This window comes from Polypterus senegalus, chromosome 10, assembly GCF_016835505.1.
Source record: "Polypterus senegalus isolate Bchr_013 chromosome 10, ASM1683550v1, whole genome shotgun sequence".
Lineage (NCBI taxonomy): Eukaryota > Metazoa > Chordata > Cladistia > Polypteriformes > Polypteridae > Polypterus > Polypterus senegalus.
The window spans coordinates 53,958,310-54,030,398 of record NC_053163.1 but is presented as its reverse complement, the minus strand read 5'-3'; positions in this window follow the sequence as shown (position 1 = coordinate 54,030,398).

The following is a 72,089-nucleotide window of genomic DNA, read 5'->3' as shown; positions in this document are numbered from 1 at the left end:
TTGAGTTTTGCATGGTGGCAGATACCTTTATAATGATTTCATAATTAAATTGTTGCTTTGATGAGTGCTCCTCAAATATAACCTTTGATTAAGACATTTTTTTTCTGTTACACATTGGTCAGAGATTTCATTAAAATAAACCAGAGAGAATTCCACTTATCTTCCCCCAATATCAACGGACGTTTTAAAATATAGCTTCAGTATAGTCAGAGGTGGTATCTCAAAACTATACCAATATTTTCAAAGCAGCACGCCTCCAGACAATTCGAGAAGGCACTGGGAACTTAACCTTTCCATTATAATTTCAGATACTAAAGGGATGTCAAACCAAGATAAATGGTGTTTCCTCCTCTAGTTGTGTGAAACACATTGCAGCTCAGTTTAAAGATTTAATTCACATACAGTACATTTATCTCAACTGATACAGTGAAAAATAAAAACATGAGAGGGCACTCCTTGTGTGAGATGCCTGCAAACACCTGCTTTTCTGAAAGACATGTTTTAGGGATTTTCCCTGTGCAGAATGCAATCTTCACCTATTTGTTGGAACCCTGGCATCATAAAAGCCCACAATCCCTTAACAGCTCCACTTCTAGAACTACGTGATCAAATGTTTTTGCTTAAAGAACAATCTATTGTTACATTTAGCACTGAACCATTAGCAAGGTGTTTCATCTTACTTAACTGAAAGAATCCTGTTATGCTTGTTATAACACAACAGACAAATTATGGCCTATTTAGAACAAAATTAGAAGATTTGGCAGAGCTTTATCTCTGTTGTCCCCAAGTAATTCAGCATGACGAACCATTGCTGATCGTTTGATGTCGTCAGTATTTTTGAGTGTGTATATCATATTGTGATAGTTGCATTTTTGCCTTCTCTTGCCAGTAAAGAAAGTGTTACCTGAACATAACTGCCAGACAACATCTTTAATACAGTATATTATACAGTTTGCTTCACTGATTACTCAGACAGATTGGAAAGAGAAAAAGATAATTATGAATGCCGTCAAGATAGCAATGCAGTGTTTTTCATAATCTGAGAAATTGCAGTTTTCCCTTGTGACTGTTTCCATTGGCAAGATAGATAGCTAGATAGATAGATACAATTGTGCTTGAAAGTTTGTGAACCTTTTAGAACTTTCTATATTTCTGCATAAATATGACCTAAAACATCATCAGATTTTCACTCAAGTCCTAAAAGTAGATAAAGAGAAACCAGTTAAACAAATGAGACAAAAATATTACTTGGTAATTTATTTATTGAGGAAAATGATTGAATATTACATATTTGTGAGTGGCAAAAGTATGTGAACCTCTAGGATTAGCAATTAGTTTGAAGGTGAAATTAGAGTCAGGTGTTTTCAATCAATGGGATGACAATCAGGTGTGAGTGGGCCCTGTGTTATTTAAAGAACAGGGATCTATCAAAGTTTACTCTTCACAACACGTTTGTTGAAGTGTATCATGGCACGAACAGAGGAGATTTCTGAGGACCGCAGAAAAAGAGTTGTTGATGCTCATCAGACTGGAAAAGGTTACAAAACCATCTCTAAAGAGTTTGGACCCCACTAATCCACAGTCAGAAAGACTGTGTACAAATGGAGGATGTTCAACACCATTGTTACCCTCCCCAGGAGTGTTCAACCAACAAAGATCACTCCAAGAGCAAGGCGTGTAATAGTCGGCAAGGTCACAAAGGACCCCAGGGTAACTTCTAAGCAACTGAAGGCCTCTCTAACATTGGCTAATGTTCATGTTCATGAGTCCACCATCAGGAGAACACTGAACAACAATGGTGTGCATGGCAGGGTTGCAAGGAGAAAGCCACTGCTCTCCAAATAAAACATTGCTGCTCGTCTGCAGTTTGCTGAAGATTACGTGGACAAACCAGAAGGTTATTGGAAGAATGTTTTGTGGACAGATGAGACCAAAAGAGAACTTTTTGGTTTAAATGAAAGCATTATGTTTGGAGAAAGGAAAACACTGCATTCCAGCATAAGAACCTTATCCCATCTGTGAAACATGGTGGTGGTAGTATCATGGTTTGGGCCTGTTTTTCTGCATCTGGTCCAGGATGGCTTGCCTTCATTGATGGAACAATGAATTCTGAATTATATCAGAGAATTCTAAAGGACAATATCAGGACATCTGCCCATGAACTTAATCTCAAGAGAAGGTGGGTCATGCAGCAAGACAACAACCCTAAGCACACAAGTCGTTCTTCCCAAAAATGGTTAAAGAAGAATAAAGTTAATGTTTTGGAATGGCTAAGTCAAAGTCCTGACCTTAATCCAATCGAAATGTTGCGGAATGACCTGAAGCGAGCAGTTAATGTAACGAAACCCACCAACATCCCAGAGTTGAAGCTATTCTGTATGGAGGAATGAGCTAAAATTCCTCCAAGCCTGTGTGCAGGAATGATCAAAAGTTACCGGAAACGTTTAGTTGCAGTTATTGCTGCAAAGGGGGTCACACCAGACACTGAAAGCAAAGGTTCGCATACTTTTGCCACTCACAAATATGTAATATTCGATAATTTTCCTTAATAAATAAATGACAAAGTATAATATTTTTGTCTTATTTGTTTAACTGGTTTCTCTTTATCTACTTTTAGGGCTTGAATGAAAATCTGATGATGGTTTAGGTCATATTTATGCAAAAATATAGAAAATTCTAAAGGGTTCACAAACTTTCAAGCACAACTACAGATAGATAGATAGATAGATAGATAGATAGATAGATAGATAGATATTGTGGTTGTCCAATGGAATGATGGGTCAAAAGACAAAATAAATGTTGTGATGCCACTTCAGCCACCCCCATTTACTTCCAGTTACTCAGTCATTGTCCAACCTGCTATATACTAACACAGGGTCACGGGAGTCTGCTGAAGCCAATCCCAGCCAGCACAGGGCACAAGACAGGAAACAAACCCTGAGCAGGGGGCAAGGCCACCACAGGCCACACAAACACTCACACCAAGCCTACAAAGGATCGCCAATCCACGTAACATGCATGTCTTTGGACTGTGGGAGGAAACTGGAGCACCCAGAGAAAACCCATGCAGACACGAGGAGAACATGCAAACTCCATGCAGGGAGGACCCGGGAAGAGAACCCAGTTCTCAAAACTGTAAGGCAGCAGCGCTACCACTGCGCCACCGTGCCACCCCAATTTACTTCCAGATAAATAAAGTGTGCAATGTTGTGAATACAAACAAGAAGCATTACTCTGTAGCATCCTGTCTAAAACATAACTTCCTGATAAAGCTTTCTAGACCACTTTGCTAAGGGTTTGATAGAGCCTAGTCTCTTCAGGTTTCGAGTCAGCAAGTGATGTCTCCTTCTAGGTAGGTGGGTTAATTGTCCTCACTGGGCAGTTTCTCAATACTGTGCAGGCAATGGAATATGACATAGTTAGTGGCAGTGCCCCCTCTCAGCCTGTGGTGGAATTACATACCTGGGAGGAACCCAGATGGTGCACCTGTGAAGTACATTTGTGACGTTAGATAGATAGATAGATAGATAGATAGATAGATAGATAGATAGATAGATAGATAGATAGATAGATAGATAAACAAATATAAATAACTGTAGCTGCATTTTCCCAAAATTACCAAAGTTCAGCAGCTTCAACTCAAAAAATGGGTTTCAACAAAAGCCTGACACGCAGAAATGATTACACAGACAAAATGTCTTCGTTTTTAAAATGTTTGTTTGCAGTGTTGTTGCTAATGATTTGAAAAAAAATAGTTAATATAAAAGTAATTGGCTCATATTGAAGTATAGTAATTGTCTCTGCTCCTGCATAGCCAATTAGGGGCCAAAAATGTAAGAGCCAATCTTAGAAAGTAGAAGTTTTGAGTTAAACTCATATTAATGTTTGCTTAATTTGAATAGAACATACATTTCTTTCATTGTCATAACTTATGGTATAGTCTTTTCCCCCTATAAGTTAGCAAGAGATAGAACCTTCTTACTATAACTGAGAAACAGTGTATTAATAAGCTTAGTTGTGGAAAGAACAGGTCCCAGTAAACAGGGATTTGAAAGACCCACTTTCTACTCAGAGATGGGATAAGCATACACTTTTCTGCCGAAAACGTACCTGCGTTCTCCCAAAATTACCAAAGTTCAGCAGCTTCAACTCAAAAAATGGGAATCAACCAAAGACTGACACGCAGAGATGATTCCACAGACAAAATGTCTTCGTTTTTAAAAGTTTAGTTAAGTTTCAAAGTAAAACAGTTCACATAAAAGAGAAAATTAAAACAATAAAAAAGGAAAAATTAATGTTAAGAAAAGTTCAGTTCAAAGCTTAAATCTTGTTACATCTCAAATAGTTACTATTTACTTAACATTTCAGAACCATTTCAAAACAGTCAGTAAACTGTATGCCTATCCCATCTTTGAGAAAAAGAGAAAAAAAGGAAAGACCCTCTTTACTGGGAACTGTTCCTTCCACAACTAAGCTTATTATCACACTGTTTCTCAGTTATAGTAAGAAGGTTCTATCTCTTGCTAACTTATAGGGGGAAAAGACTATACCATAAGTTACGATTATGAAAGAAATTTATATTCTATTCAAATCAAGCAAACATTAATATGAGTTTAACTCAAAACTTAAACTTTCTAAGATTGGCTCTTACAATAACCCTCCTCTATTCTGTTTTTCCACTTGGTATCTTAATGTGGCACTTGGTGCCACTGCTCTACTGCCAGGCTTCTCTCTTGCATATGCAAAAGTCATTTTGGATAAAGAAATGTTGGAATCATCACATGGAAAGGTTCTCTCACTATAGAAAATCCAGTTGGGGTAAGAAATCCAGATGGCACAAGAACTTCAGGACTATGACTTTGTTTTAGATTTTCTCTTTCAAAATTTTCAGAAATTTTAATCTCTTACATTGTCAACTGGAAAAGTTTGTCAATTAATTACTGAAAGATATTGTTGTTTTCCACTTATGTTTGAACAGTTTTTACCTTCTTTTGCTCTGTATTTAGTAATCAGTCTCATCTGTACTTGTATGTTAAATGAGAATTGCTCAGAGCGCTCTGTGCCTGCACCCAGTGAAGAACGCTATACAAAAAATAAGTTGTATTTTATTGAATTGCATTGGAGTAGATAGATAGATAGATAGATAGATAGATAGATAGATAGATAGATAGATAGATAGATAGATAGATAGATAGATAGATAGATAGATAGATCTTTATTTGTTGTGAATAAGGCGCTGTATAAAGCGCCCGACCCAGCACAGATTCACACTGAGGCACGTGTAAATTGAACAGAAATCTTTTTATTTTCTCTTTAGCCGTGGGGCACGTCTTCCCTGTGTCCCACAGGCCCAACACAGTCCCAAATACTTAAACACAGTCCAAACACTCTTTCCCTGTGGGGCACGTCTTCCCCGTGAACTACACAGGTATAACACTGTCCCAAAGCACCTTACTTTAAACATAGCTATCCTTCCGCTGGCACCACCACTCCTCTCAGGCAACCTCGTCCTCTTCCTCCCGATTCTGGCCCAGAGTGGTGGTTGCTGGCTCCTTTTATGGCCCTCCCGGGAGTGCTCCTGGTGCTTGCTCACCTGTTCCCAAGTGCACTCCCTTGTGGAGCCGATGATTAAACCAGCTGGGCTTAACTATCTCTGCCTCGCCTCCTGGCGGCCATCCCGGGTCCCCACAGGGTTGGGGAGAATTCCATTTCCCATGAAAACCTGCGGGAAACTGAGGCATCATCAACCAGGGAGGCTGCCACCAAGTGTCCCGGGGGAGGTACTGAGAAGTCCATAGCTGCTCCCCCAGACCATATACAGCAGGGTCGTCCCGACCGGGCATGGGACCCGGCTATCCATTACACTGTTCACCATTGGGAAATGTATATTTCTGCAATGCAGAAAGATAAAATAAACAGAAGGACTTGTTTTCAAAAGATGTGTAAATGAGACATACTTTTGGCATTCCCTGCTAAGACTGACCTAACATTTTCAAGCAGTTAATTGCTATTTCATTTTCTTTCAAATATAACTGGTATCAGAAAACCACTTTGATATCAATTTATCAAATTAATGAGCTGAAGCAAAGATTTCTTTTTTAGTGCATTATCTCATTTCAGATGTTGTGCTTACAAAGGCTAAGACATTTGTTATTGCGTTCATTAGCAATTTTCTAAAATTTCTAGCAGTGGCCATGAAATCCATCCACATTTTCTAAAGTAATGCAAAACACCCCAATACAGCTTTTTAGGCAAGTGCAAATCAGCCCTAAGAGTCGCTGCCAGTTGACTGTGCAAGACTTACTCTGCTTAATCTTTCATTTAACTTTGCGTGAGAACAACTTGGCTTTCTTCCACCCTGAACCTGCCTTTCCTCTTTTTTTTTTTTTGTTCCTCAGTTGTCTCCTGTAAAAATAATTTATGTACTATACCTATACTGTGCCCTTTGGACTTTGAAAGAGTCAACTCTGACTTATTTGCTTGTCTGGCTAGATTATTTACATTTCACTGTTTGCTCTGTGAAATTAATTCACACCATGCTCACAGCTGCTTATTCCAAACTGGGTTGTTTTCTGTAAAGCATTGTTTGAGCTGGGTAGCACAATAGATTTGATTTCTGGTACATGACTGCAGGGATCGTAGTTCAAACCTTGGTCACATTTCCATGTGAATTTTTTTTCCCAGTATTCTGTTTCCCTTTCTTATCTCATAAACATGCAATATGAATTAATTTGTACAGTAGCTCTAAAGTAGCCCAGTTTAGGAAAGATGCCCTATGATAAACTACTGTCTTGTCCCACTTTGCTTCCTGCTTGTACTTTCTGGATAGGCTTTATGTCCTTATAACCTTATCAGTTAGTGGGTTTGATTAACTGTCAGATGGATGGCTTACATAAATTGTATTAACTGCCAAAATTACTGTTCCTTGAAGGCAAAACTTGACTCGGATTATTTTCCATAAGGTCACTTACACCTGTAATGTTGCCTGAAGAAAGACACCACTTCTGCTATATTGTATTACATATATATCAGCGCTGTTGTTGATTTAGCAAACAAGCAGCAGCTTTCTGCTGAAAAACACTGGCATGTTACCCAGTTTTTGCAAAATGCTCAGTATTCTTTTTTATGTCATAATTAGCATGTAGGGCACAACTAGATCAATATTTCTTTTCACTCTGTCGTTTTTTTTTTTAAACCCTACTGAGGCAAACAAGTACAAGAGGCTAAAAGAGAAATGTGAGTCGAAAAAGATCACTGTTAATCCTGAAGATATATTTTTTATTACTACCATCTTAAATTACTTAAAAATATAAATTTAAAGTTAAAATGAAAAGCTCCATTTAGCACCAATAGCCAAAACCTTGTAAAGATTATACAATTCAAGAAATCCCATATTGGAAAGAAACTTGCTGAGCTGTATAGTTTATTCACACAAGCTAACTGTCCTAGAGATGGGAGGTTGAGGGTTGAAGGTTGGCCAGACATTGGGACAGCTTTGAGAGACACCGTGCCACAATGGAGTTCTGCAATCCATCATGTGGATGGGACTGGTCCTGGCGCTTGATGACTAGACAAGAAGAAAGAAGTATCGGTCTCTAACAGTTAGAAATTCAGTGATATCACATTTTGTGTTTTTACAGGCCTATGTTGACTTGGTTCTGAAACAAAAACATACACTACAGATCGCAAATGCTAGAAACTTATAATTTACATCATTTCAGGCACAGGCTTCATTTTGGAAAAAAAAAATCTCTTTGAGGTTCAGGCACAAACCTTTATGATCATCCCCTTATACGTCTCTGGATCCCAATCAGTTTCAATCACAAATTTTTCATAATAATTCTAATATCAAGTTAAATGTTTTTATACATTGTGGACGCTGGCCCGGACACAGACAGGCAGACATGTTGTTCATCACCCAACGCACTGTTTATTTACAAATATTTACAAACTGTGCACTCACACCCCAGTGCTTCTTGCACCGATTCCCCCAAGTCCAGGCCTCACAGTCTGTGTGCCTTTCTCTCCTGACCGCCTCCAGTCCTCACTCCAGCTCCGTCCTCTTCCACCCGACCTGCCAATGACTGGAGGGAGGCGGCCCCTTATATACAGCTCCCGAATGAGCACCAGGTGTTCCCGGCATTCCTCCCTTGGCCACGCCCCAGTGTGGCGGAAGTGCCGGCTGTCCTCCCGGCAGCTCTCCGGGTGTCTCCCAAAGTCTTCCCCCCAGCACTTCCTGGTGTGGCGGAAGTGCTGGGCTCCAGGGTTCCTCAGGCACCTGGGCGCCTACAGAGTTGGGCTTCCAAGCCCTCTACCCATGGCCCCCAATACAACCAGGGCGATCACCCCCTTGCGGTCTGGAGGAGGCACAAGCCCTCCTCCGGTCCTCCTGGGCGTACCGGCCGGGCTCCAGCCCCGACCAGGTCCCACACGGGATACTCCGGCATCGGGGCGCCGCCTGGCGGTGGCCACGGGTCCCTACAGGGCTGGGCTTCCAAGCCCTTTACCTGAGGCCCACTACATAACCAGGACGGACGCCCCCTCACGGTCTGGAGGACCCACAACATCTATTAATTGTTCCATCTATTCCACCTAGATCATGCCTTTCCTGGCAGCATTGGACAGAAGGCGGGAGCCAAGCCCAGATGGTGTGCCAGTTCACAGCAGGTCACGCTCACACAAACACCCACACTCACTCACCAGGCCAGGTAATAGTCATGATGAAATCTGGCAGAAAAAAGACAAGACTTATCTTCAGCAGTAAGAGAAACCCCCAGGGCAGCAAAGACAACATTTTTGCAACATGTATGCCAATTAATTATTTACCCTATATGTGGCTATTACAGTAAGCCATTCATTTCCAAAAAACATATCCAGTATATACAGTGCAATTACCTGGCAATGCTGCAAGGGTGTTTACAAGATGAGATGTGTGAATTAGTTACTGGTAGCAAAAATTGCATTTATTTCCAAAGTACAGAAACAAAAAAAAAAAAAAACAAACACAATAAGAATATGCAAACAGAGGTGAGATGCAAATACTGAATTCTGAAGCTGTAATGCAGCAACGTTAACCAGTATACCAACTGAAAAGGAGTAAAACATGCAAGTAAATGTTTTGATCACATTTTATGCACACTTCAGAAATTAATATCAGCAATTAACCAAAATATATATAAAATATCACCTTTCTAGATTTAAGTCAGTTTTGAATAACCCTTAACAAAGCCTGAGAGCATAAGAAAATTTAACATATATCTAATAAGCAACTGAAGTCAGCCAGTCCTGCTGCTGCAGGATCTTTGATGGACTAGTGGGCCCACTTGAAAGTGTCCTGTAATAATTTTATTATTTTATAAATTTAGGTTATTTATTCTGGTCTGTATTTAAAGGCAAATTCTGAAATCACATGATGTCTCTTATTCAAAGTGCACCACTGTAAACTATTCATTTATTGTGCTGCATTATCCCTTTATTGTAATACTAGACATTAAGCCCGTTACAATAACGGGCGCTAGAACAGTAGTGCATAAACATTAGTAGGAACAGTCTATATTAAATGGTAAGGGACCTTGTATGTGGCTGTAATATGCGTCACTGTATTGTGTGCCTTTAATTTTCTCTCTCAGTAATACTGGTTTGTATTTCCGTAAAATGCCTGTAATTTTGTCGGAAAGTTATACAGTGGAACCGAAGTAATTTCCCCCATAGGATTGTATGTAAATACAATTAATCCGTTCCAGATCATATGAACTGTATGTAAATATATATTTTTTAAGATTTTAAGCACAAATATAGTTAATTATACCATTGAATGCACAGCGTAATAGTAAACTAAATGTAAAAACATTGAATAACCCTAAGAAAACCTTGAACAACAGAGAAAACTAACACTGCAAGAGTTCACGCTATAGCCTTATGACCTGCTCGCTAAAAACACCTTTTTAATGAGTTTTAAGCACAGGAAAAAAAATGAACATTTGAAAAATCCGTAATCTAATAAACAACCAAGAAAAGTAACATTGCAACAATGCACGCGTGCGCCTGTTTGTGTGTGTGTGCGTGTCTGTCTCTGTAGCAGGCCTGCGTGTGTGTGCGTGAGTGTCTGTCCCCCATGCGGGCCTGCCTGAGTGTGTGTGAGTGTGTCTCTCTCTGTCGGGCGGGTTGGCGTGCGTGTGTGTCTGTCCATCTCTCGCGTGGGCATGCCTGCACGCATGTGTGTGTGCGTGCGTGTCTATCCGTCTCTCGCGTGGGCCTGCCTGCCTGCGCGCGCGCTCGCGCGTGTATGTGTGTGTGTATGTGTGCGTGTCTGTCCGTCTCTCGCGTGGGCCTTCCTGCCTGCATGCGTGCCTATCTCTCGTGCACGCGTGCATGCGTGCGTGTCTGTCCGTCTCTCACGTGGGCCTGCCTGCGCGCGTGTGTGTGCGTGTGTCTGTCTGTCTCTTGGGCGGGCCTGCGTGTCTGTCTATCGCGCGCACGCACCTGTGTGTATCTCTCTCTCTCTGCACACACAGGGAATGCACAGGAAGAGACTGAACATGTGCCATGTGGCCCCGCACATGCGCACTTCACCAGAAGACACACACGGACACTGGACGCACACAAGGGTTTTATTAAAGAGGATGGTTTGTATTTTATTTATGTTATGTTCTCATACTACACTCATGATAAAGTTTGCTTTTATTACTTATACTACATAACTCACTTAATTCAGCTTTTTTTAGTTAAACCTACTGATGTCAACAACAATACATGATATTAGTAGCAATAAATGAAAACTAAAGAGGCTAAAATATGGTGCTTTATCTTAGCATAACTTTTGGCTCACAAGTAGAACACCTGACTTAAGTTCTCCTCTTTTTGTTAGCGACACTTGCATTCACACCCAAATACGAGCTCATTATTTATTTCTTGTATGCAAACAAGTAAGGCATTGCTTTTTTTCAAAACAAGCAGCATGTACAAAAAATATTTTTAAATGTAAGTTTTTGTTCTCCTTTTCTGTTTTAAGGCACACTCAATTAAAACATCTGGGTGGTATACATAGCATAATTGTGTTTAGGATGGGACGTGATGATGGTACAGTCCCATTAAACAGATATCAGTGATGTTGTAACCTGTGGCTGTTGAAGATCTTCTTTAGAGCAGCCTGCCTGACTGCTTGTGTGTCTGCTCTGTGGCATGATCACTAGAGACTGAATCACAGCAGATACTTAATAAAACCTGATCTCCATTCCAATATCAAATAGGTGAGGGTCTAAGACACTGAGGGGAGCATCATGTGTCAGTCATATATGAATCGTTAATGGCATTAAGTGTGTGTGTCTCTTACCTGAAGCTTTTTTGATCTGTAATAACACTTCCATTGGTTTCATATAGTTTAATGACACCTACAATTAATAGCAACATGTGGGAGTTGTGACTCAGCCTTATTTTTATGTTGCACAGATATTCAAGTAATAAAGAGTCAGACGTAATGCAATGTATGGATTGCTGTTAATATTTAAATAAAGCATATTACTTATTTCAGTGATTACAAACATTGTGCATAATGTTGCACATATCAATAGTATGTGGTTCAGAGGTTTGTTACCACCACCTTTAGTGGCCTAATTTATATAAGCAATTTAATTAGTGAATGTGAGTATTATCTGACAACTCATTGTTCACCGTTGCCAGTAAATGAACGTGCACATGTACGGTGACACCACATCTCAGTTACTGATTACTATGAAACATGGGATAGAAATTTTTAAACCTCACAGAAAGCTATTCTATGTTTCTGTCAACCTGTTCACAACACCACAGAAATGTTCAAAAGAATTAACAGCAATGAAAGGTGAACAGATCAGTGTTATATCAGAAATAGCGATTCACACACGTATAATGCTTAACTACTTTTTTATTAACTTCCACACCAACAACATTCTACACATACATCACAATCAGTACAACTTAAGATCTCAGTTTTTCTTCCAGTCTGTTATATGTTAACCAGCATTTGTTCTTTGGCTTATATATTTTTTTGCCATTTCTGGTAATTTTGAATTTTTTTTATGTGTTTTTGGTTATGTAGCCATGTTTTGTGTATTTGTGCCTTTAAAGTTACATTCCTTGTATTTTGTAGATTGAACCCCAAGAGGTGGGCTCATCATGGCATCACTGCTGCTGTGACCACCCTTGGCCTTAATAATCAGGTGAAGATGATGGTCCCATTTGAGATTCCTTGATTGTACGAGGTAGTGTAGGCTGGTCTTTTAGTAAGTACTGCTGTTGACTCTTATGGCTTTTGGATTTTTTTCTTTATGGTTTGTTGTTGTCTTATCAAACCAGAGATTTATAATCATCCTCTACTTTATAGCAAATTTCTGTGTATTTTTGAATATTACATTTTTGGGCTTTTAAAATCACTACCCTGATATTTGGGCCTGTGCAGGTGTAAAAATCAGTCTCTTCAGTTTTGGGGCCTGGCTGTCTAGGGTGGTGCCTATTTTGGGGGTCACACTCAATGAAATCCTTGTCTGGTTAACAGTATTTGGAGTCTTGTTCATCCTTTCTGTTATTTTGCATTGCTGCAACAGAGTTAATGTGAGAAATCATGTGGGTGTGATGCCTGGGTTGCCCAAAGTTGGCATTACCTCCTTGAATCCTAATCATTGATCTGAGGATGGACTGGACAATGAGGAGACACAACAACAAAACCACAAAGCCCTACAATCTCTCCTGTTCTCTGAGCAATCATTTGAAGTGACCCACTCATTCCCTTCACTCCCTGCAGGGCTACATACCAACCTCCAAGCATCTCATACTCTTCACCGCTTGTTCATCTGATTCTCCTTTTTAGCACACTCTTTTGCCGGCAATCTCTGTTCAGATTCTTCTTGCTCTTTTCACTCTTCCATGTCTTTCCTGCTCAGGCACCTTTATACTTAACAGTGGGCGCAGATGCATTAATAAGAACTCCAAAGTGCTAATGAGGAAATTGGCTGAATTTGCACATTACATTTTCACGTGAATGTGGGCTCTGGCAATTCTATTATAAACAAGTGGGTCGGCTTTCCAATGCTACCAGGCACACTTATGCCCGTCCGAGCCTGTGAACACTGTTTTTAATACACTCCAAAATGCACTTTACCTCAGCGGGATGCAACAACACTGCTTATGTGTATACGAGTGGCTGACCTGTTCACTGAGACCCTGGATAGGAGCATGGGACAGAGTAAAAGGAACTTCTTCTGAGAGCCTTTGTCATTCCGGACTTCCGGTTGAGTGAACGTTGGCGGGACTGGTTGCCGCTGCTCGCCGGTAACTAGAATATTGATTTTTGCTAAGACTAGTGATTTTGATGGTATTTCTTTTGCCATATTGCTGACATCTCTGCGTGGCTATATATGCTATATACTATATGCTGTGTCTGCATTTAGCTTCAGCCTAACCTCCGTTTCGTCTGAAACTTACCGGTTTATTCTCTGCACGTCTGTGCTGCTTGTGGCCTCCTCGCCTACAATGTGGACTGGTAGGATTTTTGCTTGGTTGTTTGTTTGGAGTCTTCTGTCGCTCGTTATTCAACCTGCGACTGGCCTCCTCCAGTACCCAGCTGCTGAGCTGCTTTGACTGCGTCTTCTCCAGTCTGTGCCTTTGCTGTTGGTGCTATATTTCGACCCGGATGTCATACTTCTCCCTCGTCGGAGATACATCCATCGTGGGTCCCACCGGAGATTCCGAACGGACGCCTCGAAAGGAATTAACTCTTTTTGGTCTGATTTTCGGCACCCTCCACATAACACAGATAGGAACGCTGACCATAGCGTGTTGGCCAGCTTAGCTCGGTCGACTAACACCACTGTCAAATGCGACAGCAACATTGTCAGCTTTGGTCTTCTGAACATCCGCTCACTTACGAGCAAGGGACATCTCATTCAGGATCTCCTCATTGACCGTAAGTTTGACTTTCTCTGTTTAACTGAGACTTGGCAGCAACCTCAAGACTTTTCACAACTTAATGAATGCACCCCCCCGGGGTTTGTTTACACTTGTCAACCCCGTGCATCTGGCCGTGGAGGAGGTGTCGAGATAATTTATCGCGAGAAGTGAAAAGTCCTGCCGTTGCCTGCTCCTGCTGTTAGCTCTTTTGAATCGACTGTGTGTCAACTGTCTGGGCCAGTTCCAACCATCATTGCAACTGTCTACCGTCCTCCTAAGTCTAACAACAATTTTTTGAACGATCTTGCTACCTTCCTTACCAATCTATCTGTAATTACTCCAAATATAATTCTGCTGGGGGATTTTAATATACATCTGGACAATATCAATATCCCTCTCACTAGAGACTTTTTATCTTGCCTGGAGAGTTTTGGATACCAGCAGCACACTGATGTTCCTACCCATTGTAAAGGACATATCTTGGACCTGATTTGCTGCTCTGGTGTTGTTCCTTTTGATCTTACAGCAGATGAACTCACTATAACCGACCACTTTCTCCTCTCATTCAACGCTAAACTTACCTTTTCTGTTCCTAAGCTTCCACGTCTCATAGCCTTTAAACATTAAGAATATCAACTTGAATTTGCTGTCTTCTAGAATTGATTCAAAATGGACTTTTATAATTTATCCTCTCCCATAGAACTGGTCTCATATTATGACACTTGTCTTAATGGTATTCTTAATTCTCTGGCTCCGCTAAAACCAGATCTGTTTCTTTTCCTTTTCTGCCCCCTGGTTTACGCCTGAACTTCGGCTTCTGAAAGCTAAAGGCAGGCAACTTGAAAGGTTGTTTAAAAAAAACAGACTCTTTGTCCACAAAGAGATGTATAAAATCATCTACTCTATTACAAGGATTGTATAGCTCAAACCAAATCTAATTATTACACTCAGTTAATTACTAGTAATACAGGTAACACCAAGTCTTTGTTTTCTTTACTTAATAATGTTACACAACCTCCAGACTCTTTACCATCTCACCTTCACTCAACTGCCTTCTGTAATTCTCTTATGTCTTTTTTCAATGAGAAAATCCAAAAGATACATCAGCACCTTGGTCCAGATCCTTTCTGTATTTCTTCTGAACTACACTCACCTATTCACTCTTTCTCTTCTTTCCAGCTTCCCACTTCCTCTGAAATCTCAGATCTCATCTGCAAATCCAAGTCATCTACTTGTCAGCTGGACCCCCTGCCTACAGTTTTGGTTAAAGCCTGCCTCCCTCTCTAGTCCCTCTTATTTCTGCCATCATTCACTCTTCTCTTACTACTGGTATTATTCCCTCATCTTTCAAAACTGCTGCTATAACCCCAATATTAAAAAAACCTGGTTGTGATCCTACTAATTTCAATAATTTCTGCCCCATTTCTAACTTGCCCTTTATCTCCAAAATTCTTGAAAAATAGTAGCTATCCAACTTCACACCCACTTGTCTCACAATAATCTATATGAGAAGTTCCAGTCTGGTTTTGCCCCTTCATAGTACAGAAACAGCACTTGTTAAAATTACTAATGACCTCCTTATGGCTGCTGATTCTGGTCTAATCACTATTCTCATCCTTCTTGATCTGAGTGCGGCCTTTGATACTATTTGTCATACCACTCTCCTTAATAGATTATCTTTGATTGGCATTACTCACACTCCACTTGATTGGTTTAGATCTTACCTTTCAGGCCGCACTCAGTTCATACAGCTTAAAACTTTCACATCCCACCCCACGCTGTTACTTCTGGTGTGCCCCAAGGCTCTGTCCTGGGGCCTCTTCTTTATTATTTACCTTCTTCCCTTGGCAATATTTTTCGCAAATATAACATTAATTTTCACTGTTATGCTGATGACACCCAGCTCTACCTTGCTGGTAAACCCACCTCCTCTTTTCCACCACCCTCACTTATTGATTGCATTTCTGAAATTAAATCCTGGTTCTCTTCAAATTTTCTTAAATTAAACAGTGACAAAACTGAGGTTCTCCTCATTGGTTCAAAATCATCATTATCCAAAACCAATAATCTTTCTTTTATTATTGATAACTCTGTTGTTTCCCCATCATCTCAGGTCAAGAGTCTGGGTGTCATCCTCGACAGTACTCTATCTTTCCAATGTCACATTAATAACATCACCTGGTCTGCTTACTTCCACTTACGTAATATTAATCGCATTCGTCCCTCCCTCACTCCTCATACTACTGCCATTCTTGTTCATAGTCTTGTCACTTCTCGGCTGGACTACTGCAATTCACTCCTCTTTGGTCTCCCTAATAAATCTCTTCACAAGCTTCAGTTAGTCCAGAATTCTGCAGCACGTATCATCACTGGAATCCCATCTTTTCACCATATTACTCGGTCTTGCAGCAGCTTCATTGGCTCCCTATCAAGTTTCGTATTGATTTTAAGATTCTGCTACTAACTTTTAAGGCCATCCATAACCTCGCACCTCCATATCTGTCTGACCTTCTACATGTTGCCATTCCATCCTGTAACCTTAGATCCTCTTCCTCCACCCATCTGACCGTTCCTCCCTCCCGTCTAACCACCATGGGGAGCAGAGCTTTCAGCCATTCTGCTCCCAAGCACTGGAACTCATTACCTGCGGATCTCCGAAATATCAAATCATATTCATCTTTCAAATGTAAACTTAAAACACATTTGTTTAAAATGGCTTTTCTTCTTCCTCCTAATTATAGTGGTTTTGTTTGGTTTTAATTTTTAGATTTTTTGATGTTTTAAGTTGATTATAATTGTGTTTTGTATTTATTTATTTATTTATTTATTTATTTATTTATTTATTTATTTATTGTTTGTTCGGTGTCCTTGAGTTCTCTGAAAGGCGCCTTATATAAATAAAATGTATTATTATTATTATTATTCAGATGTTGTAGGTTCACTTCTGGCAGTTTCCACATTGCAAAGGTCTGAACTGGGATAGACTGTGGTGTGTGAGACTCACTCCATGGCAAAACAATTGGCATAGTCAGTAGAATTTGCAGTGTGGATAGTTGAAGTGCAGTGGCCTGATAGGGTTGTGCAATAAAGGTGAAGACTGAGTGAGACAAAGCTCAGCTGATGTTACCTTTATATCTTCTGAATTGTATTTAGAAATACTTAAAGATTTACTCCCTAAAAGCACTTGTTCCTTTTTCAACCTTGGTCAAAAGTTGCTCTATTTCTTTATAGATCACAATTTCAGTCAGATGCTGGTCATCTCTCATTTTAAAAGAGCAATGAAATTCCAAAACTCTGAAAACCAAACTTGCATGTGATGTATCAAGTTTTTTCTTAAATGTAATCATTCACTCAAGTGGCCATTTTTGCTAATTCCTATTTGTTTTAGGCAAAGAGACAAATATAACAAAGCTAAGACCTCGATCAGTCAATAATATCAATCACATAAATTCAGCCATGTCCACACTTACTTGAGGGATATTCACCCAATTGCATATTCCTTTGCACTGTTGGGAATCCAGAGTTTTCTCAAAAAACCCATGAGCACAGAGATCTTGGTAAGCTGCACACAATAGCCACACTAGCTCAGAACTAAACTCCCATCCATGAAGTATGGTTCTGCTGTGCTGTTCTTGATTTAACTTCATTTAAAGTGAAATATAGTCATCGACTGGAGCTCTGTGTTACTTACATATCATTACTCCATGATTCCTGATTTTGTTTGTGCTTTATCTAATTTAGTTTGGAAAGGCATAGTGCCAAGTGCCAAGGTATGGTGATCCTGAATAGCTCCAAGTACCTGCATGGAGTTTGTATGGCTCCCTGTCCCAACGGGATTTATGCAGATCCCCTAGTATTGTTCTGCATCCCAAACACGCACATCATCATTAAACTTTGAGAGATTGTATATGAGTATGTTTTGTTCAGCCTTTTCTTTGCATTTTCCAGGAAAGGCTTTGGCTCCTTATGGCCTTAACATGGGAAAAGCAGGTGTGGGAAATGAAAGCATGTGTGTATGCGATAGGTTCCTTTTAGTATTACAGTGTTACAAGGCTGCAGGTTCAATCCTAGAAAATTGCTGTCATTGTTATCCTGTTCACCTGACAGTTCATCAAATGTACAAATCTAAACAGCACTGTATGGTGCACCTTTGATTTGTTAATGCTTTTAAATGAAGGTGATGGACAAATGAATAAATGTGCTGTAAATCAAGCTAAGTATCTGATTATGAAGGATGTGGACATCTGTAAAGCTTTTCTTAATTTGTTAACGACCTGTGTGCTCATCCACTTGCAACCCATGAAGAACACTGTCTTAAACCGAAGAAGTATTCTTGTGTTCAGTTTGTGAAAAGGCCTTATACAAAGCAAAGTGCAATGTGTTAAGGGTTATTCATAACTGAACACATTACAATAGCAAATATAAGTAATTACAAGAAAAGAGCACTTGTTGCAAGGAACTAAACCCCAATGAATAGACATTATCTGTTTCATGGCAGAGTGAAAAACGAAATCCAAATCCACATCACTCCAACAGTAGCACTGTTGTTCCATTCTTCACACGACAATCTACAAATCTGATTGCAATTACAAGGCTGTATGGAGTACAAACATCTAAAAAAATTGGAAGGTCAGCATTTTAACAAAAGAATACATTTAGCTGGATCAAGATAATAAGGGAAATACAGTAGCTGCAGTGTGAAATAGTACTATTCTTTACACCATATTGGATTTTGCACCAGGGGATGGTTCAAATGACTTCTAACTGAAGATATTCTGTGCATGACCGGATAAAGGGTGGAGTAGAATGAACAAGCTTGGGTGTAGATAGACTGCAGCAAAAGTGTTGCCATCCGCACATTAAGGATGCAATCCAACCCTATTGTGTTTCCCACTGGATTTGACAATAAACCAAAGTGCCTGAGGTGAGAGCTTCATTAAAAGAAAACTACAGTATCAGATGTGCCTGCTCAAGTTTAGACTACAGCACAAAAACAACCTGAACACTTTTTTTATATATATAGAGCTAGAAATCAACAAAGGGAGAAAATGAATCACGTATCCTAAATATTTTTTTTTTATTCCTAAGCTTTTTGGCAATCTAGCAGGTGTCATCATCAGAGGAAAATGATTAGACATACCAGAATCAAAGGCAATATACAGTAAATGGGCAGGGGTAAGTGGGTGTAATGAGGGACAATTGTGTTTCTTTACATTTAAAGGTTTGAATGTTTGACGTGTTGTGTGTGCAGAGATGCTCGTCTACATATCTCATTTGTAACGAATGGTTATTTGAGTTATTGTTGCCATTCTATCAGCTTGAACCAGTCTGGCCATTCTCCTCTGACCTCTGGCATTAACAAGGCATTTTAAGCCAAACAACTGACGCTCACTGAATATTCTTCTTTTTTTGGACCTCTCTCTGTAAACCCAGAAATGGTTGCGTGTGAAAATCCCAGTAGATCAGCAGTTTCAGCAATACTCAGACCAGCGCACCATGTTATGTTCAAATTCACTTAAATCACATTTTCTTCATTCTGATGCTCAATTTGAACTTCATCAGGTAGTCTTGATTATGTCTACATACCTAAATGCATTGAGTTGCTGTCAGGAGATATGCGTTAACAAGCAGTGACACAGGACTACCAAATAAAGTGGCCGAGGAGTGTATATATGTGTGTGTTTGTATGTTTGTTCATATGCAGATCAACAACTTTTAACTTACATTATCTCCACCAAATTTTGCATCTTTTACCCATTTGTACAGGACATCACCATAGGCTCCAGTCATGCGAAAAATTAAGTAAACCCCATAAAATGTTTTTTTTAATTTTAACATTTGTGGACATATAAAGATTTGACCTTAATTTAAACAGTATCTATAAAATGTAACAATCATCATGCAACATTTGCATTTTGTTGTCCATTGAATAACTTAAATTAACATAAATGCAAATTTTGTATATGGAAAAACTAAGTACACCCTATTTTTATTACTACCTTAAATTTCTTAAATTAGCATCAGCAGCACCCAACCAGGTGCAGATGATGAGAATGTCATTAAAAGAGATCTTTTCTGAACCTGTCTTATATACTGTAAACCTCAGACCTTCTGTTTGGTTTGCCCTTTGTTGTTGAAGTGTGTGTTGCAGGAGTCAAATGAGTTCTCTGAAGCTTTTGAAAAGGTTATACAGTAGATACCTAGGAGTTAGGGAACAGGTTTAAATAGATCCCCAAACAACTGTAAATCAACCATTCCACTTTCCGGAAGATCATCTACAAGTGGGAAAGATTTCAAATAACTACAAACATGTCCAGGGCAGAATGCCCAATCAAGTTCAGCCCAAGAGCAGAATGCAAGATGGCATAAGACGTCTCTAACACCACTCATTTTCATCACATTAACTGTAGGCAGCTCTTGTTGCAGTTGAAGTCAGTGTGCAGGAGTCTACCAATACAAGAGGCTGTACAAATGAGGTCTACATAGGAGGTCTGCCAGGACAAAATCTTTGCTGTTCAGAAAGAACATCAAATCAGATCAAGACTAGGGAAAGACTAGGACTTCTGAAACTATTTGATCTAGACAGATGAGACGAGAATAGAGTAATTTGGTCACAGTCACAGAAGAAATATTTGGCAAAATCTAAAGAGAGCATCTGACCTGAAGAACCTGACACCTAATGTAAAGCATGTTGATGGAAATGTTATGGCTTGGGGTTGCTTTCTACATCAGGGTCTGAGCAGCTTACCATCACAGAATCCACTATGAATGTTCTTTGTAGCAGGTTGTGCCAGAGGATAATGTAAGACCATCTGTCAGAAGGCTAAAGCTCTGAAATGAAAGTGGACCTAGCAATAGGACAATGACCCAAATAAAACACAACAGAAAATCCATCCATCCATTATCCAATCCGCTATATCCTAACTACAGGGTCACGGGGGTTTGCTGGAGCCAATCCCAGCCAACACAGGGTGCAAGGCAGGAAACAAACCCCGGGCAGGGTGCCAGCCCACCGGAGGAAAATCCACCAAAGAATTGTGAAAAAGAAACAAATGGTTAGTTGTTGAATTGCCAGGTTAAAACCTGGACTGGAATTTGTTTGGAATGCTGAATGAGGGGATTTGAAAGGGGTTGTGATCAAAGGGTACCCCTCAAGCATCACATAGTTGAAAGAATTCAGCATGGAGAAGTTAGAAAAACTTTCTCCAGGTGGATGTCAGATTTTCTTTTTCTACAGACAGAAATGCAATCATTTTTTTATTGAGTAAGATATTGCACAGCCAAATTTTCATTTTTATTTTTTCAGTGACATCAGCTGTATCTATCTTGTACCCCTACTAGTATGTGTATATACTGTAAAGGCCTTATACATAAACGTCTACGCCTGGAAGTGTGTGTGTCTGTCTGGCCCAGAAGTGAGAGGTGAAGTCAGGGTAAGGGCTCCGCCTAGGAGGAAACAGACAACTCGCGTAGCCACTAATAACACAAGCGAGGTCAGCACGTCAGCAGAAACAAAACCTCAGAAGAAAGACAAATTGGCTTAGCTGCTAACATCAGCAAAACGGTATACTTTTCACTTTTTCTCCCGTCGCTAATGCACAAGCGATGTGAGTACGTAAGCCAAACGAATCCTCGTAGCAGAGAGATGCCCAGAGTAGTGCCTTTAAATTGCCTGACATCTCTACATTTCAGTTTTTTTTTCTGATGATTTAAATAGTTTCTAGAACACCGGGCTTTTTACAGCAAGGGCTTACACAGCTAGTAAATATATATACAGTATGTGTGTGTAAATTTGTGTATGTGTTTATTTATTTATTTTGGTGAATTTGCCTTAAAGATTAAGTTTAGCCTCCTCCAACACTTGTGATGACTAAACCGATCCACGCAAATATTAATTAATCAGCAACAACTGCCATAATTACAGCCATTTATTTTACTAATTTACTAAATTATACTGTAACTACCAGTTTTCAAGAATGAAAATCCCACTTAAAAGGGTGGTAAACTATAGTATACATTAAAATTTATACAAGTCTATAAATTGGTTTTATCACTTTGAAAGTGTAGGTCAGTATGAGTGGTTGGAGCCTCACAGATTCAACATCCTGTGTTCTAACCTTGTCCCGTGAATGTGGACCTTGCTTAATTAACTGGTAACTCTAAACTGGCCCAAGGCAAATGTGTGTGTGCAAAGGGGTCCTACTACAGACTGCCAGTGTTTGTCCTTGCATTGCACTCGATCCTCCAACCCACTGAGACCCTTGATTGGATCAAATGATTTTGAGAACGAAATGTATCTTACTAATACTAGGGGAGGTATAGTGGGTTTGGACCCTGGTTTTAATTCCCAGCCAAAATGCAGCTTGCTGGCTCTCCATGTGTTTACTTGGGATTTCCTCTGATTCTCCAGTTTCCTTCAGCCTTAACAACATATGCATTAAATTTTAATTAGTGACACTTAATTGCCTCATTTAAAGGAGAAAGTGAAAATGAGAGTGTGTTTAAATCTTGAGATCAAGCTATTGCGAGGGGGGGTTAAGCTAAAGTTAGAAAATGGAATTAACCTTAACAAAACTGATCATGTAATTTCTCAATGTAGTCTCCACCCTTCTCAATGCACTTGCGCCACCTGCCTGGAAGTGCCAGCAGAACAAAAGGTTGTGTCTTATCCTCACAACCACTCATGCACCCGAGTTATTGCTGAACACCACGTGCTGAGGGGTACTACAGTCACTAGTGCAAGTTACTGTGACTTACTGGAGACCAATGTGAAGCCTGCTATTAGATCCAAGCGGTGGGTACTGCTGTCTCAAGGAATCCTTTTGCTGTAATAAAATGCCCTCCTGCCCACACACTGCTAAGAACATCAAGGCTTGTCTGAAGAAACTGAACTTTGAGGTGTTGCCACATCATCCTTATTCAACAGATTTAGCACCATGTGATTTCCATCTTTTTGGACAGTTAAAGAAAACATCATGGTGGTCACCGATTCAAGACAGATGACGATGCGAAGAAAGTGATGCACAAGTGGCAGCGAGGACAAGACAAAACATTTTATTCTGCTGGAATCCAGGCAGTGCATTGAGAAGGGTGGGAGACTACATTGAGAAATGACATTATCAGTTTTGTTAAGGTTTGCTTCATTTTCTAATAAATCCCATTTTATTTATCATTGGATGCAGAAAAAGTATTTGACATGATTGAATGGAAATATCATTTCAGTACATTAGAAAAATTTGGGTTTGGTCCGAACATTTGTGATTGGATCAAACTACTATATACCAATCCAGAAGATTTGTTCAGACTACATTAAACTAGAACGTGGTACCAGATAAGGATGCCCCTTGTCACCACTGTTAATTGCAATCGCCATTAAACCATTGGCGGTTCACTGTCGAAATGCTGATCAGATAAAGGGGATTATCAGAGAAAGACTGGAACAGAAAATTTCTCTATATGCAGATGATATGGTACTGTATATATCAGACCCACAAAATTCTGTGCCTGCAGTCTGAACAGCACTTATAGAATTTCAAAGGATCTCTGGTATCAGAATTAATTTGAGTAAAAGTGTACTCTTTCCAGTGAATTCTCAAGCATATATTAGATTAGACACCCTACCTTTTATCATTGCAGATCAGTTTAAATACCTAGTGGTAAACATCACAAATAAACACAAAGCTCTTTATCAACAAAACCTCGCCGCCTGCATGAAAAAAATTAAGCAAGACTTGCATAAATGGTCAACCCTTCATCTCACTCTAGCTGGAAGAATTAACATTAAGATAAATATTCTTCCTAAGCTTCTTTTTTATTTCAAAACATTCCAATATGCATCAATAAATTATTTTTTAAGCAATTGGATTCAACAATAACCTCATTTATTTGGAACTCAAAACATCCATGTATCCAAAGAGCGACCCTACAAAGACCTAAGGCAGAAGGTGGCATGGCTCTACCCAACTTTCAGTTTTATTACAGGGCAGCAAACACACAAACTATAAAAACCTGGACACAAATAGATGAACATACACAGGCTTGGTCTGCAATAGAAATAAAATCCTGCAGTAGTTCTTTATATTCCCTGCTTTGTGCCCAAATAGATACAAGTTATCGACAATATACTAATAACCCAATTGTGTTTCACTCACTCAGAAATTTGGAACATGGTAGAAAGCATTTTAAGATGGAGAAGCTGTTATCTGAGGCACCTTTGCAAGAGAAACCTCATTTTATAACTTTAGCTTGGCACCCTTTCGTATATGTGTCAATGTTTCCTCCTACATCTCCAAAAACATGTGTGTTATGTTAAACAGTATTCCCAAATTGGCTCTGTGTGAGTGAGTGGGCACCAGTGAGGCTGTAATAGGTTCAGGTCCCCTGTTACCTTGAGGTGGATTAAGTCAGGTTAAGATTGTTATGTAGTTCATCCTGGTCAAAATCACAAAGCTAAGACTATAAATAACAGAAGCCAGCACAAATAAGCAATGAAAGAAAGTTGATATAGTGTTGTCAAATCATCCTCAAAGCTTACGTTATGTGAGGAAAGGAGAGTCCATAGGTGAAATGCATAGTAAGTCAGAGCATGTAAACACTATTCAGGTGACATCAAAGTCCATAATCTTAAACAGTGCTGTGGAATGGCATTGCTACCCACTGCACCACCATAACACTTCTTCTTCTTCTTCTTTTGGCTGCTCTCATTAGGGGTCGCCACAGTGGACCATCTTCTTCCATACCTGTCTGTCCTCTGCATCTTGTTCTGTTATGCATCACCATAACACTAATTGCTAGAAATAGATTAAATTCCCATTTTAATCACATAATTGTTCCTTTACCATAGATAACTGCAGATGAAGGGGAAAAAAGTTTTTGAGTTAAAGTGAGTGTTAAAGCTTTTGTGTCAAAATTTCTGTCATTTATATTATCCTTCCTCTTAGAAAAATATTTCACAAGAAAACTGTAGTGAAAAATATTCTTTACATTCTGGTTTTCTTTAACCCTTCACTAGAAAATTTGTGATAATTAATTGCATTTTTATTGACAAATTATCACCAGCTGGTGATAGTTTATCTAGTAGTCAGTGAAAAAAACATCTTACAGAGTCACAAATCTGATTGTCTTAGGGTGCCTTCAATGTAGATTTAGCCCCCTGTCTTCACAGCACAGCACCTTCTCACATTTACATTTGTGGTCTTAAATTTCTCCATTGTGTACTAGGGTCCTGTGAACAACTAACGTTCTTTACAGGGTGTGGTCCCTCCTTTCCCACAATGTTATTTGTGTGACTCTGCTGTTAAAAACAGGAAGAAGTGAGACTCGGGGGGTAGTTAGAATTTTTTTTTGCTAAAAGCAATAAATAATAAAGACTTGTAAGACTGCTTATGTGTGTGTGTATCTGAGAATATATTTTGAAATACAATAAAAACCTGCCTCCTTAAACTTTATTGTGTTTGTCTGCATGTAAGATCTGTCATTTTATCCTTCAATCTGGCTTATACTTTTAAACTTTACATACCAAAACACTTGTGAGCATTAGGCCTCTAATCAAAACTCAGGTTTTGTTAACCAAATTTTATAACTTATATACCTATAAATTTTTGGTATTAGTCATAATTTTGTGTCTCATCTATCTGATTTTGTTTAACATTTTTTTCATTGAAATCTAAATGAAAAGCAAAAGCCCACCAATCAGTCGAGGGCACATTTTAATTCTTCTGTCAGCTCCCTCTGCTTGTGTCATGTTGCACCTTTAAGTGAGTCAATGCACAGTTGTAAACTAACTAGTATAGAGTTTTAATCAAATATTTTTAATCAATATATGATCATTTTTACAATTTAATCTAAGCATATACTTATATGAAGTTATAACAATGAATTATTAAATGTTAGGATAAGAATTGAATGTAACTAAAGGGTTAATTAAATGTTGCTTTAAGCCTCAGTGCGTGAAGCTTTTTCCTCATCTAGAGGAGCCAACAAGATAGTTGCTAAAGTTAAAATGAAGTAGATGTGTAATGAGCACCCCCTTAAAAAGCAAGAACAAACTAGTGAGAAAGTCCAAAACACCCCTATTATGAAGCAGTGAAAAGATCAATGTGAATACCCGAAGGACATCCCTGTTCAAGAAGTGATATTTTGAGTAATGGAAGAATTAACATATGTACGAAGTTACTAGTGGCTGTAGTCGAATTGGCTAAGATGATAGAAATTTGCATATTAAGAGTCAGAGGACATAATGTATTAGACAAGGTAATGGTAATAGAAAAGTATTAAAGGGAATGAATTGTATTAATGATTGCTGACTCCATGGACTGAGACATTTGTGCATATCTCTGTGCAAATAAAGAACTGTTCAGCATTTTCATCTTGTCTCGTGAATGACTTCTTTGATAACAGAGGAAAGTCTTTACTACTACACTAGAAGTTAATGTTGTTACATTTTAACAGAAGGAAGCTGATGATTTGTGGTTTGAAAACTCATTGTCATTTTACAAAAATATTAACAATATTGTCTTCATTAAGGTTGGCACTGTGACGGTCCAGGTTAGCGCCACATTCCCTGATTACTTCTGGAAGCCTCTGGAACCTGGAACCATTGATAGTCATGAACTGCGATGAAGGAGGCATATGAGGACACACACATTCAACAAAGGGTTGGTGCAAAAGTCTTCAGTACTTTTATTAAAATCCAAAGTAAAGTGTTCAAAAAGTGTAGTGTTAAAATCTTCACAATAAATAAATAATCCATAAAATCACTGATGATCGTGAGTTAAAATCCGGAGATAAAATCCATGTAAAACAAAAAGACATTAGGTTTTTAATGTTCCTCCTTTATTCATGTCCGGCATAACTCCCTCTCCATCTCCCCAGGTCACTCATAGCCCATCCACTGGAAACTCCAGTAGCCACGGTCTTCTTCATTGACTCCCATCTTGACTGCCGGTTGTCCTCCCATCATCCAACTTGTGCCCCTGGCATCCCTCAGTTTCCTGGAGAGGATTCCACTGCCATCGACCACACTCCACTAAATATATCAGCAGGGATGATCTGCTTCTAGAGCATCAATCCATTGGTCATCCACAGGGCTTGCTAGCAGGCTCGTTCTACTTACACACCTGATACTGCTCTCACACGGTTCTCCTCCTTGGTTTGCTCTCCTCATATTCTATTTTTCTTATTTTTTTTTTCCCTCTCTGCTGTGCAGGCTCCCTTATATCCTGCATGGCCTGATTGGGTACAGGTGTGGTCCTCTTCCTACTCCAAAGTAAGGATGAGGCACCTGACTGATCCACTCACATTTGCACATGAGTGCCTGATCAGCCAAGCACCCCAATCAACCTCACAGTGGCTCTGACATTCAAACCCCCACATCTGCTCAGGGACCCAGTTATGCGCTTCACCATGAACATCTTATTATAGGCACATCTTGACTTTGCCTCTAATTGAATATCATGTTTGCATTGTCTGTTATATCTGCAAATCTTCAATATAAAGTAGTTTTGTAATGTATATTTACTCTAAATAATTTTTGGTATACTAATACAATAAACAAGCTTTGTTTTAAATATATCACTTACACACCTCAGCATTTCAGAAACAACAAAAGCAAAACAAAAAAAAAAGTAAACTTTTCACTTTAAGTCAAAATAAAATATAAACCACAGAAATGTGATTGTAAACATAAAAGACTTTAAACCGATTAAGCTGATGTATGTAAAGTTGCCCTAAATCACTTCACTTCTCCTGTATTATATCCTGGTAGATTATCAGATACAATGAAAATTATTCACATGTTCTGTTTTACCTCAACTTCAAGTCATTGTTTTAGCTGGTTGAGTTGAATTACAAACACAATTCTAAATATTTAACAAGAGACCAGTGGCTGCTTAGGTGGCTCCAGATGCCCACTTTTTGCTCCTGTGTCTGGACCATCCTTGGTTCTTGCAGATGTCTTTCTCAATAATCTGTTCGTGCCTGTGGAAGAACCAGCAATTCACTGCTACTACCTCTCTGTACTCCAGGACCCTCTTCTTGCTACCTTTTCTTATATACAATCCAGAAAAATGCCAGATTTCTCTGTTTTCCTGTCGTTATCTTGGGATATTGGCTGTGCTCACACAACAGCATCATTCATCTGCTCATCATCAACCAGCTATCTCTTTTGTTGATGTGCCGAGGATGAAGATAGAAATATCAAGAGTTACCGCACACTCTTTGAGTCAGTTATAATTTTGGTAATGTAGAAATCATTCTGATTTATATCAGCATTGCTTGAGGGGTCTCTTCAATGCTTGAGTCTACATCATACCTATGATATCTGTAGTCTTTCTCTATGTGACACACAGACAATCTTTATTCAAGGCCCCTTCCAAATCATTATGTGAGGACACCCACTAACAACCCCTATCTTTTTAATAGGACCCTCTTTGGAATCTCTTTTTGCCTCTAATAAAAAGGACAGAAAGGTAAAATAAGAAAAGGCAAGAAGGAAACAGAGTACTCTTTGTTCTGGGTGGTTCTGGAGGTAAGATAACCGGCAACTGGCTGATTATCCTAATGGTGATGCCAAATTAGAAAGAAGGATGTCCTTTTGAAAGCCATCCACACACAGAACAAAACACCGGAGACCCAGTCAGCGTGTGCATCTGTTATTTTCAGAATCTCTTCACAGTTATTCACCTGTCATATTCTGTATTCATTATCAAAAATATGTGGGTGTGTCTATGAAACATGGAATGCCATTGAGTGAATGGTTGGCACATACTGGCTTCCGGGATACAGGGCAGGAGTTAGAACCTGCTAGAAAAGGTGCTTTGTATCTGCTTGTGTATGGAAGCTGGGAAAGTGGAAGGTGGGGCACATTCCATTATTTCAAAGTATCAGCGAGCAATACTTGTTTTTGTACTTTTATGAAAATCTTACCAGTTTTTCTCAGCTCAGGATTTATTGCTGTACCACACACTGTTGTGTCTCTAAATTCTTTTCACAGTTAATATGAAACGAATTAGGAATGTGTCTTTAGAAACTTGCAATGTAATTAATGTATTACATTGATACAAAGTTTGCATGGGTCAGCATAGAGAGACAGACTTTTCAGCCCTCACGTACAGTACATTCTGCTAATTGCTTCTAGAACACAGCTGTGTCCCAGACTGACAAAGAGAGATCAGCTCTGGTGGCATTGTATGACTCTGACTTGCTCTCTTAAGGCCAGCTAGCACAACTTTACAGTTTCCAGTCATGGCATTATATTGAGAGAGAACAAATTCACACTACCACAAGATTAAGGCATGTTAATCATGTTTAATGAATCAATAGCCTCTAAGACTTCTTTAACTTAAAATACAGCATTTGTAATTAACAAATTTATCTGGTGTATAATATGTATTCCTGTTGATCTGTTTATCAAGCTGAAGTATGTCAGAGAATGTTAAATTATCATTGGTATTGTGTTTAAGTCAAATGTTTTTCCGGAACGTAAAAAAAAAAAGTATCTTATGTTCTTTAAGTAAAATGATAGTGAATGTACTATCAATTATCACAAAATACAATACATACAGTAGACCCCTGGAAAGTTTGGTGTGAAAATAAATGTTTATAAATTATTTTATAAAATTATATTTTTTTACATAATATTTGCAAAAAAACTGGTGTTATAGATTTAGGGGTATGCAGAATGCATGTTATGTGTTCAGTTTAGGCAACAATTGTCTGGAAAGCCATAAATGTTTAACTCAGGTGTCATTGACAGACAAGGAGTTTGAAAGGTTATTACATACAGTAAAATGATTGATTAAGGCCATTTATCTACAGTACTTTCTGACCATGACCATGCATTTTCCACCAAAAGATCACAGAAAGCAAAAAATCATCAGGTACAAAGCTGAAACTAACTTTGGATGGAATGTAGCTCCTTTAAAGTTAATGGTCGAGGCAATTCTAATACAGGATAAAATAACTGTTATCTTAATGTGTAACCTTATTCATGATAATGGAAGACTGAGAAAAGAGGGGTGGGTAGCAATGGGTGAAAGAAAGGAACCAAAACTGAAAGAGGTGCTAATTTATATCAGGCTGCACTTACGAATACAACAGCCAGAATCAGAATGAAGAACTGGGAGAATTATTCACACAAACAAGAGAAAACCAGACAATGACATGGCATAGGATTTGAATTCAGGATGCTGGATTTGTGAGACGGCAACATTGCCACCATGCCAACTCAAAATGGCACTTCAAAATTCAGCCCCCTGTTTTTCTTTTTTGTTTTATGAGCCATTGTGCCATCTTTGTGCTTTATTAGTAAATGGGTTAACCCAGTCGGCACCTCAACCATTTTTTGAAGTACACTGGTTTCTCTTTGGACATGTGACAGGTTATATAAAAATAATTACATTTAAAAACAAATCTAGAGGTCAATTTCTCTCTCTGACATTTTGTTTTTCACTTTTTAGGTAATACTTTTATTCCTTTACTTGAAAATCTGTACTTGTCTTTCTCCAATTATATTAACATTTTTGCTGCTTTTTCATACATTAAATGAATTCCTTGCACTCACGTGTTGTATTCCATTACTCCCCAGTCTTGATTTATATCCCACCAGATCACTGCCATCACTCTAGTACAAGTGGTTGTTTATTTTACCCTTAGTACTAGGGATTTGTACCGTGTTAGCCATTATAAATGTAATGAGAAGTTAAGTAAAAGGACACCGTTTATTGGCTAGCTAAAAAACTTACAATATGCAAGCTTTCGAGGCAACTCAGGCCCCTTCTTCAGGTAAAATGTAATCACATTAAAAGCTTTCGTGTCCTTTTGCTTGACTTCTCACTTTATTTTACATTGAAATTTGAATACTGCGAGCCACAAAACTTAAACCCTCTTTCAGAATCAGAGAATCAGAATCACAATTTAACTTATTGGCCAAGCACACTAGGAATTTGCCTTAGTAGTTTTGATGCAACATACAAGGACAACATAGAATACAAAAAGATACATATAAAAGTATAAAATATAATGCAGCATACAAAGGTAATACAAAATATAAAGATATAAAACAGGATTTTAAAAAGCTTCGTCAGAATAACTGCACATGGAAAAACCTTTCTGTGATATTATGTTTTAACTTCACTGTACAAAGGTATTTGCCGGAGAGAAGTCTTTAGAATAGGTGGTGCCCTGGGTGTTTTGGATCAGCAATGGTCTTTGTGGCCTGCCTCCTTACCCTGGGCTCATATAGGGCATGAATGTGAGGTAAGTTGCAGCCTATGATCTTCCCACGGGTTCTGTTGATAAACTGCAGATTAACCTTAGCCTGAACAGAGGCAGCGCCAGATCAGACAATTATAGATGAAGTCAGAATGGACTCGATGATGGTTCTCATTTGCAGTATGGCATTTATTCTAATTGTCCCACTCCCCTGTAAATATCACACATTTGTGGTTCTTATCTAATCAGGAAGTGAAACAAACATGTTTCTCACTTCTGTTAATTCACACCAATACTAAAACTATTTCTTTAAGTAACGGATATTAATTAAAAGCAGTAGTTTACCTCAGATCAAGAAATTAACTGGATTTAAAAACAGAAGTCATCAGTCTTTTCAGTGTCTGATACTTTAATGCTGCTGATTGCAGCCTTGCGTAATTAAATATTCTATGCTAATAACTAGCATTGCTTGTAGTCAGGGACTGTAAGTAAACACATTATTTATTTGATTTTCCGTGATCTTTCTACTCTAGGCTGCCTCCACCCAAGCTGCTTGTGTTGGAAACTATATACATGCTACAGAATGATTCTAGCAGTGCTAAATATTAAGTATAATATTAGAAAGATAGTCAAAAGGAGTAAATAAAAAAATTGGGTTATTACTAACCAGTATTTAACCCAACAGAATCCACTATGAATTTGCATTGTCTAACCCATTTAAAACATACAGTAAGTAGCCATTCATTTGAATGAAATTGTAAATGTTGACCTGTAATTCAGATGAGTGATGTTAAATTAATGAAACTTACAAATAATGTAGATAAAATTCCAGTACCCCATTGAGCTTTTGAGCATGAGTAGGGAATCCAAAATCTATTCCAGCATCCACAGTGCAAGACTGGAAAAAATTCTGCAGTGGACACCAGTCCATCATTGGTCACACCTACATACATCAGTCCAATTCACCTAAAGTGTAAATCTTTAACATATGTACCTGGAGCAACATGGAGAGAATCTGTAAAATCTGTAATCAAGCCTTTGCCTTACAAAATGTGTGGTACCACAGCTAGACAATTCACAACATTGGTGATCCATACCATTGATACAAATAAAGACATGTTTATATGTTTAAATGATTCCCTAGCCTGATGATTTTCATTTGCCCATTTATCATTAACTATTGTATTGTTTCTAATTATCTTCTATTGTTGCCCATTATCTGAGTTAGCCAATATGATGTTACTCCATGCAGGATGTGGTAGAAGCTCTGCTCCCTACACAATCCTCCTGACTACGTTTTGCTCTCTGCCTTCCTTAGTGACTTTTGCTATGAAACCACGATGTAGTCACATGATAGGAGGGGACCTGGAAGTAAAAGAGGAAGTCTAGCTTTGAGGATTCGCCTCTAGTCTAGTGCTCCCAGGTTTTGTGGTTTGAGAGTTTAGTGCTTTTTTCTTTTGACCCTTGTTTGGCTTTCTTCATTTTACTATCTTGATCTAGTGCTTGTGTCTGTTATTGCTTTCCTTGAGCTCTGGCTTCTGGCATATCTTTTTGGATTACAGACATGTATAATGAAATGATGTTTACTTCACATTTTGTCTTGACTGTTTTGTTATCAAATCATTGTGATCTGCATAATCACCAAAGTGGTGCATAGCCTTGTGTTGTGGTCCTGGTGCTCAAAACTCAGCACTGAGGAGGGTTGCATTATACATTCCCACACTTCTGTGGGCATATTCAGTTAGTATTTTTCTGGCAGTCAATATTAGGTAATTACTAATAGGAAACCTTTTTTGGCACAATTTATATTTCACAGCTTCGAATTGGCCATGCAAATCCAATTATGACTGCCGGCTTGGAATATACTGAAACTGACAAGAGTGAGAAAGATGCCGGATCCAGCATTCTGGTTGTAATTGTTAACAGTAGGTTTAGCTTTTTTTTTTTTTCACTTACAAAATAAACAGTAGTAATGTGTATTCAGTTGCAGTTTTATATCTGGCTATGTTTATTAGGGTTGCTGAATCTCACATTATTAATTAAAAATTGAGTCAAACCGCTGTACTGAATATTTGTCATGAATTCTGCAGGAAGAGACTCTGCATTAGCTGGGCTTCAGGGGTGGATACACCCTAAGAAGTTTGTGTCTTACAAAAAAAATCATACATCAAAAAGTAAGAAATGCTTTAAGAATCATATTCTGGCTTTGCCTCTCCAGCATGAAAACAATCTTTCACTATATTACAAGTCAACAACGAACACCTAATATTCTTACAATAGATTGGAATAAATTAGAAAAATATATACCATAATAATAAAAATGACATTTTAGCATTGCTTGATGTTTTTTACTGGAATACAATAAGGTAAGTGTACTGAGATTGGACAGCAAACCATTTCCTGTATCTGCTTTTTCTCTTACGGAGTTGTGAAGTGATACACCTCATCTAGTCTGTGATGGTGAAAGCCAATTCTGAATGGGATGGCAGGCCAACATAGGGTGGGTAACACTATATTTTATATTCAATGTATGGTGTAAAATTTGTGGACACCCCTCCATATTAGTGAGCTCAGGTAAATTTCTTTTATACAGTATATATATATAAAAGTCAATGTGTGTATGTATGTATGTTCCAGCATCACTTCCGAATGGCTGCAGCAATTTTCATGAAACTTGGTACACATGTTTCTCAATGGTGGACCAAAAATACCGTAGGGTGAAATTAACCCAAACCCACCCCTTCTGGATAGGGTGGGAGGTGATCTTGCAGTCATGTATATATGTTATCATCCAGTTGACACTCGGAACGACCACCAGAGGGCAAACTGGAGGTGACTGCCAGCATTCTTTATGTTTGAGCACCACCGCGCTCCTGCTGCTTTTGAAATTAAATACAGTTGACTGGTTCCGAGTGTCAGCTGGGTGATAACATACATACAAGACTGCAAGACAAGCACATTACTGAGTCTTCATTGTTTGTCCATTTATTTTTATTTTTAAAGTTGTGTTTTTTTTTTTTAAATTACTAGGGGGCTACGCCCCCTGCTGGCTTCGCTTGCCCACCACCGGGTTTGGTTAGCCGGATATGCAATTTAAAGAGATTGTTATTTTCATGGGATTTGTTACATACTCTTTTGATTCTATATTGCATTGCTTTTCCGTGATCATAAATATACAGCTGACCAAATTTTGGTTTCTTCGAAATTAAACTTGTCATAGCTTTAATTGTTGCAGGACCACAAATTCTCAAAGTGTATGGTTCATTATTGTGTAAATCTACATTTTGAGCATTGAATGATGCGAACACAAAAACATTATTGTAGACTTGGATATTTTGCCTGTAGTGTTTGTGGATTTCACTTTCACCAAACAACAAATCTTTTAATTCTTGCGGATACGCCTCTTCACTGGGAGGCAACACTACTTTTCCCTGATGGCAACATGAATTAGACGATCTACAAGTCTCTGGCTTAAACTTTAAAGCCTTACAATAGCTATATACTTCTGAAATCACCTATGTCAAAAAATATAATATCTATTGTTGCTGTTCCATTATTTCACCGAGTAATAATTTACATTTGTATTTGCTAATGCCAATGTTTACTTTCTTTTTTTTTTTTGATACTTTCGAATTTTACTACTTTCATATTCTTTAACTTGCTCTGCATGTGCATTGCACCGGTATTTTTGAATTCCATTGCTTTTATAATGTCTAAACTGCACTGCATGTGTCCTGTATCGCGCCAACGTTTTTGAACGTCTTTATGAAGTCTTTTATTTCTGACCCTGATTGGACCTACCAGGTTATCAATTCTACTTGTTCCGGGCTGATTATTACTTTCCTTATTTTCAGAATTTCCACATAGGTTATTATTGCTCTTTTTAACATTCTTTTTTGCCTTTTTTTCTCTCCAACGCTTTTGGGTCTCTTGTTGACGCGATGCTCTTTCTCCTTCGATTAGTCGTTGACGTGCCATTTAGAACGTATAAAATTTTTAAGAGCTGAGAGCACATGAAGTGTGTCTGCCAAAAGCATTCCAACAACTGAGAGATTAGATGACCGTGATCTTGTTTTAAATTAGTTGTTCTCACAGGTCATCAAAGTGTCTTTTCAAGAAGGTCACATCTCGACCCAAGATTTTTTTTATTTAATAGAGAGATATTTTTCTCAAACAAACAAAAAACAAAAACCTTTATTTTCCTCCCGGGCAACGCTGCGTATTTCAGCTAGTTGTAAATAATATCTATTTAATTTTAATTCACTTTCGCTTTTCTCTGTACTCAGAGTCTTGAAAAACTAGGATAAATGTAAGACAAATAAAGCCTCTGACACTGCTTGTTGAGATCTGCGTGCGATTTCTGGGTGAGAGAGTGGAATATGTGTATAAGAGATCCTGCTCACTGGTTAAATAAGACATACACTATATGGCCGAAAGTATGTGGACATTTTTTCAAATTATTGAGTTCAGGTGTTTCAGCCGCAACCACTGCTAACATGCAGAAAATGAAGCACAGAACTATGCAATCTTCACTGACAAACATTGGCAGTAGAGTGGGTCGTACTGAAGAATTTAATGGCTTTAAACATGGTACTGTCATAAGATGCCACTTTTGCCATGAGTCAGTACATTACATTTCTGCTCTGCTAGATCTGCCCCAGTCAACTGTAAGTACTCCTATTGTGATGTGGAAGCAACTTGAAGGAACAACATCTCAGCCACTTAAGTGGAAAACTATGCAGACTTACAGAGCAGGGCTATCAAAAGCTGAAAAGCGTAGTGCATACAAAAGACCTGTCCCCTGTGGCATCATTCATGACAGAGTTACAAACTACCTCTGGAAGTAACATCAGCACAGGAACTCTGCATCAGGAGTGTCATAAAATGGGTTTCCTTAGTCAAGTTGCTGCACAAAAGCCTAATATAACTATGTGCAATGTCAAGCATCAGCTGGAGTCATGTACAGCATCCTGCCATTGTACTCTGGAGTGGTGGAAATGTGTTGTATTGAATTCTGAATCACCATTCACTATCTGGCTGTATGATGGATGAATCAGGTTTTGATGGCGATCAGGAGAACACTACCTTTCGGACTGCATAGTGCCTACTGTGGAGGAGAGACAATGGTCTGGGGCTGTGTTTCATGGTTTGAGCTACGACCCTTGGTTCCAGTAAAGGGTACTGTTAATGCTACAGCATACAAAAACATTTCAAACAATTGGCCCTTTTTGGCTCCAGCACGATTGAACCCCCGTGCAAAAATCCAGGTCCATAAAGACATGGTTTGACAAATTTGGTGTGGAGGAACTGGAGTAGCCTATACAAAGCTCTGACCTCAAGCTCAACTGAACAACTTTTGAATAAATTGCAACACCATTTGTGACCTAGGTCTTCTCATCCAACATTAGCAGCTGACCTCACAAATGCTCTTTTGGCTGAATGGGTGCTAATTTCCACAGACTTTCTCCAAAATCTTGTCTTTCTGGATGAGTGGGAGCTGTTATAACCGCCATGGGTAACTCAAAATTAATACTTGTGGTTTTTGAAAGGAATATTAAACAAGCTCATACATTTGTGATGGTTAGATGTCCACAAATGTTTGGCCATAATTTGTAGTATTATAATGACTACAGAACAAAATATATCTTAATTAGTCACATCTTCTTTCATTATAAAGTAAGGGTTTTATAGCACAGATTTCTGTGTGAGCCACTGCCACAATCCTGCTGTTTATCTTTGCACTCATTAAACAGTTAATTGAGTTTTTAGAGGTGTGCTTCTACTTTCTGTGCTCAGTGTTGTTGTTTTTCTTATCTATAATTTACATTTATTGTAGAATGTTATTTTCAGCATCTACATCTGAGCATTCAGGAGCATTTTAGCATTTAAACAGTTACCATAGTATTCAGTAATAATAATTCTTATTAGTTAATAACTGCAATTAGCTTCCCTAAATATTTACTTTCTCTTGGATTACTTAATGAATTAATATGCATGCCTACATTAAACTACTGAGCATAACCTAACAGCAGATGTGAGTTGAAATCCGTAACAATTTAGAATGCAAATAAAGCTCTTTCACCTGTTTGTGGACAGACAGGTGAAAGAGCTTTATTTGACATAAACTCTTCTCTTTTTACTAGCCTATAATATGTAAAATACTAAGGGTTGCATCTGTCTGTTATTAAACAAATTGCTGAAGCTTATCATGTGATTGGAAGAAGAATGACAGCTCAGTTATTTGCTGCCTGTCAATTACATGAGGTGCAGTAGCCTTGCTGATGCTCATGCAACACTGGGGCTGGAACCTTGATCTTGGGAGATCCAGAGGTCTGCGTGTTTTCTAGTTATTCATTAATTGGTCCAAATTAAATTAACAATGAACTTATTTTTTTCATACATGGGTCTGTACTAAAGTACAAGTGGCCTATTTAAGGCTTCTGCAGAGGTTACTGAATTGAGTATCTATAACACAATGAGAAGTCTTACAGTACAAGAGAAAATTACATACGAGCCACTGCTCCTCTGAGTTAGGAGGAGACAGTTACAGTGGTGTGAAAAACTATTTGTCCCCTTCCTGATTTCTTATTCTTTTGCATGTTTGTCACACAAAATGTTTCTGATCATCAAACACATTTAACCATTAGTCAAATACTGTATAACACAAGTAAACACAAAATGAAGTTTTTAAATGATGGTTTTTATTATTTAGGGAGAAAAAAAATCAAACCTACACATGGCCCTGTGTGAAAAAGTAATTGTCCCCTTGTTAAAAAATAACCTAACTGTGGTGTATCACACCTGAGTTCAATTTCCGTAGCCACCCCCAGGCCTGATTACTGCCACACCTGTTTCAATCAAGAAATCACTTAAATAGGAGCTGCCTGACACAGAGAAGTAGACCAAAAGCACCTCAAAAACTAGACATCATGCCAAGATCCAAAGAAATTCAGGAACAAATGAGAACAGAAGTAATTGAGATCTATCAGTCTGGTAAAGGTTATAAAGCCATTTCTAAAGCTTTGGGACTCCAGCGAACCACAGTGAGAGCCATTATCCACAAATGGCAAAAACATGGAACAGTGGTGAACCTTCCCAGGAGTGGCCGGCCGACCAAAATTACCCCAAGAGCGCAGAGACGACTCATCCGAGAGGTCACAAAGACCCCAGGACAACGTCTAAAGAACTGCAGGGCTCACTTGCCTCAATTAAGGTCAGTGTTCATGACTCCACCATAAGAAAGAGACTGGGCAAAAACAGCCTGCATGGCAGATTTCCAGGACGCAAAACCACTGTTAAGCAAAAAGAACATTAGGGCTCGTCTCAATTTTGCTAAGAAACATCTTAATGATTGCCAAGACTTTTGGGAAAATATCTTGTGGACTGATGAGACAAAAGTTGAACTTTTTGGAAGGCAAATGTCCCGTTACATCTGGCTTAAAAGGAACACAGCATTTCAGAAAAAGAACATCATACCAACAGTAAAATATGGTGGTGGTAGTGTGATGGTCTGGGGTTGTTTTGCTGCTTCAGGATCTGGAAGGCTTGCTGTGATAGATGGAACCATGAATTCTACTGTCTACCAAAAAATCCTGAAGGAGAATGTCCGGCCATCTGTTCCTCAACTCAAGCTGAAGCGATCTTGGGTGCTGCAACAGGACAATGACCCAAAACACACCAGCAAATCCACCTCTGAATGGCTGAAGAAAAACAAAATGAAGACTTTGGAGTGGCCTAGTCAAAGTCCTGGCCTGAATCCAATTGAGATGCTATGGCATGACCTTAAAAAGGCGGTTCATGCTAGAAAACCCTCAAATAAAGCTGAATTACAACAATTCTGCAAAGATGAGTGGGCCAAAATTCCTCCAGAGCTGTAAAAGACTCATTGCAAGTTATCGCAAACGCTTGATTGCAGTTATTGCTGCTGAGGGTGGCCCAATCAGTTATTAGGTTCAGGGGGCAATTACTTTTTCACACAAAGCCATGTAGGTTTGGATTTTTGTTCTCCCTAAATAATAAAAACCATCATTTAAAAACTGCATTTTGTGTTTACTTGTGTTATATTTGACTAATGGTTAAATGTGTTTGATGATCAGAAACATTTTGTGTGACAAACATGCAAAAGAATAAGAAATCAGGAAGGGGGCAAATAGTTTTTCACACCACTGTATGTGATGAAATAGAGGTCCATGGCAGCATAAGTTTATAAAAAAGAAAACAAAAACAGTGCAGTCAGGGGTCGTGAGTGTGTGCATGATTGCGTAGATGGGTGGCGTATGGGGTGTGGTTAGTGGTGGATGAGTTGATTGTCTAAATATTCATTAGGCAAGTGACAGGTGATTAGAACACTACACCCACATATTTATGAGATGAGTTAGATAGAATCAAAAAATAAAAATAAAAAGAAAATCGAAGAAATGAAGGGCATAATTGGGAGTGAAGAGGGTGCCGAGTGGTCAGTAGCCCCACAAGGGACCAAAGGGAGAAACACTCCAAAAGGTGGATCACCCAGTGCTGAACAGCCTGGAGAAGCGGGAGTGATGAAGAAGCCTCACAGGAACCCAGTAAACACTAAAAGCGCATAGTGAAAGATGGAGGTTTAACTCAGAGCGCCCTGGAAGACACCGAAGGGGAAAGAGGGACTGTAGCTGTTGGCGTCTCTGCCAGCTGCAAGACCCGACACTGTGAGCTGTGGAAATAAGGGCTGACAGCAAGGACAAAAGCTGAAAAAGATCCCAATGTCTGCATGATTTTATTGGTTGTTGGTTTTAATGGATTATTTATTGCTGGTTCTATAGCCCAAAGAGCACTGATTTTATGCATTAGTTATTTATTTGACTGTTGTGTACTTTTTGCACATTCAGGTTTTGATCCACTTTGACTTTTTTTGAATAAAAACATTTGCACCTTGCTTTTTTGCCTCTTTGTGTAGTCATTTGCAGTGGTTCATCTTGGTTATGTTATTGCCAGTTCTGGGTTCATAACACTGTGGCAGCTAGAGATAACCCGGACCATCATAAGTTGAAGTTATTTGGACATTTAATGAGGATGCCACCTTGGCGTCAACATGTCAGGTAAAATGGATATGATCTTCTAAGAGGAGACAGAGGATACATTGGAACAAATGATTTTCCTAAGATGGTCTTTGTGCATATGGAAAGTCCCTTTTGGGAATCAAAGATTGTAGGTTTTGGTTAGAAAACCTCTGTATGAAAAACTCTGATACCAACACAACTGTCACCAGGAAAAGAAGGTATAAAATATAATAACCAAGTGATATGAACTAACCCAGTTATACAATATTACAAAATATATACTTAATTGGAATATATTATATGTTTTTTATTATTGCAGAATTGTGTTAATCTATTAAAAATCTGCTATGCATAGAAACATTATATACTGTACATCCTTTCAATATCCACAATTCAAAGGCAACTATGTACAGATAAATTGTATAACTGTTTCCATATGATTTTATTAACAGGAGCACAGAATGGTCAAGTGACTCACATGGTGGTTAGTGAGCTAAATCAGCAAACTTGTGGTTGAAAATCGAGATTCTTATGCCACTCTGTCTCTACAGGGTCGCCAGATGTGTTGGGTTTTTGCCAAATGGGACTGTTTTTTTCAAACTTTGTGTGGGTAAAAAATTGATATGCCGGTGAGCAGTTTTTTGGGCTATTTTTAAAGTGCAACAGGCAACCTGCTCCTTTACTTTGAAGCACTACTGGGGAAAAGCACTGTTTGTTTTTATATAATTGCTCCTCCAAAACCCCCTCTTAAATGATGATACAATGGGAAACAAATAGTTTTTTTTTTACCTCCTCTTTGCTCGATCAGCTGCTGGATTGCTGCTGCTGCAGTGCCGCATGATCTGCATGTTGTGCGGCGCTTCGAACATTTAAAAGCCTGTGCAGCAGCTGTCCTACTCTTTGTTTTTTATTTCCGGCCCCAGGCATGGTTAAATCTTTTGGCACAAAGTCTTGTCTCACAGGACATGAGTTCTTGATATATTCTCTTTATATATGTAGAGTAGATTATTGTCTAAAGAGAACATACATCATCCATCCATCCATTATCCAACCCGCTATATCTTAACTACATGGGTCATGGGGGTCTGCTGGAGCCAATTCTATCCAACACAGGGTGCAAGGCAGAAAACAAACCCCGGGCAGGGCGCCAGTCCACTGCAGACATACATCATTCATTGGGCTGTTACACAGAACCATTAGGTGTGTTTTCAGTTTTTATTTGGGTGAACATTTTTGCAGGACTTAGCAGCCCTGATCTCTACATTCAAATGATGCACTAAACGGAAAGTTCTTTTTAAATTTAAACACTGTTTCAGCTGCAGAACATGCTAGTTAGTAAACATTTGCTAGCAGCCTCTCCAGGGATTGTTCCTGTCTTGCACCCTATAAGCTTGCTGGAATAGGCTTTGGCGTCCATATGACCCTGCTCAGAATACAAGAAAATGGATGAATGGATGTTATTTTCTGTTCTTTTGTCTGTTCAATAAAGTGCTAGTAATAAACCATTAAATTTACGAATGACAAATTAAAATAAATACAACATTACTTGACTATGAAAATAAAATTCATTTCAGGCTCTCGTATTTTTTTACTGCTGTAGCGTATATAATATAAGGACTGCTATCTATATTAAAAATGCTTTAACTGTCACCCCAGGATAACAGTTTTGGTTGATGAGCTGAAAGTGTGCTCAGCTTGGCATGAACAGTAGCTGTAACTCCCTTTTCATAGCATGAAATGAATAGTACAGAATGTGCAGTGTTCCTGATTATGAGTCATTCTAGTTTCACTTTCTTTTCAAAGTGCCATCTAAGGAGAATTGTTTTTTCTGTGTCGTCTCTATAAATAATTCATTTGAAAACCTGAGTCACGACTCCTTCAGTAAGCAGAAGAGCATTATTAATTTTTCTCTCATCTTGAGTTTTGGACTGTCTACATGGATTTTGAGAAATCACTTAGTGTCTTTCTATTTTTGTAACTCATAGAAATTCTATTGATTATCTTGGAAATAAATAGCTTATTGTCTTTGCTAGTGTTAAAGAAGAAGTAACCTAGGGATGAATAACAATATATTCAGTTTTCACCTTCTTTGCCATATTATAGTGAATTTTCTTAAGGGTTGCGTCTATATGTTTATTCTTCCAAACTCATTACTCGGCCACATTTGCATTTATTTTATTGATTAAATTTTGATTTATTATTTTACATTTGTACAATAGCAACCTCAAAATAATCAATCACAAAGATAGTTTTTAAAAGTCCTTTAGTCATTCCCCATGCAATGACACAATCCCTTGATTTACTTTCTACTCCATTTATTTTTAATGAAACTTATTTATCTGGTTCAACCCATTAAGTGATTTTCTAGGTTTTATGGGATCTTATAACAGTGAATGTCTGTATGCTGTGCTGCTAATGGATTACCACACCAATCAATGCAATCTTGTCATATCCTGATGCATGGCTGCTTCAGTTTGAGATAGATATTATGCCAATAGATCATTTCTCAAGTGGCAGGTCACATATCCGCTAGAGTGCTGTGCACGTGCATTTGCAGGTTTAGAAAATGTGCAATTTTAAAAGAAAGATAAAAAAATAGAAGACCAATCTAGAAGGATCTCTGGACAGCACAATACAAAACCAATGGAAAAGTAAAAAAGGACAAATTGACTCTCTGTAGGCAGCTGGAGATACTGCAGCTAATTTTACCATCAGACTATAAAAATTCTAGTAAGAACTTTACTGGAGGTCTTTTGTTTTAGCCATAAAGTTGTTAAGGAGACAACAAATTATTTGATGACTAAGAACCATGTCCTATAAAACCATATTGTCTGCATTCTGCAATAACAGCATGGTTTTATCATGACATTGTTGTCTCTTAGTGTGTAGATTCAACTTAGTAAACAGCTCTGACATTTACCATCATATGTCCATTGCTTATTTTTACCAGTCCCCAGAAATCTTTTCTGCTACTTTCAGCTCTGTTGTCACAAACCAGATTAATATATCTTTACACAGTTCAGCTGGCCCAATAGTAGCAACTTAGAGATGTATACTTAAATAAGTTGGTACCCCATTCTGGGCTGATTTTCACTTTTTACCCACTGTTACTGGGACCCCACATCCCTGAATTACATTATGGAAAAAGATTGGAACTCAGAGCCGCTATTCCTCCGCATCGAGAGGAGTCAGATGAGGTGGCTCGGACATCTGATCAGGATGCCTCCTGGATGCCTCCCTGGTGAGGTGTTCCGGGCACGTCCAACCGGGAGGAGGCGCCGGGGAAGACCCAGGACACGCTGGAGGCACTATGTCTCCCGGCTGGCCTGGGAACGCCTCAGGATTCTCCCGGAAGAGCTGGAAGAAGTGGCCGGGGAGAGGGAAGTCTGGGCCTCTCTGCTTAAGCTGCTGCCCCCGCGACCCGACCCCGGATAATCAGAAGGGGATGGATGGATGGATGGATATATGGACATAGGTGATATGACAGAAGTATGTAAATATTATTTGGCTTTAAACTTTAAGACAGAGACTTGGAGGTTGTATAATATGTGTTGCCATCGGGGAAAAGTAGTGTTCCTTCCCAATGAAGAGGCCTATCCGTGAGAATTAAAAGTTTTGTTGTTTGGTGAAAGTGAAATCCACATACGTGAGTGGCAGAGATGTGAAGTTGCTGGCACGTAGCACAGGCAGGGGGGTTGGTGAGTAAACCGAGCATGGGGCAAAGCCCCCTAGTATTAAAATATGGGAAACACGTAGAGAAAAAGGGCCACAATGAAGTGTTAGGGATTATTGAGCCATTTATTTTACCTGAATTATTTATAAATCTGTTCTATATATACTCCCACTGTTGTGGCCAATGGAGATGCCATTCTCAAAGTTGCGGAGATGCGGCCTGAGAGCACTGTTACTGTGTTAATCCAGCCTGTGTTCCAGCTTCAGAAGGCAGAGGCCTGCTCATGTTCTAGTGTTGTGACCCTAGATTCTAGAACATACCATCAACAGTTCCACACTTTCAGTGTTTTGACCCAGGAAGATGTCCTCTTTTAACTAATCCTCTGCAGTGTTACAACTCTGGAGTATCTCAGCCAAGGATTGCACCTTATGACTGCTTCTCCACATTCTACTGCTACCAACTTGTTTACTGCTATTGAAAATTGGAAACAAGATAATGATTCTTTTGTGATGGTGTATGTGCCCAGACATAAGTGTTTGATAATCAATTTCAAAAAGATGTACTCTTTTGGAAGCTTATAGCTCCCTGTGTATCAATATTTTAGCAGTTACTGGGAGCAGCCATGCACTCTTCGATGTACCAGATATAAATTTTTTTACCTGAACTTGTATTGCTTTACCCTACCTTTGATAAAGAAGTACATACCATTCAGAGATGGTCTGTCAATGCCCCTCTGTGGCTGCCCCAATAAAAACTCACTCTTGTCAAAACACAGTTACAATATAAAAAAAGACTTTTGTTTGTTAATCCTCTTTCTAACATTTAAAACCTGAAAAGATGTGATAAAGTTGTGGATTAACACTGTGTCGGACAGATAATCAGCAAAGTATGAATTATGTTCCATTTATAATTTCAACACTAATACCTGGATGATTTATATAAACAACTAATTTATCTTTTAATTATTTTGGTACAACTACTGTACAATAGTAAAGGCTACTATTATATGGGGTTTTTTTGTTTTCTACTCTGTCTTCATGTTGTTTGCTGGGGGCTCCAGTTACATTATCCTGCAGAAAGACACGATGTCTAGACTGATAAGCAACTCTGTCTTTCTTTTTTGTTGTTATGAGAGTGCCCTGCTATAACCCAAATTCCTATACTGTATTTATTTTCTCAAATGTTTTCTGGTGATAAACTCAGTCAATATGTGTCAGCTTATTAAAAATAAAAACTGCAGGGATTACATCATTATACCTTAGCAATATCTTTGAAATATTAGGTATACCACTTATGATTGCAAAAAACACATAGTGTACTTTATTAAGGCCACTCAGAAAAAAGACAATTAAATACAAAATGAGAATTATATTGTGGTCTGTATACAATAAGAATATTTAATTCATATAAATTTATGAAAATCATTGATTTCAGTGTTTTGAAAGTTTGTATTCATCTAACACGTTTATTGTCATCCATCTGGCATTGCACCTTCACATCATTTGTGGTGGGCCTATGTGGCTTATTCTGGTTGAGTCCGACTACGCAGGCTGCACTGTCAGCAGGTATTCCTTAACAAACATCACTCGCAGGCCTGGTTCCAAGAGTAAGTCCCAGTACCTGGGTGATGTTTACTTTGTTTTAATCAGAACCATCAAGAGGGAATCATTTTTGTTTCTTTCTCAGACTTCTCCTCTTAGAATGATCTCCCCAACATAATGAGAAATATCCTGCTGGTCAGTGCAAGGCCAGCAAACAGTTGAAAAAAATTATTTTCTAATTACCTGTTCTTTCTGCACTAGGATTCTGTGTTTGTTTTAAACAGGAGCATCACACTGCTGGCTTCCTCTCCACAAAGTGGAAGGAGCACAGCTAGCCTTTCTTGGTGGATATTTCAAACTTAGTGCAGTCCTACTCCACGTGAGGGAAGGCCAACATTCAGAACAATGCATTCCTCAAATTGAAACAGCAACAGAAGGTGGTTCTCATTTTTTAGTGGTCGATGACTGTGTACTAAAACAGTGTAGCTCAGATTTGGTGGGTGCAGATGTGAGCTGGTGAAGAGCTGCACAACCACTTGAGTGCTCAATGTGGAAATCAGCTGACTGCTTAATCATTTGCAATCTTGGTTAGCCCAGCCATTCCTCATCGACGCTCTGTGGGTCATTAAGGGAAAGCACCTGCACCCACAGAGTATATAAGGATCCAGGCAGGGACAGAAAGGATCACAAAAGGAAGAAGAAAATAGAAAGAGATAAAGGGAGAAAAATCAAGAAATACTTTTGTGAAGAAACAAAGAAGAGGATTGGGAGTGTGAGCCAGTATGGTGGACAGTAGACATGGCGGTTGGGAATCCCTGTGGTAAGTGAGTAGAACAGTGCTCATGGGGCAGGTTGCTCCTGTTGGGCACTGCAAGAAAGAGAGTATCCAGTGGCTTTGAGGGTTGTCCTACGAAATGCATAATGATGGTGGAGGGAAAATGCAGCCAGGCTTTTGGTGGGTAACCGGCTGAGGTGGCTGAAACGAAAGCCGAATCTTAGATGAGTGTGCTCACCTTCATCTCAGCCCCATTCAGAAGACCCACAGGGTAAGATGGGGAGACAAGAGTGAGCGGAAGATGGACTGGGGCTAAGAGAATGAGAATAAAAGTAACCTGATTTTAATTCTCTGATTTTAATACTCCTTTGGGTTATTTATTTATTGATTGATCTTAACTCCCACATGCGCCTGTTTTTGTGGATTATATATTGGGTTATTTATTTCTTGAAGATTGAACTGCACTGCACTTTTTCTTGGACATTGAAATGTATTGAATAAACGGCACTGAGCACTTTTGCACCAACTTCTTGTTTGTGTCCTCATTGCACTAGTCCATCCTCAGTACACAACTATAAATGTCCCAAGAAATTTAAAGATGTCGAGGCTGTGGACATCTGGGGCATCACAATGACTTTCAGGCCCCATTGCTAAACTGGAACGTTTAGGCTGGAAATGTGTGCACTAATGGCAAGGGTATAGAGAATGCTGCAGGGCCAATTGGTTGAGGACCTCAGCTGGAAATGAGCTTGTAGCATGCAACACAAATACAATTTCACATACTGAATAAAGGTGAATTTTTCTAGGTAAGTACATTGAGCATATAATAAAAAATGGAAAAATTTCTTAAGAAGACATTTTAATATTAAGTTAAATTAATAAAGGAGGGCTATACTTATTTTTCAGAACATTTTCTGGATCGGTGGCCCACTGGTAGAAATGAAGCTTCTTAAGGACTGATCTGTGGTTCAAAGGAGAGGTAGACACAGATTCTAGAGATTGTGAGATACAAACATAACTGACTTTAGACTGGGACTGACTGTGGCAAGAAAAGGAAGGAAGAATACTCTTTAGTGGATGGCTCAGTTAGCTGTAAAGAGTTAATCAAATGTGAAAGACTTTGAAATTTTAAATTTGGTGCACTAGAATAATTTAAAAAAACAATGTTTAATCCATAATTAAAAATAGAAAATAACTAGACTGACAGGATAAGGATCTTTTCTATACCAGTTGCCTTTCATGGAAAGCTGAGGACCAAATGTAAGTTGTGGCAGTAGGAGGCGCTAGTGCTCCCTTGAACCCTCAGGTATGACTCCAAACACCAGGTAAAAGTCCAAGATCTTTTATTTTGTTCTTCAGTGCACCAAGCACCCTCCACATTACTCATATAATAAACCAACTACAATAAACACAATAACCACTCCTCCTCGCCCAGACACTTTGCTCCTCTCCCACCCAGCACAGTTCAGTGTCTGGACTGAGGCACCGTCCTTTTATAGCCCCTGACCCGAAGGTGTTCCTGTCCCAGCAGTCCACAGTTCCTTATTCCTTCCGGGTCAGGGCAATCAGTCTTCACCCTGGGAGCACGCCATTCCTTCCCGTCACGTGACCATGACGTACTCCCGGGTCATAAGGCACAAGAGCTCCACCTGTCGGCTTGGGGGTGCGGACTGGCCTGGGAAGCTGGCAGTCCTCCACAAAGTATTTTGTTTACATATTAACTAATAATAATAATTAATAATAGTGCTTTTTATTTATTTAAGGACCTTTCCCATAACTAGCAAATATTCATTCTGAAAGAATGCCTTTAAATTTAATATAACACTAGTCTGGCACCAAATTGAGATAGAAATGTGTTAATCCAGTATTCAAACTGATCCCATCATCAAAAAAGTGTGGTCAGGCTAGAGAAAAGTAAAGGTTGATGGGGCAGTTTGGTAAAAACATCTGAGGGGAAAGCAGGCAAAAAGTAATGGTTGGAGGGAACATTAATTGCTAAATATGTGCTTAGATTTTACTTCATTGTTACCTTTATCTAGTATAAAGCAGAAGTTCTTATTTTTCAGAAGCCCAATTCCTAAGAGTCTGTGCTGAATTTAAGAGTGAGCTCAGGTCATTGCCATTTTTTACTATGCATACAATACAGTATATTTAAAAATAGATGAGACTACAGTGTCTGTATTATGTCTTCAGTGGTTCATATACAATACTCCTTAGAAAAAGGAACATCTAATAAAAATTCAAAAGTACCAAACAAAGAAACACAAACAGGTCATACCAATAAACTATTTCAAGGGGAATATTTCTAAGGCTGGAGCTGGAACATACACCCAAACAAAAAATAAAAAATAAAAGGAATCCATGGTGTAGAGTAGTGAAAATGAGTACAGACTTCTGTCAAATGTAAATTGTACTAAACTTGAATGAACTCACAAAGCAAAAAAAGGATGCCAAAGGTGAACAGGATGCTTTATCTCAAGTCTTTGTCTAAAAGAACTGAGAGCTTCAGAAACTAATAAATAAATAAACTCAGTAGATGTGACTCAAATTAAAAATGCAAAAATAAAATCACATGATGCATGGGTTTAGTAGTATTCATTCGGTCCATCCTTGGTGGCCTGTGGACCATTATAGGTTTATACAATCCTGCAGTCTAAAAACTGAAATAATTAAGTTGCAAATCCTCTCTCTTAAAGAAATGTGCAAAAAAAGCACATTGAGCTTCTACTCAAGGATTCATTCTGCATGAATTCCATTTCCAGCAAGTTTATCCATTTCTGATGGTATGCTGTGCTGCTATTGTTGGGGTCAGTAAGCCCAAAAAAGGAAAAAAAAAAGAGAAAACAAGGAGCTTTAGGCAACAGGGGGATCACAATGTTGTTCTTCCATCCAATTAAAAGTGCACAATACAGAAAACCCTACAACAACACAGCAGGCATATTAAATGATCAGTTGTTTGTTTACAGCAAACTCATAAGGTAGGGTATCACTCACTCACTCACTCACCTCACAAAAGACTCAGGTTTGTCTTTACTGTCAGGGACACGCATGGAGGATACAGCAACTTTCTGATCACCGCACCACAAGTAAAGCTGGCGTCACCTTACACAACCTTTAATTGGACGGATGTCAGACTTGATGACTGCAGTTGCTGATTCCGTCGCCTGACAGAATCACAATGGATTACAAACTGTACAAATTGGTAATAACCCATTTTCACATTTTCAAAGTTTTGTGTGCTCACCTCTTTTTCTTACAGCCAGAAATGCTGATGTATGAAAACGTTCTAGACACAGTGAATCCAGCTGCAATTTCTGCCTTTTTTTCTTTATTTCCTTTTCTCATGGTATATAAAACATAAGACAAGACATCAGATAGACAAGACTAACTTCAGTTTGCAAGGTCCAAATATGCACTTCTCTTGTTTCCTTGCAGCTACAATGCATGCATTCTGGGTGAGCGCTAATTGGTGGTATACCCTTACATACACAGAGCTACAACTTAAAGGCAAAATCAAATAGCTGCATTTTGTTGGGGCAAGTTGCCGATTGGTAAGACTGAGTCATCAGACTGGTAATCAAGTGAGCATGCCGCCACTGCCCCTGCCTTTGACTGAAAATCACTGGAAAAATCATGTAGTGCGATATGGCCTTGAGAGCAACATGAGCCAGCAGCGCAACTCAGCTATAAAAGAAGGCTATGCAAACAACAAGGCATCTGAACTTTGGCTACACAGAGGAGACCTTTGTGAGATACCAAAATGCTCAAGTACAGAAATATACTGCATAAATATTTTTAGAGGAAGTAATTTGGTGTTTTAATTTAGAGCTTGATTGTTTTCTATGGATACCCTGGAAGACAAAAACAACTTATCGATATCAAATTGGCTTGAATATTTAGCTATTTTCCTGTTCTGCCCTTATCAAAAGAACGTTATTATCTCTGCCACTCATAAAGAAATAAAATCCTGTTCATTTGTGACTTTAACTTGCCCTATTGAACACCACAGTTATGAATTCATTCTAATTGGGAGTGCACCTGAAATGTCATAGATAGATAGATAGATAGATAGATAGATAGATAGATAGATAGATAGATAGATAGATAGATAGATAGATAGATAGATAGATGAAACCCTCACAATAACAGACATTAAGGAAAACCGAAGGACATTTAAATAACTTTTTTCATCCATTGTTGATTCTTTACTATAATTGTTATTTGGGTATTGGTGGCTTATTAATTGAGTGTTTTGTACTGTAACTCATATTTGTGGAATATTGTAAATAGTTGATTTTGGGTTGTTTGTATTTTTCATTATTTACAATAACAGTTTTATTGCCATTCTTACATTTGCTTCTGTTAGTATGCTCTGTTCTTGTTATTGTGACTAGGAGGAAGTAATGTTGGTCACTCACAATTTTGGATCATTTATAAATGTTTTCTTTTTGCTGCCGCTCTAGTAGCAATAAATGGTCAAATCTGCTGTTGCTGCCACACCCTTAACACTCACTAATTGACCTGCTTTCCACCAAGTGGCTAAACTTATTTTCCAGTACACTGTGGACAATCAAGAGATAGAATACCTCCAGCCAGCTTGACCTGAGTTGGCCCCTGCTTTTCCGTGAATTGGACTGACCTAGTTCCCAGGGATCATACTGCTACTAATTTTGAGCTAAACCTAATTTAAAATTAAAGCTAATTAAAAAAAGGTCAGCCAAAACACAGAGCTTTTTGAGCTAAATGTCTATTTAAAAGGTTCATGGGTCTCTGGTGCATTTCATGTGGTCTTCCTATTATGTCCAGTAGGAGCAGGGAAAGGAGACGTCTCTTGAGTTCTCCAGCCAAGAGTTTCTGGCTTAGAACTGCTTTAATAACAGTTGATGCCAGACACAAGTTAACAGCCATGACTCTACATTTTCACTAACCCTTTAGAATGGGACCTATTTAGATGCCTCTGTTACTCACCTACTGCCCTTTAACAAGACATTAACAAACGCTTTGTTGGTCTTAAAAAGACTTTAAACAGAACAAATGTCAACAACTGAGAATAGTGGCTTTCTGCAGTGCATTTACTGTATTAGTCATGAACTGTTATGTAACTAGACCTTAATAAAAGCTTCATTTATGTTATACAGCAATATGCTAGATACACTATAGCTAGCCATTTAAGACCCTGCCCTAGAGTTTAACTATAAAATACAACAGAATAATGCAAAATAATATGCAGATACAGTATACTTTAAAACTGAACACATTCTGGAGTTCAATCTGGTTTAACCTAATATTTGGACATGCAATTCTCACTAAATTAAGGTGAAGCTGTTCATTTGGCATTGGAGGATCACCAAGACCCCAAGTTGAACAGAGGTGCAAATTAAACACAGATGTCTATTTTGGTTTTTTTTTCTGAACTACTGATATGTTAAGTGTCAACAGCGTATGCAATCTTTGAAAATGTTTGTTAGTTGACGCAACACAACGTGGGTTGTAGGATCCAACAGATGGATTCAGTGAAAGTGTGTCGTGTTGAAGGAGCACAGAAGTCTGATTTTTTTTTCTTTTTAAAATATTGCACTAAACTGAAAACATTGAACTATATGTTGACTAGTAAGGTTAAAAGACTGTGGCTTTAGATGGTCATATACTTTAATTTCACTGCATTGTGCCTGTTGGTCCACCTACTAGAGAGCCTGCAAATGAAATGAAGTTGCAACCAGAGTTGTTTTTATATTAGAAATGTGTTCAATTTGAGTTATGTGGAACTCTCCTAAAATATTTAAACAGGTAGTGAGATGTCTGCACATTCCTAAAAGTAAGTTGTAAGCCTTCAGATGTACAGCTTTTGTTGATCTTCAATGCATAATCACGTGGCTATTAATTCTCTACATGAGCAAGGTGTATGTAACTATATATTCCCTTTCAAAGTATTACTTATATTTAATTGTTCTGTCAAATATCACCCTTCTGAAAATCTGTTTTTATAAAATACTAAATTTAATTTGTCTGTCTCATAATTACTCAAGAATTCATGGGGTTAGAACCTTGATCTTGGTCTTAATCAAAAGGGTATGACGTGGGGCGTCATGCATAACACCGTGCGTAGAATTCGCACTATAATATGACGTAAGCACAAAAGCTGAAATGTGCTTACGCACAAAAAAATTCCAGATGCAGGACTCTGTGCGTTCGCCAGCTTCCACGTTCTTCCGCTACATAAATCCCGGTCAACGTTAAAGTAACGCTCGTGCACGCGCCTGCTGTCCCGCCCCAACTCCTCCCAGAATTACGCCTCTTTGAATATGAAAATCAATATAAATAGCCCTTAAGCTCAGCATGCTGTGAAAAGACAATGGGAAAAGCATGGGGAAAATATAAGAATTTCAGCGAATACCAAGTGGAGGCAAGGAAAAACTTACTATCTGTTTGTTTAAACAGTGGTATAAACAACAAAAGGAAGTTGATCAAGTGACAGAGTGTCAGAGAAACTCAAAAGCTCAAGTTCACAAAGTCGCACAGTGCCCAAAATAAAAAAAGAAGTTTTAGATATCAAAGTCGCCATGAAAAGGCGAGTCGTAGCCCACCGTCTGAGTGTCATATGAAAGCTTATTAGGGTACAGAAAAAAAAGGCACACAGTGGGAAAAAAGCACGAAATGTCAACTTTAATCTCGACATTTCCACTTTAATCACGTAGTTTATTTTGCCATTAAAGTAGATCATCATAAACTTCATCTTAGAATTGTTTAATTTATTAGCTTTTCAAATCCCATCATAACTAAAGTAGCACGTTAAATGCTTTGTTATGTATTTGATCTTCTATGTGCTCTATGTGTGTGAATCACTACATGCTTCTTAAACTGGCTTTCTCTTCCTCTGACAGGAAACAGAATCCATTACATTTGTGATATTACAGCTCTCTGAATAAGTAAAATACTGAGATGTATACATGACTAGCAGAATACCCGCGCTTCGCAGCGGAGAAGTAGTGTGTTAAAGAAGGTACGAAAAAGAAAAGAAAAAATTTAAAAATAACGTAACATGATTGTCAATGTAATTGTTTTGTCACTGTTATGAGTGTCGCTGTGATATATATATATATAGCAAAATACCCACGCTTCACAGCGATGTCATGTGTTAAAGAAGTTATGAAAAAGAAAAGGAAACATTTTAAAAATAATGTAACATGATTGTCAAAGTAATTGTTTTGTGTATTTGGCGGCAGCGTCACGAAGTTGTTTTTGGCAGCTGCATCAGAAAATGTACCACGACGTCTGACACGCCTCCTTTTTACTGTTTTCTCACAGCTTGGATTGCTGCTGTCATATATATACACACACACACACACACACACATACATACATACATACATATATATATATATATACATATATACACATACATATCTTCATATCTACATATCTATATACATATCTACATATACACACATATATATATATATACATACATACCTATCTACATCATATATACACACACATACATACATACACACACACAAATTATATATATGTGTGTATGTATGTATGTATGTATGTATGTGTGTGTGTGTATATATATATACACATACATATACTTGTGTGTATGTTTGTATGTGTCTATATGTGTGTGTATAGGTTTGGTCACTGAGTGCAAGGGAAAAATAATAAATTATAGTCTATAAGTTATTAAACAGTAAAACATTAACGTTTTAAGAAGTACAGGTACATTGAAATTACATTTTCTATGTGAGCGCTCAAATTTGTGCCTCTGGTAATGTGCCTTACCGGCATTTAAAGAAAATTAGTTTTGTGTCCTCTGCAGTGTTAAGAGAGAAAGGCTTTGGTTTGGGATAAAAGGAAAAAAGGTGTAAAGAAAGGAAAGTTGCCTTTTCTTTTATATAGTATAGAGAGATGTGTTCGCTGACGTTATGATCGCCTTTTGGGGACAGTCGCGGTGGGTCTTGTGTAGACTGGTGAGACGTCCCGCCATTAATCGGCTGTGATGGCACTGTCAGTCCTGCACTCGTGTGCGTGTCTTCATAATTCGAGGTGAGGACCTGATAATCGTATACGTGCAAAGAAAGTGTGAATCACCTTAATATTATTTTGCCGTGGTGTAGAAAAGGGGTCCCGTGTTTGCACTTGTCTGGGCTATAGCGCAGGGGGAGGATGAAAAAAATTAAAAGTGCTCACTTTGACTTAAGGCAGAAGCGCAGTCAGCGTCTCAAAGGCCGGCACAGCTATGCGCGCGCGCTGGCTGCTCGACTTTTGCTGGGCAGGAGACCCCAGTTTGCAGACACGTCATGATATCAAAAGTCTCAGCTCTTTGGAGGTCATTCATATATATATATATATAGCAAAATACCCGCGCCCGAGCGGAAGTAGTGTGTTAAAGAAGTAATGAAAAGAAAAGGAAACATTTTAATAATAACGTAACATGATTGACATTGTCATGAGTGTTGCTGTCATATATATGCCTGCCTAAATAAGTCACCCTCGCTTTGCTCTTACTTTTTACCGCTCATTTAATCATGGCTAGTGGCGGAAAAATTATAAAATGGAAGGAGGATGGCTTTACCAAAACAATTATTGATGGCGAATCGATTATTCATAAAGCTTGAATTGGTGATCTGTTTTTCTGTGTTAACCTCATATTTTTTCATACTTCTTCTCAAACTAAGGTGGTGCGAGGGTAAAATGAATCGTGATGCGCTGATCAATGTAATCCGTGTACCAGGAAATCATGCATTGACAAAGCTCCCTTTGCTTGTAATGCAAAGTGTGATTAAATGCATTATTTTTAACGCGTTATGGAGCACATGCATCGAAGCTTCTCAGCTGTGCTTGTGCTAAGAAAAGGAAAGATTTTAAAAATAACGTAACACGATTGTCAATGTGACCTTTTGTAAGTAGTGCCTGGAGGATTCAGTGTGTAGAAACTCTAGAGACAGTGTGTGTATTAACTTGTGGATTTTTCTGTGAGTATTTGGTGGCAGTCTGACGAAGTTGCTTCGGAAGACAGCGTTAGCCGAGCTCAGCTCAGAGCAAAATGAGGTGGGAGGGGAGATGATGACGTGACTCCCCACCCGCCTTTAACTGTCAATCCCCACAAACACAGTCTCGAATTTGCATAAGCACACCCTTCACCTACAATTTTAACTTAGTTACAAAGTGATCAAAACTCTCGCTTATATCCTCGCGCCTCTCATTAAACTTGTATCCCGCATTACCTGTGGGCATGTGAAACGCCAGCGGTAGCCTGTCTATGAACTTAATTTAAAGTTTAGGTTTACACCTTGCTTTCTTTCCGAGCTGGCAACACTCATGAATATGGTAGTATATGTCACTCGCTCACTTCTTATTGTTTCGCTGCCTTCTCAATTATAAAATGCATGTTTTCTTAAGCGCTTTTTGGAGGTCTTCCTGGTTTTCTACGCACGCGCTGACAGTCAGTTCACGTGATTACGTGAGGGGCGTGATGATGTCACACAAAACTCCGCCCCCCCACGTCATTCCAGCTCAACTCCATTACAGTTAATGGAGAAAATTACCTTCCAGTTATGACCATTAGGCGTAGAATTTCAAAATGAAACCTGCCCAACTTTTGTAAGTAAGCTGTAAGGAATGAGCCTGCCAAATTTCAGCCTTCTACCTACACGGGAAGGTGGAGAATTAGTGATGAGTGAGTGAGTGAGTGAGTGAGTGAGTGAGGGCTTTGCCTTTAATTAGTATAGATATCATTTTCATGATGATAATAGTTAAAGCATGTTATTAAACATGGGAACAAGGTGGTGCAGTGATTGTGCGCGACCTTCGATGAAATAATTTATTGCAGCAGTACATACTAACCTCCAATTCCTGTCCTTCCTTTTCTTTCTCCAAATACCTAATCACCATACAATCAGCTCTATAATGGACGTTAAGCAATCTGTAAGCTTATAACGCTGATTCTTTAAAACTTTTAAGGAACGTTGAAATATCTTCGTAGTACAAGTATAATTATTCTATTCTTCACGCCAGTCCCAGTGAAGTATACAGTGCGAGGCAGGAACAATCCATGAACAGAGCGTCAGATCCTTGCTAGTGTAGCTACACCGTGTCCTTTAATTGTTAACAATATTGATTATTTAAATGTTAATGTTAAAGTATTATCTGTATAATATAATAAACATATTTTGCTGCATTTCATCTTAAAAATGATATTGTCATCATATGTAAATACATGTTTTATTATTTAACTGTATCACAGATTTACAGTGAGGTAATTATACTTATAAGTACAAACAGTTCTACAAGAAGCAGTTGATGGACTGATAGAGTGCGTTTAGAGCTTTAGGGATGAAACTGTTTCTGAACCGCGAGGTCCGTACAATAAAGGTTTTGAAGCGTTTGCCGTGTGAGAAGCAGTTCAAATAGGAAGTATGGCTGAGGCAGTGTGTGCTTGATGCTGTATACCGATTATTCTCTTTCCGATCAGCTGCTCCGAGTGGTGCAGTGAGAGTAACAACACTGCAGCTGAAAGAAGTAGAAAACTGTGCAGTGAGAGTAACAACGCTAAAGCAGCTATGGTATTTAGAATAGTTTGACCATTCTGTGGACCATTATATTGTTACAGGTTAATTACAATCAGATGCATTAAACTAATAAACAAAATGTTCTTAATTTCAGTGTATTTATAAAGTCGCGTCAGTAATGTGTATCTGAAAAAGAAAGATAAACCACACAGGAACAGTACCACTGCTTTGACGCTGGGTGCCGCCAGTCTACAAAACCGAGTGGAGAACTTGCGTACGATAGGGTATGAGGTACCGTGGAAATGCGCGTATCTGTATGCCAAGTTTAGGTTTTATACATCGTGATTTGAACATGGAAACGTTCTTATGCAACATTTCTGTGCGTATGCACCGTTCATACATGAGGCCCCTGATCTGTTCTGGAAATTAAAAAAAAAAAAAGTGGTGACAACCTATGACAGGTGAGCATCTTTTTATGACAAAGCAATGCAAAAATCAACTAATAACCACCAGAAATAAAAAGGCATCAGTATCTGCTGAATGTCAAGCAAATCTCAGAGGGTGATTATGTGATGAAGAACGAAAAAGAATATGAAGAGAGACACTGCAGATGAGCAACAGGCAAACATGATGGCTCACATGCATTCAAGACAAAGTCCACAATACAGAATGCAAGAACTGCATAAACAAATGCAAGGTGACAAATGAGAAGATGGTCAAGTAAACAAAAATTCCAACTATACACAAGCATTGTTTTTACAGTCTTCAATCAATGTTTCTTTGAAGACCATTACTTAGCAGTGTTATGTCAGCAGTGTGATCCTTAAGAAGATTTATTTTTTAGGAGAGAAAACAATAGAATAATTTGCTGAAACAGAAAAGTTTGGCTTGCACTATACGAGCCACCAGAAGTAATAAAATACATAACAGCTTCTAACAACCTTCTAGAGAAAATGAAAGAAGCAACTATTTATAAAACGTAAGAAGTATCAACAGCTCCTTGTCTTTAATTTGGTTTTTATTTGCATTTTATTCTTGATCAGTGTGTTTCACTAGTAAATTATAAAAATGTAATATTTGCTAAATCTCATTTTCACTTTATTTGATAGTTCATTCATTTTTTAATTTTTCTAAATCACTTATTCCATTAAAATGTAATTCTGATAAAATGCCACAGCAGTGGAAGCAGTAGAAGCCAGTCCATTAGCAGGTATGCTCACACACACACACACACTCATACAGAATAAAGAAATTAGCCAATGTAACCTCTAATATTAGTGAGGAAACTGAGAAAGTCCAAGAAGTCCCTCACAGATATGAGAAGAATAGTTAAACTCCTCGAAAACTTTGACCGAGTCAGAAGCAGTGCTAAGGGCCAGAGGTGTGAGGTAAAACCTCTGTTGTCTGCACCATTCAAAGCTTAATTAAGGCATCAAGAATTTCATGGGGAATGGTAGATAAGATCTGTTTCGTCTCATCACCATGAGGGCTTGTTGAGAACCTGCACAGATATAGCACATTGCCACACCCACCACATGATAAACCACCTCAGGATCCCAAATCAGGACCTGAGCACAGCCGTACAATGGGTGACAGCACCACACTAGTTCAAATGGAATGGAACAGTGTGGGGTTTTTTTTTACAGAACCTGGGGTGCAAGTTCTGTCACCAACCCCTGAGTTTTCCGTGCAAGTTGGAAGACCGTCTTGCAAGGTTAACGCCATACCCCGGACTGAGTAATTACGGTTAAGGGCCTTGCTCACCAGGGGCAGGGAATTTTCACATTCTCTGCACGATTCACTGGTTTTCTCCCAATTCCTGAACATAAGCTTGCTTGCTTACTTATTAATCCCAAATTGCCCCATTATGAGTGCTTGTTGGTATGTGATAAGTGTGCCTTGTGATGGGTTATCATCCTGTTCAAGAAAAATCACTAATATTAACTCTGTAATGAAAGTATTGTCAGACTGAAGTTCTTTTAATATGAAATCAGAAATGTATATACTTCAATCCCCTAAATGACATAGGATTTTATTTTAAAAACTGGTGTTCAGCTAAGTTATTTATAGACCATGCTACCATGCTTAATTCATTTAACCAATTCCTTTTCTTTATCTGCTTTTTAAAATGAGGTCTTGCTAAGGTTTATATGTGAAATGTTGGCCCATTGCTCTTAACCATTCAAGATAAAAGCAGGGGAATTGTTTGCTATACCTTTTGTATCTACTGCTGTGTAAATATTCAGAATTGATATATTTATTCTATATTGTAATTGTGTTTTTATCTGTGCAATGCACTTGTATCTTTTGATTTAATCTCTTTATTTGTATGGTGGAGTACTCTATAATAATGCCCCTCAGAATACAATACAATAAAAAAACCAGGCTGCTTGAAGATGGTTTGAAGAATGGACATTATACATACTGATCTCACTCTCTAGCCGTCAGTCCAAACCTTGCTTCTTCTTTCTTAAGCTGCATGAATTAGTGTGGCTCAGTTTCTACCCAACAGTTTCAAAATGCTTTCTGTTCAGGCTGACTTCGTACTTGGTGCTACCCGAATCCAAGTGGGATGTGGTGTTTGGATCACTTCTTCTGGGCTGCAGTGAAAATTGTGCCCTGAAAGCTGGCAAGCATCAAGTGGCAAAGGTTGATTTTCTCTAGCCCACTGCATAATTTAATAGAGGTAACACTAGCCAGAAGCTAGTCCTTAAGAGTGAACAGAAATGCCTGTCTAAAAAGAAGGACAATACTTGAAGACAGTAAGCCATGCCACTGTGCTGGATGCTCCAGGGGTGCTTTAAATGATGAAACCCAGGAAACACTAATGGAGACAAAGCCTGAAAGGTAGGATGTAATGTTGCCCTGAGACATTACAGGTCAAGTGATTCAGCAAATACTAAGGGAATGGGACCCTTTTCAAAATAAGTGAGGTTATAGGGAGCATTTGGAAGGTTAAAGACCAGGCTGACAGAGGTGTAGAGCTGGGAGAACAGGGTCCAGGTTGGCAGGGTACAATATCCTGCAGTGAGACAAGGTGATTTTTATTTAGTTATAAAATGCTCAGTTGATTTTAGTGGATTACTCATTACTTCAGGGATCACTGGGTCTAGCTCTAACGTGCCATCCTACTTCTGAAGGTAAAGCCACCCATGGACCCAGAAATGATCCTGGGGCTTGACAGAGAGTGACAGCAGGGAGAGATTGAAAGTTGCCTCCAGCCCACAAGATCAATGACATTTAAATAAAATGCCTCAGATGGTGACAGACAATAAAGCCAGGATATGGCCATAAAAAGAGAGAAAAAGAAAGAGAGGTGGGAAGATGAGAGCTAAACAAAGTGCTTCTAGTTCTTTGAAGCAGGCAAGTGGATGAGCCACCTAATCTGATAGACAGGGGACTCTGGGAGGCAGGACCAGGGAGGTCACAGGGATTTTTTTGTGGTTTCTTGGTGTTCTCCCTTTATTCATTCTTCTCTAGTATTTAGTTATTTATTTAATGACATATATTCAAGTTTTGTCACCCTTGAGGTCATTCGTACAGCCATGACACTTTTATTTGCTATTACATATTACAGGTGTAACAAAGGCTTAGCTTGTTTTACGATTAAGCAAGAGCTCCTGTTTAACGTGGTACTTTTTGTCTTCATTGTCTTCTTTTCATTATTGTTCTTGGTTTATCTTTATTTTTATAATGGATAATAATTACTATGCAGTGTGTGTGAGAATATATTTTGTCATGCTTATTTTTAACTTGTCCATCACAGTTAAGGGAACCTCCACCCTGGCCCTTTAAAGGCTGCTTGGAACTGAAGTCCGGTACGGTTCATTTGAATGTGCTCTGGTGTTTGGTGGTGCTGTATTTTATTTTCTTTGTTTTGATCACTGTTTTTTTTTTTAATACATTTTGATCTGTTTCTTAGGATTATTCTTGTGTATATTGTATTTGAAGTCATTTGCTGTGTCTCCTATTTTGCTCTTTTTTAATATTTTAATGTTTTTCCTCATTCTTGTGAATAAATCTCCTTTTTATAAAGATTCTTTGTGGGAAATGTCTCTGTAAGCTGGAGTTTTATGGTTCTCCGCCTTGTGAAGCATGTTTTTTTTTTGTGATTTTGAAGAATATTTTGAACTTTAGAACCCAAAGATTTATTTGACCTGGTTTAGGCCCAAGACAGCTTATAGACTGGGGGTCAGGCTGCCTTGGAGTGTTGCCTTTTCTTTTGGATCATTTTTGGAGTCCTCACGCTTTTGCCATTTATATACTGCTGCAATCAAAATAGCTTGTTTCACATAGCAATTTAGGACTAATGGGTACACTGTACCAAGCACTTATAGCCTCTTTTCTAAAGATTTACCATATTGTCAAGACTTCTGATAAGTCTCTTGTCTTTCTTTTTGTAATTCTATTTGACTTTTCCTGTCCTTTTTCTCTCCACCCCGTTTTTTTAATAATGCCTTCCATAATGCCTATTACTAGTGATCACTTAATGAACAAGAGAAAATTGTAAGTAAAAATGGAAGGAAGGTATAAAGGTTATTAGATAATTTGGAACTGGAAAAGTAAAAAACAAATCTGCAAATAGAGATGTGTGAAGGATTTTGATGCCAATGACCTGCTGAAATACATTAGACCAAATATACTGTATCTGTATTGAGAATAGAACTCCCTTCTGGTATTTCACCATACTAGGAAAAATGCCAAAGCAAGTGATTTATCATAAAGATGCATTTATTTTATCTAATAAAAGGCACAATGGAAGGATAAAGAAATAGAGATAGCACAAACAACAAAGAAAAAGGCAACTGAAAGAAAGCCTGCAGTCCCTCTGGTCCTTCTCTAGATTTTGCCCCTTTATAATAGAAGGGTTGGTTCAGGAACTTGCCCTTAAATCCCAAGTGTCACACCAATCTCCTCTCAATTCATATTTCTTTCATAATCCTGAACTCCTCTTCCTCCAGTTCTGCTCCTGATTCTGCTCATGTAGAAACTCAAATGAGAGGTTGATTTAAACCATATCTGAGCTCACAGTAGATTAGAACTCCTCCTTGCAGACCCTGAACTCCTTGTACTGCTCAGGCCACTATGGCCTTTCAAAGAGCATGTATGTCTCAAATACCATTTTACACCTCTCAATCAGTGTCACAGTTATATGATACCACTTATTAGTAGTACAGTAACTGGTCCCTTGTCACGCTTCCCTATTGTTAGTTTTAAAAAGGCAACATGAAGAGATGCTGAAATAAAAGAGAATGACAATATAACTATCAAGTTTAAAAAATAGATTTTGGTGTAGAAGAAACTGAACACCCATCAAAAGAATTAGATTATTTGCTGACACACGCTATAACTTATAGTACATTACTGATACTGTAAGTCACTAGTGAAGTTGAATTGTCTCACTTAGTTTAGAAACTGCAGACCTCCCACCTTTGAAAAATGTATGCCAGGAAGGTACTGTATGATGATTTTTTTGGACCGGGTGTGTCCAGAAAAAAAAAAAACTGAAAAAGGAGAGCAATTTTTAGGATACTAAAGAACTTTCAGGAGACTTTGGTGACTCAGAATGTGTGAAATAAGGACAGATGCTTCACTTCAGCATCTGCCTACAATGATTTGAAATCCTTTCTCTGACACACTCTCCTCTCTGTTCTCTTTCTCACTCTGTTCCTTATGACCTTGGACTCAAATACTCATCTGTGAGCATTCACCTTCAATTCTCCTCTTGAATCCAGACTGGTGTCAAGCAGTGTTAAAATCCTTCTTAGGGCCATTTCTGCCTACATCCAGATTCATTCCCAGAGTTTGAGATGTCTCTTCTCTGGCTAGAAGGATACAAGGTTTGACTTTTTTGTAGTAGTCCCTAATATTGCAACATTCCTGAGCTGTCATAGCCATTGAATAGTTAAGCCTCCTTAAGTCTCCACAGAATCTTCTCAGCTGCCCATTACCACCTGCTAGTCTTCCCTGACCTCTCCCCTAAATGTGGAACCCTGTCTCACCTTCTTCAGCATGGGATTCTGTGTTGCTAAATGTCAGCCAAGAGGTGTTTTGCATCTTTAACCAGCTCCCTGGAGCTTTCCTTCCTGTCTAAAGAGACAATCTTTTATGTCACCTGCCCTACATCATTCTGTAATGATCTCCACAAACTTATCTCCAAATGTTTTTTCTCTAGGTCTGTTTTGCAGAAATTCTTCCAAGGAGTCATACATGACAGAATATTTTATATTGTTTGAGGTTCTGCTTTCCTACATTGGCCTGACATGTTGCTGTCTTTTTGTTGTCTTAGATCTCTCTCTCTTTCTCTCAATAAGCTTTATTCCTATTATTTGCCCCTGACAATCTATTGTACCCTTCAGACATTTCTCAATATAGCACGAGTCTAGGATCATGTCCATTTTAACTTTTACTAAGGTTGCATAATTACATTCACAAGCTAACAGAATGGAGAAAAGGCAATTCTAATAATTGTTTCATTAAATTCATTGATGTTTCATTAGTAGTAGAATGTTGCGCTGTGTTAGCCATAATGGATGCAATAAGAAGTCCGGCAAATGACACCCTTTATTGGCTAACTGAACAAATTACAATATGCAAGCTTTTGAGGCAGCTTAGACCTCTTCTTCAGACATGAGCTGCCTTGAAAGCTTGCATATTGTAATCTGTTCAGTTAGCCAATAAAGGGTGTCATTTTGCCTAACTTCTCATTGATGTTTCATTGGATGACATGCCATTCATATAGCAGCACTGCAACTACGGCAGTTATAAAACTGAACACAGCACGTGTTTCTTCTCACATTTAAATATAGTTATAAACATAGCCATAAACTCTGACAATGCCCTGAATGACTGTGTCACATTTACATACTCAGCCATATTTACGAAGAGTAAAGAGATCATCTCACACCTCTTGCGTAGTCATTTAATTTTGTAATGCAGAAAGTGTCAGCTGAAGGATGGATTTTAGCCTAAGAGAACTGCTTGCACAGAAGTAAATCAATTGTAATTTTAGATGTTTTCACTACAATTTGATTAAGCTTTTGATTTTATTTAAATGATTTTGTGGATTTAAAATCATCTTTTCTGAAGTTTGTTTTTACAATCTTTATTGATAAGCCTAGAACTAAGTAAACATTAAACATTGCAATGCATGTAGCATGAAATCTTTGAATCTGGCAGAGATTTGCTTAATCATGTTAGACCTAAAGCTGCTAGTTTAGTCAGAGCTTCTGCGTCACAGCTCACAGATCTGAATCTAGGCTGGCTTTTTATGGTTCTGTAAATGCTTCCTGCTGTTTTCATTTCTGTCCGTACAGTTGATAAGCAGTTAAGCAGACTGATGAATGAAGCTTTCTTTTGTAGTCTTGTAAAGCTACAAGGGAATTAAATAATTAATTATGTGTGTGCCCACGGTCTTGCTTTTTCAAAATTATCGTTCATATAGAGGGTGGCATGATGATAAAGTGGTTTACACTGCTGATTTAGGGCTCCAGGGACATTGCACTTGAATCTGGCCTTATCACAAACAAAAAAAACATTCCAATCAAAACATAACACTTTACCTAAACTAATTATACAAAGACCTGCAATAAATTATAAACTGTGAAAAAAGGTAAGCCAGCCTTTGATTGAACCTCATTTTGATTAAATAAAGAAATGAAGGGTAAATGTGGGGCATGACCAGTAAAAGCAAAGACAAACATATTATTAAATGTGAGTAAGTACAGAGAATATTAATTTTTAAGTTTAGTAAAAGAAAACTATTTCATTTTTTACTTTTGTTTTTACTAACAGAACTAAAATAAGGTTAATATTAACTTAAGATGTACCAACTTTATCATTATTGCAACTCAAGGTAACTATAATACAAAGTAAAGGTTGAAGAACAAATTTGCAAAAAAGAAAGGAATGAATTAAAAAATCACAAATAACCAGGAAGTAATTCTATCAGAATGGGGTCTGCATGTTTTCTTTTGATCAATGTGGTGTCAGGCACGCGCAATTAGGGGACAGTCAATGGGCCTGACAGAGCGCAAAAGAACAAAAGATGGGGATATGGCACAAAGTACTAATGTCTTTCTCCCTTTCTTACCAGAAAAACAGAGGACTAAGAACCGGGTCTTTCGGAAGTCAACCAGTGCCACGAGGAAGACCTCATTTCCGGGATAGCACGCAACTGGTTACACTTCTGTCCTACACTACTGACTTCACCTCCGGTCCCACATTGATGACCTCATTTCTGGCCCTGACAATGACATCATCTCCGTCACCACTTCTACACGTTGCCCATTTCCTCCGTCTATTTACTTCCTGCCACTACCACATAAAAACCCCCTGAAGATTGTTTTGGTTGTCTCTTGAACATTTACGCATCTTTTGACCGTAGTACCAGTCGTCATTGACTACCTGGAGACATGAACATTATATGGGGAATTCCCCCAACCTTAATCTGTTCTTTGTGTCCCTAATTTCTTCACAGTGGATTTTTATCCAGGCATTCCAGTTTACCTTAGACATCCCCAACATATACAGTGATCTATCAGCTCTGAAATAGTTCTAATGTTCTAATGGGCAGTAAGAAGAATTAAGAATCAAAGGGTCTCAGTAGCTTATGCTTTAAATGTATAAATGTGAAGACATAAGCTAAGCCAGGTTTCACTTTGTGCAATAAAATCAGTTTTCCTATCACTAATAAGATCATTGATGGAAAATGTCTTTTAAATGTACATTTAAACTCACACATAAATGTATGTAACCAGGACTAAAAAATATGTACCTATTACTTAATGCAGGCACTACCCAAGAATCATATGTAAGCTGTAAAATATGGTTCTGTTCGAATGTGAACGTCAAGAAGCAAAATCCAAAAAAAAAAAACAATGCGAAGGTCAACCACAAGATCTTTAGGTAATCCAAAGCTTTTTAAAAAGGTATTGTTATAAAGTTTTCTACATCATTTGATTAGTTTTTGTAAACAATATGTAAATAAATGATAAACGGAGTTGCTACCTTACCCTCCTACAGTCTGCCTTTTTAGTATTTGTAAAGCTATCAAGACTTTAGATGTGGCTGAAGATTTTAAATATCTATCTATCTATCTATCTATCTATCTATCTATCTATCTATCTATCTATCTATCTATCTATCTATCTATCTATCTATCTATCTATCTATCTATCAAACACCAACAACACAACTCAAATAAACACAAACAATTACAAAAAAAAAGAAAACTTCTAATGTGACTAAAGGTAGTAGTAGTCACATTGAGACATTATAACAGTGTATTGCCATACGAACTAGTGTGTCAAAGAGATGATGTACAGCATTGTTCAGAATGGCCATCAATTATGTCCTCATTCTCTCCTCCACTACTACCTCCAGGGGGTCCAGAGTGTGTCCTATATATAACTGAGCTTTCCTTTTTATTTACCTTGTTCATTTGGTGGGTCTCTCTTGAAGTGATGTTACCAGCCCAGCACACCACAGTGTAGAAAATGACAGTGGCCATCACAGAGTTATAATTCTGTGAGTTGTAGAAGATGTGAAGAATATCACTTTCCACATTAAAGGAGCGCACTTTAATAAGAAAAAAGAGCCTTCTCTGCATTTTGTTATAAAAAATCGTTCATCGAAAAAATAACAAATTCACCTCATGTTCTCTTTTTCTCTTGTTCACTTAAGGTTTTTTTTTCCGATAACATGCTCCTTTCTGGTTCTTTAATTACTGGTTATTGATTAATTCAAAATTGAAAAGTGTTGTTTGTCTCTTCCAACATTTGTTTTCAGATGTGTTTGTGTATATAGAGATCAGACAGTTAGGCTGTAAGATAAAAGCTCCTATTTTTTTAAGACCATGCACCTTCTGTAAAACAGAGGAGTTTGGATGTGTGCCTAAGTCTGGACTGCAGTCAGGACCAAGGCTGCTCATTGCCTTGTGGTCGATGTAAGTGAATCATGTGATGTGATACTCGATGGGTTCACAGCTCGATAAACCTTTCTAACCCTTTGGCCTTCTTACTTTACACTTTCTCTGTTTTTCTCTTTAAAAATAACTGTTTACAAACTGTGCTGCACAATCCTTTTCATCTTACAGCTAAAATAAATGAGGTGAGGTCAGAAAGACAAGTGCTGGCTACTGGCTCCCCCCATAATGTACTTTCTGCTGCTCTGAATGTGTAAGTGCATCAAAAAACTGAGAATCACAAAGAAGCCATAGAATATGAAGACTGAATTATTAAAGACCTTTCTTAAAAGTGACACAAAGACTGGATACTGCAGTAGCAAATGATATGAACCATCTATAAACTATTTATTTTTCTCTTCTAGTATTATAATCATTTTTACACAGTTTGTGGGTATGTGGAATAGACTGAGCAGCAGAATTACTGAAGTACTGTACATATCATGTCATTATTTTACAAAATAACAGAGAGTTGGGTTATTTACAAATTAGCTGGCCAGGAATGCTGGTGTACAGTCAGTAAAATGAATGGTCACCTTTGATTTGTATGGATGTCTGCTTGAATATAAAAATACTGTTTGAATTCAAATAACTTAATGTATAATTCATCTTTATCAAAGACAGTATGTCCCACTTTACCAGTTAGTAGGCTGTTTTTTACACACAGATTCTAAGAAATGGCAGTCAGATCTCAACAAGCAATATCAGTAGCTTTATTTGTCTTACCTTTGTCCTAGTTCTAAAGGACTCTGATTACAATGTCCTTCTCATATTGTTCAGCACAACAAGATTACTAAGATTTGCACAGGTGATCTGCTCCAATGTTTAAACTGACCAAATTAAATGATATGCTTTTGTCTGGACTGATATGTTAAACTAAGTATCTCTAGTAATTGGCATCTGACTTGTAAATAACAATCAACTTCTCTATCTAAATAACAACTATTTATAGAAAGAATTGTGAAAAGCCAAGGTGATTTGACATAAAACATATTAACTTTAATAAAAGAAAGTTACCTTTATTACAAGTAAGATTACAGGTGTTTTTATTAAACACCAGCGTGACATTGCAATAATTAGCACTGCCTTACAGCTGCAGGTGACTGAGTGTGGCTTCAACTTCTCTTTAGTTCTCTGTGGCTTTTCTTCTGGCACTCCAGTTTTCTTTCCAATCTCAATAATCTACATTAGAGATTAATGGACAAGTCTAAATTGGCATTCAACTTACACATGATGCTGACTTACAAATAATGCTGATGAGATACAATTACGGGATTGCTCAGTAAATGAATGGATGAATATTAAACAACATTGCACTTGTGATGTATGAATTCTTTGTTAATCTTAAACTCGCATGTCATCTCTTCATGTTTATGTGCTATTCCTGTGTTTTCACTCTATTTAATATGTAATAAAATGACTCTTTTGTGATTGTTGTACTGGTGCTAACTCATCTGTGCTCAGTGCTTTTAGCATTGATAATATGATAAATATAATTTCATGGTGCTATTTTTATACTTGATGACAGGTTATTTTCTTTCTGTCCTCAGGGTCTCACTACTTTACTGTGGATGTCCTTGTATTTCAATCATCTTGTCATCAATATTATTTATTTATTTCTGTGTGATAGTGCAGAGCAGACAGTTATATTTTAGTTGGTTGCTTATTTTGAATACATTCATCTTTAAATTAAAGCTTAACAAATTAAAATAACAAACCCAGCCCAAATGCCAGTACCCATGTTGGTTATGCTAATTTCATAATTTTTCATGGCTGATGCCTTATTGATCACACAGCACTATGGGTGTTGCAAATATTACTCTGCAAAATGTCCTTGACAACAGAGACAACATAATTGGAAGTGAACAGTGAAATCAATGTTAACAATAACATTTATAGACATGATGCAGCAGAGGATTTTTTTTTTGTAAATGTTAGTTTTGTGGTATTACTTAGAATAACTGAGGTAGCTACATAGCAAAACTGTTATTTCTTACATATGCAGTGTGCTCACAAGTTGGAATGATATTACACTCCAAAAATAGACACCACAGAACAGAGTCTTGTGGGAAAATGAGCAGCTATAATTGAAATGAATGAAGCATTAATGAAAGTAAAAACATGATACTGAAGTTTAGGGAGCTTTATTTGATTTTAAATTATAAATATTATGCAGCATGTTTTATAGTATGCAGTATTTGAGTGCATAAATATTGGTTTGTGATAGAAGGGATCTTTTTGATGAGAAAGCCAAAATTCAATGCCTGTAGAAAGTATTCTAGCCCCTTCACTTTTTCACATTTTGATATGTTGCAGCTGAATGTTAAAATCGTTTAAATTATTTTTTCCCTTATGAAGTAACACTCGATAACCCAGAATGACTAAACAAAAGCAAAACTTCTGAAATATTTGTTAATTTACAATGAATAAAAAAAAATTAAATATAATACGGACACAAGTATTCAGTATTCAGTCCACAGCACTTAGTTGAACGCCTTTTGGCAGTGATTTCAGCCTGGAGCCTTCCTGCGTTTGATGCAACAAGCTTCACACACTTGGGTTTTGATGATTTTCTCCCATTCCTCTCTGCAGAACTTCTTAAGCAGGTTGAATGGAGACTGTCAGTGGACAGCTATTTTCTCTCTATAAATGTCTGACTGGCTTCAAGTTTGGCTGGGCCCCTCTCGATCATTCACAGAGTTGACCCAAAGCCATTTCTGTGTTAGGGTTAATGTCCTATTGCCAGCTGAAACTTGAACCCACTCCAATTCTATAAATTTATTCAAAATTAAAAAATGAAATATTATATTGACACAAGTATTCAGTGCCTTTGGTATGACACTTAAATTTGGCTCAGCTGCAACCTGACATAGATTGAGAGGATCTGCAGGGAAGAATGGGAGAAAATCCTCAAAACCCAGGTGTGTTAAGCTTGTTGCAACAAACCCTTCAAGATACCAGGCTGTACTCACAACCAAAGGGCCTACAAGTAACTACTGTGGACACCAGGAGGCACTCCAATTCTCTAAACACCCAACACAAGCAGACTCAGACACAAATATAAATGGCAAAGAGTCTTTTATTGTAGGAAACTCTTCTTAAGCAAGCATTTCCCACCACAGCCACAACTATAAGCAATACACAAGCACAACTCTTTTCTTTCTTTCTCTTCTACTGGACAAGGCCTCCTCCCCTACTCCTTGCAAGCTTCGTTCACCTTCCATCCAACTCTGGCTCATTGATGTGAGGCAGGCAGCTCCTTTTATCTAATCCTGGTAGTGCATCCTGTGATATCACATTGCAGCTCCAAAGCACTTTTGGGGGAGTTTGAAGCCCTACAGAGTAGGGTCTCCCAAATCCCACAGCTTTCCATTGCGGGCCTTTCAGGACCCAAGAAGGGTGTTCCCCAAGACTACAATAACCGGCATGACTTGTGTGTACCCATGTGGGGATCCAAGCCTAGGCTCGCTGCCACCTAGTATTCTGAGGGAGACAAAACCCTGTGTAAGCTGTATCCCCCAGTCATTCCACCTTGATGGTGTCCTGGTAAGAATACCAGCTGTCTCTCACAGTGCTTACAGTTGTAAAGATCTGAATACTTATTTCAGTGTGATATTTCACTTTTTTTTATTTAGGGACGGCACGGTGGTGCAGTGGTAGTGCTGCTGCCAAGTGTAGGTTTTATACATCGCGATTTGCATGTAGAAAAGTTCTTACGCAACATTTCTGTGCGTACGCACCGTTTATACATGAGGCCCCTCTGCGCTGTGATTTTGTATTGTCCTTTTGTTACTTCTTCTTCTCTCTGCTTAATATTTAATTACCATGAAAGTTTCACATAGTGTGCCTTCAGAAAGTTTTCAAACCCCTTCATTTTTTTTGCATTTTGCTATGTTGCCACCTTAGAATAAAATGATTTTGATTAATTTTTTTCATCATCAAACAACAATCAATTTCCCAGAATAATAAAGCAAAAACAAGATTTCAGCAGTGTTCACAAATTTATTTTACATAAAAAAGTCATTTTACAACCCATTATATCTTAATACAGGGTCACGGGGGTCTGCTGGAGCCGATCCCAGCCAGCACAGGGTGCAAGGCAGGAAACAAACCCTGGGCAGGGTGCCAGCCCACCACAGAGCACACACACAGCACACAATAGGGACAATTTTAGGATCGCCAATGCACCTAACCTGCATGTCTTTGTACTGTGGGAAGAAACCCACGCAGACAACATGCAAACTCCACGCAGGGAGGACCTGGGAAGCGAACCTTTTCCACGGTACCTCATACCTTGTTGTACGCAAGTTTTCCGCTCGGTTTTGCAGACTGGTGGAAACCAGCGTCAAAGCAATGCTACTGTTCCTGTGTGGTTACACCTTATTAGTGTAATGCATCTGATTGTAATTAACTTGTAACAATATAATGGTTCAGGGAATAGCCATAGTATTCCAAATACCATAACTGATTTAGCTTTGTTACTCTCACTGCACCTTCTTTTTCTTCTTCTTCTTTCAGCTGCCTCCGTTAGGAGTTGCCACAGCGGATCATGTTCTTCCATATTACTCTCACTGCACCAATCAGAGTATTTATATCACTGTAATTGAGTGTGAATCACAGCAGCAGCTGATCAGAAAGAGAATTATCGGTATACAGCATCAAGCACACGCTGTCTCAGCCACAGCAAAACGTTTCAAAGCCTTTCCTGTACGGACCTCGCAGTTCAGAAACAGTCTCATCCCAAAAACTTTAAACAGTCAATCAGACCATCAATTGCTCCTTGTAGAACTGTTTGTACTTATAAGTACAATTACCTCACTGTAAACTTGCACTACAGTTATAATATCGCACAACCTGAGAAACTTTATAATGCGTGTATTTACATATGATGACAATATCATTTTTAAGATGAAATGCAGCAAAATATGTTGATTATATTATACAGATAAAACTTTAACTTCATTTAAATAATCTATATTCTTCACTGGTACTGGCTTGAAGGATAGAATAATTAAACATGTACTACGAAGATATTTCAATGTTCCAACGTTTTGAAGAATCGGCGCTCTAAGCTTACAGATGGCTTAACATCTATTGTAAAGCTGATTGTGTGGTGATCGGTTACTTGGAGAAAGAAAAGCAAGGACTGCAGGGGTGGCCATGCCAATATATATTGAATATAAAACAGAAAGAGAAAATAACGACACAGCTAAAAACTTAGCGGCAAATTTCGACAAAAGTTAAACACTTGTGTCATGAGCACGAGGTGGCTATGCAGTGTCCGCAACCCACCGCGCATAAGATACCATACTGACATTGGCGGGCGAAGGGGCTACCGATTCTTTCTCTGCCCAGGGCCACCACGAGCCTAGAGCCGCCCATGAGTGCTGCTGCAATAAATAATTTCATCGAAGGTCGCACACAATCACTGCACCGTGAAATCCATGTTTAATAGC